Here is a 72,089-nt window from a genome sequence, read left to right as displayed (position 1 = left end):
GCTATTTCAATGAAAAGAGCAACCTTTACAATTTACTTTTGGGAAATGTTGAACATTCAATGGTAAAGCCTCAAGTGTTCAAACCTTCAGAATCTAATTGTGTCTATTGTCAAACTGGAATTAGTCTCTTTACAAACCAATGGCAGAGAAGTGGGAATTTGTCCTGTGGGATTTATAGACCACAACATTTTGTAAAAACAGATCTGAATAGCTAACAAAACAATTAACTGTATTAAATCAGCATAAAGTGACTGCATCTGCATACAGAGCCCTTGTGCAGGTGAAATATATTCAATTGTGGAGGCTGTTAGGGTCTCTCAAAAGGAGATTCCATTCCTTTAATTTGGGGATAATTGTAGCCATAGCCCAGACCATCACACAATCCAACCTCCCTACCATTAACTCTATTCACACCTCACGCTGCCCCGGCCAGGCCAGCGACATAATAAAGGACGTGTCGCACCCTGGTCACCCCCTCTTCTCCCCTCTCCCATCGGGCATGAGGTATAGAAGTGTGAAAACGCACACCTCCAGATTTAGGGACAGCTGCTATCAGGCAACTGAACCATCCTACCAACAACTAGAGAGCAGTCATGACCTACTCTCTACCTCATTGGAGACACTCAGACTATCTTTAATCTGACTTTATCTAGCATTAAACATTATCCCCTTTATCATGTATTTGTAAACGGTGGATGGCTCGATTGTAATCATGTATTGTCTTTCCGCTGGCTGGTTAGCATAAAATAAAATCCTTTCACAGTAGCTTGGCACACCTGGCAATAAACAAAACTAAAAAAATAAATTAGTGATGTTCTAGTGCATTGGGGAACTTGGACATAGGCACTGGTGTCCAACGGACAGCTGCGCACACCTGGATGTCTCTTTTGTTCAAACACGTGGCTGATAGAGAGATCAGCCATCTATGCGCAAGCAGGCATCGTAATAAATAATGCTTGCTGCCTTATTACTTAAAAGGTAACTGCCTCAGTGCATAGACCTGTATAGAGACAGCCATTTTGCCAGTGCTGCTTGAATGGATGACCTTTCTTGCAGAAGGTTGTGTACATTGCATTATTTTGCATCCAAAATCGGTTAACCATCCATTATTTTTTACCTCACCTGCTCAAACATGCTGCTAAATTCAAATGTTAGGAGCCTAAATGTTATTTATTGCCTCTTTAAGCATTTAAAGAGATGATGTATGATAGTCTAAAGAATGTTCGTTTTTAGCTCCTATGATGGACAATTCTGAAGAGCCCTGAACACATAGCATGGTGCACTGCAGAATGGCACTTGGATGTGGAAAGGATGTTTCCACTGGTGGGAGAGTCTATGACCAGATGGTCGTAGCCTCAACATTAAAGGGCGCTCTTTTAGAAAGCAAGTGAGGAGGAACTTCTTTAGTCAGAGGGTAGTTAATCTTTGGAACTCATTGCCACAAAGGGCTGTGGAGGCCAAGTCAGTGGATATTTTTAAGGATGAGATGGACAAATTCTTGATTAGAACAGGTATCAAGCGTGTGGAGAAGGCAGGAAAATGGGATTCAGAGGCAGAGAACAGCCATAGGAGGCAGAGTAGACTCAATGGGCCGAATGGCCTAATTCTACTCCCATAATTTGTGAACTTGCGAAGTGGAAGTGCAAGCTCAAAAGCTATTGCAGGAGGTTTGTAGGTAGCTATGGATACAGGTAGAATCAGAAGGGAGTTGTGAGGGTTGCGACATTAGCCATTCCTGCGTAGTATTGTGGCCTTGCGTGTCAGATGGGTACCCTGTTGTGGGTGCATGATGTTGCCTCATTTTGGTAAGAGGAAGGTAGATTTGGAAAACAATGAGAGTGGGCAGAGGATCTTTCTGAAATAAATCAGTAGGTTATTCCCAGTGACGGTTTGACGTGGAAACAGCTGATTGTTGGTTGGGGTAAGTGCAGGAAATCAGTCAGGGCTTCAGGGCAGATGGTCAGTAAGGCTGAGTGTGGGTATGTGGTCACTGAGCGATATTGGGTTGAAGGTTGAAATGGGAAGTCAGTAGGGGCTCAGGCAGAAAGGTTGATGGAATTGATTGTTGTAGGGCAGATGATGTGTCCTGGGATCAGGGTGAGAGATTCACATAATGGGGTTGGGTCAGAGGAGATTGGGTAGAATGGCTGATATGGGATGTCAGTAGGGGCTCAGGCAGGAGGGTTGCTGTGCTTAATTGTTGCAGAGCAGTGGATGTATCCTGGGATCAGTGTGGGTGACAGGGATAGTGGGGTTGGGTCAGAGGATCCTAAATTCTTTATCCCTGAGTCCCAATATCAAAGTGAAATAGAGGAGCTTCATTTAGCGGCAACCTCAGGAAAATGTAATGTTATTAACAAAGAGGCAATGTGCTGGAGTAACCCAGTGGATTAGGTGGTATCTCTGCAGAACACGGATAGGTAACGTTTTGTGTCGGGAGCTTGAAGAAGGGTTCTGACCCGAAACCTTTCCTGTCCATGTTCTGCAGAAACGGAGGCACAGTGGCGCAGTTGTAGAGTTGCTGCCTTACAGTGCCAGAGACACAGGTTTAATCAATGTTTGTACATTGTTCCCGTGATTGCGTGGACTTTTCCTGGGTGCTCTGGTTTCCTCCTCACACATACAGGTTAATTGGGTTCGGTTGTAAATTGTCTCTAGTGTGCAGGATAGTGCTACTGTATGGGGATCGGTGATCAACGTGAATTTGTTGTGCCAAAAGGCCTGTTTCCACCCTGCATCTCTAAACTAACTTAAACTAAACGCTGCCAGACCCATTGATTTACGACAGCACTTTGTGTTTTTGTTGGTAAACCAGCATCTGTAGTTCCTTGCATCTGATATTATTATTACATTATTCACAAGGTAGCCTTTAAAGTATGATATTTTTTATTTCAAATCGTACATATGTCCGTGTATGCTTGTTAATAATGCGCTTTCCTGCAGAGCATTTTCTTCCTCTTTGCATTTCAGGATTCTATTAGGTGAAAAACATTTGCATGTCAGCAGCTGTTAAATCAGACTTCATCCTGGAGCAAGTGAGTGCAGCCAGAAGAACCCTGCCAGCATTGAATGCTGGGATGCTCTATTTGTTACATGTCATGAATCCCCTTTGCTGCCTGTCACAAACCAACAGCCCTTGCAGATTGTGTGTTTTGGACCGAAACTCCCAGCAAAAGATCTCTCATTGGTAACAGAAAAAAAAAAAGCAAATTATAAATGTGGCAATTTGCCTCGCCGTAGCTGTGGGGGCTTCCAAAGCCTGTGGCTTTTATCTGAGCAATATGATAGCAAGCGCAATGAAGTGTGCTGATGTAATAAGAGGCTGGCAGGCACGTATCTTAGAACTGCAGGAGCCAAGCAAAGCAAAGCTCAGTGGTGACTCATTTCAATTCTATATCCTCCGTAGGTTGTCACATCTGTTTCTCCTGAGCCAGCCCAAAAACATGTGTTGCAAGCAACATAAATAACTTAAGGAGATTACTTCAGACAAGGCTATGTGTAATGACACACTACAAAGATCATTGCAAAGCTCGGAAAGCTCATAAAAGGTAACTGACCTGTCAGGAGCTTCAATTTGCTGCAGAATTGTTGTACTTTGCATTCTCTTTTAGTTCTGTTTGCCCTTGCATTGATATATTTGATTTTGTTTTCATTTATTACTTATGCAAGCCTTGAAACAATTTGCACTTCCACCGATGCTCAATTTTGTGACCATTCTTTACACATGAAGAAGATATCTAGAAGCCTTGGGAAACTGGGTGAAATCTGAGCCAAGTCCCATCATCTTCTCAACATTCACACATGCAGATTACTCAGCAGGACAGACTTTGATGATTCACTTCCCTCTCTGTGGTCAGGGCTGATGCCCAGGGTAAGGATGCATCTTGTGGAATCCAATGGAAAGAGGTGAGGGGACTGTTTAGTTTAGTTTAGAGATACAGTGTGGAAACAGGCCCTTCGGCCCACCGAGTCCCTGCCGACCAGCAATCCCCACACACCCACTCGATCCTACACACACTTGGGACAATTTACAATTTTACTGAAGCCAATTAACCTACAAACCTGTATGTCTTTGAGGTGCAGGAGAAAACCGGAGCAGCCAGGGAAAACCCACATGATCACGGAGTGATACAAACTCTGTACAGCCAGCCCCTGTAGTCAGGATTGAACCCGGGTCTCTGGCGCTGTAAAGTAGCAATTCTACTGCTGTGCCACCGTGCATCCACTGAGTGGATATTTATTCATTAGATCCAAAAGTTGCATACTGGGCACAACCTCTCTAACTCTCTGTAATGGATTGAATTTTGATTGATTGAAACGGTAAGGCATGGAAACAGGCCTAACTGCCCACTGAGTCCATGGCGGCTCCGATCATCCATTCACACTAGTTCCATGTTATTTCACTTTTGTATCCACTCCCTACACACAGAGGCCAATTAACTTACAAGCCTGCACATCTTTGGAATGTGAGAGGAAAGTGGAGTACATGGAGGAAACCCATGTGGTCATAGGGAGAATGTGCAAACTCTACACAAACATCACGCGAGGTCAGGATCAGAGGTCTCTGACTGTGAAGCAGTGGCACTACCATCTACTCCATTCTGCCATCTAATTATTGTTCACTCTGCAAATGTTAGAATTTTCATTCAATGAAAGCAAAAGTTTTAATGCCAATGCGCTCCTAAAATTGAAAATGAAGAAATGCTGACTCCTGAAGTAAAGTTGCCAAGCCACTGAAATACATTAATGCTATGACTCAATATGATGCGAGCGGCAAGGTGGTGCAGTGGTAGAGTTGCTGCCTTACAACGCCAGGGACCCGGGTTCGATCCTGACTACGGCTGCTGTCTGTACGGAGTTTGTAGGTTCTCCCTGTATCCTACATGGGTTTTCTTCGAGATCTTTGGTTTCCTCTCACACTCCAAAAACGTACAGGTTTGTAGGTGAATTGGCTTGGAATACAAGTAAATTGTCCATAGTGTGTATATGATCGTGTTAATGTGCAGGAATCGCTGGTCGGTGTGGACTCAGTGGGCTGAAGGGCCTGATTCTGTGCTGTATCTCTAAAACTAAAACAAAAAAACCCCAAAATCATATATTTCTTACATTCATGGTAAAATAACACGTAAGAACCAAATTCCCAGGAATCCTGTTACACTATTCCTGGAGGTCCTGTTTTCCCTTTGAAATAATTGTTATGTTCCCAATTGTTAGTATTAGAAGCATTAACAAGATCCAGACCTGCAGCCTCCATCTCTAACATTAGCAATGGCTACATGACGGACACAGCAGAAAATTGGAGTGGTGCTGCATTTTTCTCATGGCAGATGGAAGTTGTAGCAAGTAATGTCAGCCATTGTCTTCTTTTCCAAGGATGCAGGTCTGCATGAACAAAAATGCATTTCAAACACTTGGTAAATAATTCCCTCTATCTGCATAATTACTGCAATGGTTCAATTGTTCTTTATTGTTACGTATGCACTGCACAGTGAAATTATTTTTGTGTATCGACCCTCGTGGGTCGACCCTCGAGGCATCACCGCTGTCGCCGCCCCACTTCACCCCTCCGTGGTGCCGACCCAGGCCCCATCCGTGGGCTACATCGGCCGCTTCGCCCAACCCACACTTCTACCCGCGAGGCCCCAGCCGGGCCTCGACCTGGGCTTCTACACGGCGACCCGGGAGGCATCGATACCGCTGCGCCTTGATAAAGACCTCCGGCCGCGTTCCCAATCCACAGCCGTGGCCCATCGGGAAGCCTTCTGACTGTGAATAGCATGTGCAAGTGACAGCAGTGTGTGTCGTGCACTCTTCAACCACTGTGCAGGTGAAGGGAATAAATCTTTAGTGTACTGGATGGGGTAGAATTAAGAATTTATTATATGAAACATAGAACTGCGGATGCTGGTTAATACACAAACGGACACAAAGTAACTCAGCAGGTCTGGCAGTATCTCTGGAGAGCATGGAAATATGACATTTTGGGTTGAGACCCTTTTAATTTAGTTGAGTTTAGAGATACAGCGCGGAAATTAGCCCTTCGGCCAACCAGCAATCCCCGTACACTAGCACTATCCTACACACTAGGGACAAATTCCAATCTTTCCCAAGGCCTATCAACCTGCAAACATGTATGTCTTTGAAGTGTGGGAGGAAACTGGAGCACCCATGGAAAAACCACACAGTTACGGGGAGAATGTACAAATTCCGTACAGACATCTGTTCACTGAATAAATTTGATTTATCCTGCATGATATTGCACTTCATCAATGTTTTTGCAGCTGCACTCATCCAGGTTAAAGACAAATATTTCACTGTGCCCTTTAGTTGTGTGTTTTATAGAACGTGGAAAGCTTTGGGGTGTCTGGAGGCGAATCATTCACCATAGATGCCCTGCTCTTGCGGTCACTGTATTGAGGTGGCTGGTCAATGGGTGAACACCCAGGATATTTAAGGTGGTGGATCTGGCAACTGCAATACCATTGAATATCAAGGGCAAGTGGTTAACTTTTCACTTGTTGGAGGTGATCATTGTCAGATATCATTATACTGTAAGTGTTACTTGCCTCTGATCAGCCCATGCCTGAATGGTGTCTAGGACTTGCTTCATGCTGGGATGGTTCTTACTCTTTCATCTGTTGTGGAGTTGTGAATGGAATGGAACACTGAACAATTATAAACAGATACTCTCACTTATCTTGAAAGGAAAGCCATTGATAAAGCAATTGGAGATGTTTGGACTAAGGACAGTGCCCTGAGCAACTCTTGGGTTGATGTTAAATAATGTCAAATATTATTAAATCTTGGTAAAGCCGGGTATTCTACTTAGTAAAGATCTAAGATTTTCATTCTTATTTAATGTGAAACACACAACTAGGCCGAGTTCAGAACAGTTCACTGATCTGTGAAAACGTTGCTGGCAAAGACTACCCTGTGTACCCTGTAGTGGAGGCGATCTCATTGCTAACAAGTTTAGGATCTCCTTGTTTAACTACACATGACCATGACAGTTAAGGCTGGCAGTATCACAGAGTAATAACAACAGATGATCTTCAGTTAAAACAACCTTGTTCTTGACTGATGTCAAAACTTTCCACATAAAAATAATCTAGCTCAGCACAAGGGATATTGCGCCATATTTTAACGTGAATAAAAGTGTAATTGTAACCAGTGTTGATGAGCTTTCATCTGTACTTGCCAAAATTCAAGTTAATTTTTATCAATAAAATAGACAGTTCCATTTTTAATGAATTATGATATCTCAGCCATGGCTTGAATAATTAATTTGGTTCACATATAATTCTATTATCATCCCACATGCAAAGACTGTATTTTCTTAAGTTGTGAATTTTAATTGAGGCAGTATTGGTAACTACCAGACATATTTATCAAAATCTTTTATGATTTTTCTCTATCCAGTTGTAATTCTCTCCCAGTGGAAGGCAGAACAACCATTATATGAAAGCTTTTGTTTACTTTTTTATGAGAGCATGTTTTTCATTGATTTCTATTTTCAAGACTAAAATTGTTAATTAATGTTTCCGAGCTGGATAAATGTTGTAATGCTCCCCGCACTGACTCTAACAGTTTCCTTGACTACACCTCTCCTACCCTGCCTCTTGCAGGAACGGCGCCCCTTATTCCCAGTTTCTCTGTCTGCATTGCTTGATTAGTACGGGTGTCAGAGATTATGGGGAGAAGGCAGGAGAATGGGGTTAGGAGGGAACGATAGATCAGCCACGATTAAATGGCAGAGTAGACTTGATTGGCCGAATAACCTAATTCTGCTCCTATCACTTATGATCTTATGATTTTATAATTGCATCTGCTCCCAAGATGAGGAATTCCACTCTCAGGACATCCGAGGTGTTTTCTTATTCAGTAAACATGGTTTCCACCCTGCTGTTGGAGATGGAGCTTTTCGTTTCCCACAGTTCTGCTCTCATTTCCCCTCCCACCAGATGGAACAAAAAAGGAGTTCCTCTGGTCCTCACCTGTCACCCAACCAAACTCCGCATTCAACATATCATTTCCTGACATTTCCACCACCTTTAACATGATTTCACGATCAGTCCCATCTTCTGGACCCACCCCTTTCCCTTATCCGGAGAGACTACTCCATCCGCAACTCCTTGGTACTAGCAACCCTTCCCACACAAACTGCATCCTCCTCAGGAACTTATCCCAGCAACCGTAGATGTAACACTGGTCCCTGCACCTTCTCTCTCATTTCCATCCAGAGGCACAAGCAGCACTTCCAGGTGAGACAGAGGTTCATGTGCATCTCTTCAAACATTGTCTACTGCATTTGGTGCCCCCAAGTGGCTTACTCTACATCAGCGAGATCAAGCATGAATGTTTTTATCAACAATTGCGGTCTGTTGCCAAAGCCTGCTAGATCTCCTGGTTGCTAACCTTTTTAACTCCCCTTCTCATTCCCATACTGAAGTTTCTGCCTGTGGTCTCGTCCATTGCCAGAGTGAGGCCACTTGCAAACTGGAGCATCAGATTCTCATATTCTGTTTGGTTAGCTTACAACCCAATGGTATGAACAATGAGTGCCACGATTTCAAGGGCAGCATGGCGGCACAGCAGTAGAGTTGCTGCCTTACAGTGCTTGCAGAATCAGAGACCTGGGTTCGATCCCGACTGCGGGGTGCTGTCTGTAGGGAGTTTGTGCGTCCTGAGTCCGCATGGGTTTTCTGCAAGATCTTTGGTTTCCTCCCACACTCTAAAGACGTACAGGTATGTAGGTTCATTGGCTTGGTGTAAATGTAAAATTGTCCCTTGTGTGTATAGGGCAGTGTTAATGTGCATGGATCGCTGATCGGCGAGGACTCGGTGGGCCGAAGGGCCTGTTTCTGCGCTGTATCTCTAAACTATACTAAACTAAACTAAACTAAACTAAGACTCCTCTATCACCTCACTTTCTCATGCCCCCCATTACTACCCTGTACCCACTCCTCCCACCACCAACCCCCTCCCCCCCAGTCACCCTACTCTTTTCCCCTCCTTTGTATGTTAATATCCAATCCAATTCCACATTAACCTCTGCACATGCAGTAGTGGCAAAAATTTGTTCACCCGAAAATTTCTCAAAAACAAAATAGAGAGAAAGTCTGAAATCCAGCTATTATTTTGTTATATACAGAGATTTTTCATTTTGATACCCTAACAACCATTTATAGTCCTAGCCATATGAAATGATGTGGGGGTTTGCTGTCGGAATGAATTCTGAATCTCTGATCTTGTGTAAATTTGAAGATCATCTTCATGTCATATACCTGGAAGCTCTCACTTTACTTGTGCAACGTTGGCACGGATGGAGCGCAGGAGGTGTTATGTGTTACGGGATTCTTGCCATTAAATTAACATCAGTGACAGGATTTTCATTAATTTAGTGGGATGAGGTATTCAAATCATGTAACCCACCATGCATCAAAACTCAATAGTCAATAGTGCTGTTATAGTCACATACGTTAATTGTTAACACAGTGAAATTATTTTCCTTACAAACAGTCCAGTAGACTATCAACATACCCCTGATCCCCGATTAGCAAGTGTACAGGAATAATCTACTGTGCCGCCTGCAGGAGGCGCCATGTGTTGGCGTCATTGTTTAAAGTCCATGCTTTAGTTCTTATGAGCGGTGCCTGTACCAGGCAAAATCCAGCCTGTTGCAGGCCTCCAGCCATCTCCTTCCTTGGACGCTACATCCCTCTCCCCACTCGTCTTTTTTAGCCCCGGGGAACCTCCCGCAGCTGACCATGGTAGGACAGACCTCGGTTCCCTCTCTTCTCCTAGCAGGTAGTTTTCAGGGACGGTAACATTAAGGGTGATGCAGTGGCAGTCGAATTGACGCCATCCATTTAGTTGGCCTCTGAAATTGATATTTGCCCTTCTGTCGCCCTTGAATCAATACTTTAAGTTAAAACAAGATTTGATCAAAGCTTTTTTACAACACACCCACCTGTACCTCATCAGCTGCAGTTTTAAATAGCATCAGGTAGATGCACAAAATCTCTTGCCCAGAGTAGGTGAATTGAGGATCAGAGGGTATAGGCTTAAGGTGAAGGGGAAAATATTTGATTGGAATCTGAGGGGCAACTTTTTCACACAAATGATGGTGGGTATATGGAACAAGCTGTCAGAGGAGGTAGTTGAGGCTGGGACTATCCCAACATTTTAGAAAGAGTTGGACAGGCACATGGATAGGACAGGTTTGGAGGGATATGGAGCAAACCCGGGGACATGTTGGGTGGTGTGGGCAAGTTGGGCCGAAGGAGCCGTTTCCACTGTATCACTCTATGACTCTATGTGACAAGAATACTCGCTCTAAGTTTTAGGGTGGAGTGTGACCTGAATAGTAAAATTAAACAAAGGAACCTAAAACCTCTTTAAAGCTGTTGTGCTTGTTGTTTGCCAAAGCTAATTCTACTGGTCTATTCTGCAATGTGATATAATCAGAGCTCAAGTGGGGTTTTTTTTCCCTTCAGTGACCTATTTCGCCTGAAAGACATTGATGTACAAGCTGGGTTTCCCTGAGAATTCTGCAGTCTTCATTGCCTTTTGCTCCAGCAACTTAACTGGTTTGTTGAATTCAATTTCAGAGCCTCTCATGAAGGAATTTGAATTCACAACCTTTAACTTGCTAATGCAATGTCTGAATGCCTACATTACTCTGCCGAACCTAATGATAGTTGGCAGTCTTCAATGTTCTCCCTGCAGTTTAATTATCTCGGGGAGCGAGTGAGGAGAAGCTCTCCTTTTTTGACTGGGAAAGCAGAGCTCAAGTTTTTCAATGCTATCTATTCAGATTCAGCAGCAGACAAAGTTGCATGATATGAATTTCTTATCAGATGCAGGCAAACAAAACCCTGTGGCAGATGTTGTTTCCAGAGGCAACAGCCTTTGGGAGAATCATACATTTTGCAGTCTGGCATGCCTGTGGGATAATGAGATTTGAATTTGTTTCTGCTCCAGTCACCATCAGACTCAGCTACCCTAATGCTGTAATGATAGTTCAACTTGAAGCTATTTGTTTCTCATCCTGCTCGCTTCATTCTCCATAACTACAGCCAAGCTCCAAGAACATACGCAAAATTTATTAGTACTCTAATAGGACATGGAAATTTGGAGAATTATTTGTGCCCACATTGACTTACATCCCAATAAAAGAGCTAGTAAATTATCTGCTTATGAATGGGATTGAGTCAGATGATTTACTTAATGGGAGGAGGGAATTTTTGGCAAGACTGCATTTATTTGTCCATTTTTAATTGAAAATGTGATGCAATGCTTTTGATGAGGGTACATTCGCAATATGATTGTCGGGAATCCCAGGTTTTAGACTCAATAGAGATTCAGTGCAACCATATATTTTCAAGTCACTTTGGTATGCAACTTGGAGAATCCACGTGGTGACATCGCTATTGTAGGAGCAAATGGAAAGGCCATGAGGAGAAGGTGTTCAAAGTAACCGGCGGTTTATTTAAACCGTTGAGCACCAGGAGACCAGTCAAAGCCAATCTCCTGAGCGTGACTTTGGTACAGCTTTTACATTCTCAGCTGACAAGATTACACAACAATCTGATTAACAGTCAAACTAGGTCTCAATTACAGAATGGAGGTTACAGTAAGAGCTAATTAGGTAACAAACTAGGTCTTGATTACAGTTTAACCATTATTATCCACAAGACTAACTTAGTTGACAGTAGATCCAATTTTCTGTTACAATGATGGATGCAGGTTATAACATATTCAATAAAGTTCCTGAAACTTGGAGACATGGAGTGTACTGCTGCACTCTATGTCTCTACTTTAAGGTTTTGTCTGTGTTCCCTGTCACCACATTAGTACAATCCACATCCCTATTTGCTAGTTATCAGCACTCACTATTCACTCCCCTACAACACTATACATCTGGTTTCTTTCATGATGATGGAAACAGGCCTTTTGGGCCACTAAAGCCACTGATCATCGACTGTACATTCACATTAGTTCCATGTTATCCCAATTTTCCATCCACTCCTCACTCACTAGGAGGCATTTTTTTACAAAGGCCAATTAACCAACATATCTGCATGTCTTTGGGATGTGGGAGGAAACCCACACATACAGGTAGGATGTGCAAACTCCATACATGACAGCACCTGAGGTCAGGATTGAACCTAAGTCTCTAGCTCTGTGAGGCAACAGCTCTAGTAGCTCTGCCACTATTCGCACCTATTCGATGGTGTTGTCAATGTAGCCTAGGTGAGTAACTGCTGTACTTTTTGGAGAATGCTTGAGTGGGTGCAGGATTTTCTGGAGCTCCTTCCAAATGCAATATTTTGTATGTTCAGTTAAAAAGGAGGACTAGGCAGGAATATCAAAATGATCACCTGCAGCTGAGAAAAAAAAAAGATTTGTGCATGAAGAATTAAGAAGCCATGACCAAAGCAAAGATACTAGAATGGAGACGGAAGCTGGTTACTGAAATGGTATGGAAGATTACCCATGACCCTACTACGGCTTTTTTGTTGAGTGGACCATCTTGCTCCGCTATAGGATCTTTGGTTTCCAGTCACCATGAGATGGAGAGTGTGGAGGAAAGTGGCTCTGTAAGGGCAGTCCACGTCATTTCACCACCTCATTGGAACGTTTCCCAATTCCATAATGAATGTTTAAGAACTTGGCCCTCATCAGACCTGGTGTCTCTCCGCTGTAAACGGAGTTCACCTCCTTGGCGCTCAACTCGTAGACCACCCGCTCCTTCCTGAAGTGGATATCAAACAGCTGTAAACCGCTGGCGAGACTGGGAGGGAACGCGAACTCCCAGTCAAAGTAGCGAATGTGGTTTTTACAACGTGATATCTTGGTCCACGTGGCTCGAACATGAGGGGGCCGTAGGTTTCAAACTTCTGGCGAGATCTCAACGAGGCCTAGTTCAGATCCGAATCCGTCCTTTGGATCTCTCTCACTCTCTCACCCTCTTGCCTCGGCATTCCCGGAATCATTTGGCGTTTTGCGGGGATGGCTGCATCTGCGGGTTCCTTCCTGTTGCGGGGTGGGGGCGTGGGGGGAACCTGGTCCGTTTCCTCTGCGGGTGCCACCTGTCCCGCTGAGTTCCTCCAGCACCCTGTGTTTTTTGTTTGTTGAAGATGGACATGGCCCGGGCTGGGGTGGCTCAGCGGGACGGGCGGCGGCTCTGGGTAGTGGGTGGCGTTCCGGGTCGAGACCCTTCTGCAGACAATCACAAGTACTCTCACCAACGAGAGTTCAGTTCAGTATGAAGTAGCGCCTTCTCTCCAGAATCGCTGCCTGTCCCGCTGAGTTGCTCCAGCTGTATGGCTAACTTCAATTTCAAGAGTTAAATAAAATACACAGAGTGCTGGAGGAACTCAGCGGGCTAGGCAGCATCTGTGGAGGGAATGGATTAGGAGTTGTTTCGGGCCAGGGTTCTTCTTCAACAGGAAGGAACTGAAGATCAAAGATACTAGAGCGGATACTAGTATCTTTGCTGCAGATCAGGCATGATTTTCTTCCGATTTAAATCGTAATTCCGAATTTATTTTTTTCCTATTTTCAATTTTATGTGCCCGATTATTTGGGGGCCAATCAACCACTGTCTTTAAGGGAGTTGCGTCCAATCACTGACCAGCTTCCCGTAACATTCCCGTCCAATCAACAAATCGGTCTCCTCCCGTCCAATCAACCACTGTCTCCAAGGGCATTGTGTCCAATGACAGTCAGGGCGGGCAGTAGGACATCAAAAACCATAGCCGTGAGCACTGGCTCGCCCCAAGGCTGTGTCCTAAGCACCCTGTTGTTTAGTCTGCTTACACACGACTGTACTGCTAGACTCAATAACAACTTCATCAACAAGTTCGCTGATGACACAACAGTGGTGGGTCTCATCAGTGACAATGATGAGTCGGCGTACAGGATGGAGGTGGAGCTGCTCACAGGATGGTGCAAATCCCACAACCTCATTCTCAACGTGGGAAAAACTAAGGAGATGGTGGTTGACTTCAGGAGGGCGGGAAAACAACACCATACACCTCTGCACATCGATGGAGCTGATGTGGAAAGGGTCAGCAGCATGAAGTTCCTAGGACTCCACCTGTCAGATGACCTGATGTCCACAACCAACACCACAGCACTGGTCAAGAGAGCCCAGTAGCGACTACACCCTCTCCGAAGACTACGTAAAGCAGGTCTCCCCACTACACACCTATGAACTTTTTATAGGGGGACAATCGAGAGCACATTAACCAACGGCATCACTTCCTGGTTCGGGAGCTGCAAGGCGTATGAACGGCACCAACTTGACGGGATTGTGAAGACCGCCAGCAGGATTATTGGTGCTCCACTCCCTTTCTTGCTGGACATATACAGGATGAGATGTATCGACAGAGCCATCTCCATCATCAAAGACCCATACCACCCATCGCATCACATATTCTCCATCCTGCCATCTGGGAAGAGGTACAGGAGCATTAGCTGCAAAACCAGCAGGATGCTTCTCAGCTTCTTCCCGCAGGCTATAAGACTGATAAACGGACTTAGCCCCCTGCCAAAGTATCGCACACCAACCATCAACCTGGACACACTGCAGCAGCTGTCGATCGGAACGCCTGTTGATGTTTAGTAGAGAGTAGAGTGTTTAATTTAATTTGTTCATGATATATGTATTTTTATTTCTATTTATTTGTTGTTATTTGTACTGCACACTGAATGGACACTGGTTGAGCAATGTTTTTTTGTTTCCTCTGGGTATGTGAGTACTTAGGAAAATGACAATAAAGATATACTGATACTGATAATGCGCTGGTCACTCGGCGACCAATCAGACACAATCTAGGAGCCGTTTGATCAATCACCGACCGGCTTCCCTCACCAAAGCGGATGATGGCTGCAGCCAACACAGAGAGAGAGAGAGCGAGATGCAAGAAAGCAGCTATGACATATAATACACAATAAACTATATTATAAATACACAATAAACAAGTGATGCATTCTTGTACCCTTTCATGGGTATGACCGCACATAAGAAAATCCCCCCCTCCACCCCCTTCCTTCCCAGCCTCAGCCTCACGGACCTTAGAGTACCCCTAGTTCCTAAAACCCATTTCCATCACTGGGTAAAATGGTACTTGAGGTTGAGGGATTAAAGTAATCTTAATGAAACATCTTGCTCTAGAAACCCTTCAATTCTTTATGCCTCCCCTTGTTCCTGTGTATACTCACAACCATCCCATGGGTCAAACTACGAATAATTCAATGAGGCACAACTTCCAGTGGCTGTCCAAATCACTTCTACATGTCTGCAGCTCCTTTGTGGCTGAGAGGTCTTATTTTCAGATTAAACGTCACTGTCATGGCCAAGAGAAGCTGTAGCTGCTTTGATCTAACACCAGGTTTCGCAGGCTCCTACCCTCCAAGCCGAGCAATCATTACTTCAGTTCTCTTCCCCTCTCCTGTCTGGTATTCGTGTCAATGTGCTTGATATCGTTTTTAATGTTACAAAGTCATAATTTTAAATTACATTCCCAATGATTAAACACAGTTTCAGTATTTATAGTGAGATGCACTTCAATAAGATTTCGAGTGCGAAGATATTTCAAATGAATTAAATATTCACGATAGGATACATTTCAGCTGGGGAAATCAAAAGATCACATTCACTGCCACTTTTTCAAAGCACTAGCTCCTTGTTGTTAAACCAAGCTAACCCCAATGCCTTGTGTAAGCAGAGAATTTCTGCATGTCAGCATCTTTTAAAAATCCATTAAAGCTTCTTTGGATGCAATTCAGGTATCTCTCTCTATCTTTCTCCGTCTCTCTCAACATTCTCACAGTATGTACATTCCACAGAGCCTTGGACGTCACAAACATGGAGACACAAAAAACTGTAGACACTGGAATCTTGAACAAAACACTGCTGGAGGAACTGCTGGAGGAAATGGATAGACAATGGCTTGGGTCAGGAACATTCTCCAGACACACTTCATTCCGAATAAGGGTCCTGACCCAAAACATTTCCCTCCACAGATGCTACCTGACCCACTGAATTCCTCCAATGCGTTGCGGTTTTCTCTCAAACCGTTGTGGGATAATACATTTGTGGTCAACCTTTGGAATTGCACCACCAAACCCTGTGCAGCTAACTGTCAGACACTCGCTCCTGTTAATCTGGGTACAATTAACAACTGCACACTTTGAAAACCAAGTCCAAGCATCAATGGAAATTACTAAAAGTACAAATAATGGAAATGAAAGCAGAAAATACTGGAACCATTCAGCAAGTCAGGCAGCAGGCTGCCAGAAGCTAAAAAGTTAACCCTGTTCCCCCTTCTACAGATGTTACCTGACCTATTGGGTGTTTCTCAAATTTTCTGTTTTTATTTTAAGGAACTGAACTTTGGAAGCAGAGTTTTACTCTACTGACTAGGAATGAATTTTCACCAGTTATGTTGCAATAGATGGTGTTGGCAATTTGTTATTTAATTTTTACATTTTGGCTCGGCAATAACGAAGTCAATAAAGGGACAAAAACACAAAGTGCTGGATTTACTCTGACTTTACATTTTACTCCTCTTCTCTGCTTATCTGACATTTGTTAGTATCTCCTTTTCACCTCTAACCTTTGTCTAACTCCACCCATCTGCTTATCATCACCCCTCTCACATATATCCACCTATCACTTACGAGGTCCGTTTTTACCTTCTCCCCAAAATCCACAAACCCGGCTCTCCCGGCAGACCCATTGTCTCTGCTTGTTCATGTCCCACCGAACTCATCTCCACATACCTTGACTCCATACTATCCCCCTTGGTCAAATCCCTTCCCACCTATGTTCTAGACACCTCAGACACTCTCCACCGCCTCTGCGCATTCCATTCTCTAGGCCCTCATCCCCTCATCTTCGCCATGGACGTCCAGTCACTCTACACCTCCATCCCCCACCAGGATGGCCTCGAAGCCCTCCGGTTTTTCCTCGACCAGAGGAGCAACCTATACCCAGCCACTGACACTCTCCTCCGCATAGCGGAGTTGGTCCTCACCCTCAACTTTATGTTTGACTCCTCCCATTTCCTCCAAACACAAGGCGTAGCTATGGGCACACGCATGGGCCCCAGCTACGCCTGCCTCTTTGTCCGGGTACGTCGAACAATCCTTGTTCAATACATACCAGGGCCCCATCCCCGACCTCTACCTCCGTTACATTGACGACTGCTTTGGGGCCACCTCCTGCACCCACACACAACTGACTGACAAGGGAAATCAGGGATAGTATCAAAGCGAAGGATGATGCATACAAATTAGCCAGAAAAAGCAGCATACCAGAGGACTGGGAGAAATTCAGAGACCAGCAGAGGAGGACCAAGGGCTTAATTAGGAACGGAAAAATAGATTATGAAAGAAAACTGGCAGGGAACATAAAAACTGACTGCAAAAGTTTTTATAGATATGTGAAAAGAAAGAGATTAGTTAAAACAAATGTAGGTCCCTTGCAGTCAGAAACAGGTGAGTTGTTCGTGGGGAACAAGGATATGGCGGACCAATTGAATAACTACTTTGGTTCCGTCTTCACTAAGGAAGACAATAATCTGCCGGAAATGGCAGGGGACTGCGGGTCAATGGAGTTGGAGGAATTGAGTGAAATCCAGGTTAGTCAGGAAGTGGTGTTGGGTAAATTGAATGGATTATAGGCCGATAAATCCCCAGGGCCAGATAGGCTGCATCCCAGAGTACTTAAGGAAATAGCTCCAGAAATAGTGGATGCATTAGTAATAATCTTTCAAAACTCTTGAGATTTTGGAGTAGTTCCTGAGGATTGGCGGGTAGCAAATGTAGCCCCACTTTTTAAGAAGGGAGGGAGAGAGTAAACGGGGAATTACAGACCAGTTAGTCTAACATCGGTAGTGGGGAAACTGCTAGAGTCAGTTATTAAAGATCGGAGAGCAGCACATTTGGAAAGTGGTGAAATCATTGGACAAAGTCAGCATGGATTTACGAAAGCTAAATCATGTCTGACGAATCTTATAGAATTTTTCGAAGATGTAACTAGTAGCGTGAATAGGGGAGAACCAATGGATGTGGTATATCTAGACTTCCAGAAGGCTTTCGACAAGGTCCCACATAAGAGATTAGTATACAAACGTAAAACACACGGCATTGGGGGTTCAGTATTGATGTGGATAGAGAACTGGCTGGCAAACAGGAAACAAAGAGTAGGAGTAAACGGGTCCTTTTCACAATGGCATGCAGTGACTAGTGGGGTACCGCAAGGCTCAGTGCTGGGACCCCAGCTATTTACAATATATATTAATGATCTGGATTAGGGAATTGAAGGCAATATCTCCAAGTTTGCGGATGACACTAAGCTGGGGGGCAGTGTTAGCTGTGAGGAGGATGCTACGAGACTGCAAGGTGACTTGGATAGGCTGGGTGAGTGGGAAAATGTTTGGCAGATGCAGTATAATGTGGATAAATGTGAGGTTATCCATTTTGGTGGCAAAAACAGGAAAGCAGACTATTATCTAAATGGTGGCCGACTAGGAAAAGGGGAGATGCAGCGAGACCTGAGTGTCATGGTACACCAGTCATTGAGAGTAGGCATGCAGGTGCAGCAGGCAGTGAAGAAAGCTTTCATAGCAAAAGGATTTGAGTATAGGAGCAGGGAGGTTCTACTGCAGTTGTACAGGGTCTTGGTGAGACCACATCTGGAGTATTGCGTACAGTTTTGGTCTCCAAATCTGAGGAAGGATATTATTGCCATAGAGGGAGTGCAGAGAAGGTTCACCAGACTGATTCCTGGGATGTCAGGACTGTCTTATGAAGAAAGACTGGATAGACTTGGTTTATACTCTCTAGAATTTAGGAGTTTGAGAGGGGATCTTATAGAAACTTACAAAATTCTTAAGGGGTTGGACAGGCTAGATGCACGAAGATTGTTCCCGATGTTAGGGAAGTCCAGGACAAGGGGTCACAGCTTAAGGATAAGGGGGAAATCCTTTAAAACCGAGATGAGAAAAACTTTTTTCACGCAGAGAGTGGTGAATCTCTGGAACTCTCTGCCACAGAGGGTAGTTGAGGCCAGTTCATTGGCTATATTTAAGAGGAGGTTAGATGTGGCCCTTGTGGCTAAGGGGATCAGAGGGAATGGAGAGAATGCAGGTACGGGATACTGAGTTGGATGATCAGCCATGATCATATTGAATGGCGGTACAGGCTCGAAGGGCCGAATGGCCTACTCCTGCACCTATGTTCTATGTTTCTATGTTTCTATCCACCAACTTCCATCTGGTACTCCAATACACCTGGACCATTTCCGACACTTCCCTACCATTCCTTGACCTCACCATCTCCATCGCAGGGGACAGACTTCTGACCGACATACACTACAAACCCACTGACTCACATCGCTATCTGGACTTCACGTCTACCCACCCTGCCCCCTGTAAAGACTCCATCCCCTACTCCCAATTCCTCCGCCTACGCCGCATCTGTTCCCACGATGAAACGTTCCACACTAGGGCATCGGAAATGTCCACGCTCTTCAGGGAACGGGGATTCCCCTCCTCCACCATAGACGAGGCTTGCACCAGGGTCTCTTCCATACCCCGCAACACTGCTCTCTCTCCCCATCCCTGCACTCGCAACAAGGGCAGAGTCCCCCCAGTTCTCACCTTTCACCCCACCAGCCGGCAAATACATCAAATAATCCTCCGCCATTTCCGCCACCTCCAACGTGACCCCACCACTCGCCACATCTTCCCATCTCCCCCCATGTCTGCCTTCCGCAAAGACCGCTCCCTCCGCAACTCCCTTGTCAATTCTTCCCTTCCCACCCGTACCACCCCCTCCCCGGGCACTTTCCATTGCAACCGCAAGAAATGCAACACCTGTCCCTTTACCTCCCCCCTCGACTCCATTCAAGGACCCAAGCAGTCGTTCCAGGTGCGACAAAGGTTCACCTGTATCTCCTCCAACCTCATCTACTGCATCCGCTGCTCTAGATGTCAGCTGATTTACATTGGTGAGACTAAGCGGAGGTTGGGCGATCGTTTCGCCGAACACCTCCGCTCAGTCCGCAATAACCTACCTGAACTACCGGTGACTCAGCGCTTCAACTCCCCCTCCCATTCCCAATCCGACCTCTCTGTCCTGGGTCTCCTCCATTGCCAGAGTGAGCAACACCGGAAATTGGAGGAACAGCACCTCATATTCCGCCTGGGTAGCTTGCGTCCGGATGGCATGAACATTGAATTCTCCCAATTTTGCTAGCCCTTGCTGTCTCCTCCCCTTCCTTAACCCTCGAGCTGTCTCCTCCCATCCCCCCACCCTCGGGCTCCTCCCCCTCCCTTTTTCCTTCCTTCTCCCCCACACCCCCCATCAGTCTGCAGAAGGGTTTTGGCCTGAAATGTCACCTATTTCCTTCGCTCCATAGATGCTGCTGCACCCACTGAGTTCCTCCAGCATTGTTGTGGTACCTTCGATCTTCCAGCATCTGCAGTTCCTTCTTGAACACTTACCAGGCCTCATCCCATCCCCATCTATTTTTCAACTTTATCCCCTCTACTACAAAGTCTAAAAAAGGGTCCTGAACCAAATTCTTGCCTGTCTATTCCCTCCAAAGATGCTGCATAACCATGTTTTACTCAGGATTCCAGCATCTGCACTTCCTTGTGTTTCTAAATAATAGTTTTTTAAAAAAAAACTAGACTAACTTAGCATTGAATACAATCGTTTTTCATCAACATTCCTAATGAAAAAGCACAATTTAAAGGGAAATGTTGGAAGACAAATGAAAGGAACACAGATACAAATGTTCTCACAGTGAGTGTTGGACAAAGAAGATGAATACAGGTAAGCATAAGATAAATTACATCAATACAAAAGTATTTGAAGTGGATAGGAGAAAGAGTGAATGACATAACAACATTAGAATGAAGGAAACAATAGCAGCAGTAGGACAATCAGTTACTCAAGCCTCTTCTGCAGGTCAGTAAAATGATAGCGGCTCACCTGCTGAAGACCTTACTCACCCCCACAGGTCTCCTACGAGGCCTCAGCAGCAGACGCCTCCCAGGAGGCTGTGGAGAAGTCGGGTGGCGAAGCCTGCCTGGGCCAATGGAGCCTCGGCGGCGGCGGTGGAGCCTCGCGGATCGACCCATGGTTGGCGGTGCGGCGGCCGATAAGGGCACAGGAGACCCACCGTGAGAGGGAGGGAGGGGGAACATTGTTCAGTGCATTTGTTTAGAAAAAATACATCAAGGGAGGGGACTAAAATTACTTTGTAGATATGAAATTCAAATAACCATGAAAGAAAATTTGAAATGTTATTTGGGGGGCTATTACTTTAACAAAAACTGTAGGCTGAAAATCATTAGTTGGACAATCCTTAATGTACTGATGTTACAGTGGCTCTCTCTTGAATTTGTTTTCATCACATCTTAATGGAACTATAAGGGACTGGAACACTTTGGAAGCCTTTGATGGTTTTTTCCTTACCCAGTTTTTCTGCCTCTGTAAGCTATATTATGATCAAAATTAATTCCTGTAATGGTTATCACAGCTAATACCTGATTCAGACAGACATGAGCAAATATATAAATAACAAGCAACCAGCAACTACAGCGGTAGACAGCCAAGGCAGAAATTTACATGAGCATTCTTATCTTGTTAAGGATTTTGCTATAAAAATAACAATATTTTCATCAAAGAATTGTCCTCTTTTGTTTTGTGCAGTGACTGAAATGTTGTGGTAATCGGATATATAGAAAATGTACATAAAGTGGATACAATTATTTTGCAAAATGATTGTATAATACAAATACACATGAAGAAATATGTAAAATCGGTTGGAGTTTCTACCACCTACTCTAAATAACAGTGCACTTATAATGAGCAAAACCAACTATGCTGGGGCTAGTTTCCTGATTTCTCATCAGTCATAAAGAGCAATTATTATCCCAGATGAATAGCAAACAGAACACCTGTTATGTGAGTAGGAATAGCACAGAACATACATATAATGTATGTGAATCTTGAATTTGTTTGAGCTCTTGAGCAGAGCATGAACACATGAAAATAGGGAGCATGGAAGAACCATTCATGCCAATATGTCTACCCCTAGTTTATGATGTCTGGAGCTAATGGACCCCATCACATCCAAAGACTTCTCCCACTTCCTTCCAACTGCATGAAGGAATGCAACAACAAGAAATTGGGATGGTAATGGACAATTTCTCCAGCCTTTTGTATGGTTGAAAGTAGTACAGTTGAGCACAAATTTCACTAATAGGGCTTTATCTGATATTATTGGACTTCAATAAATCTGCATTGCAACAACGGCGGGTTTCTTGAATGATTATTGCCCATGCAGTTCCATTGTAGTGATCCGGCATGAAGCATCAGTCCTTACTTTCTGTATTAATTCCTTGTAGCGTTCAAACTGGTGCTGCCTGCACTCAGCTGTTAAAACAGAAATATGAATTCTAATGATGTTTCTGTGTGGGGAAATTCTTAAGATTTAGATTTTAGCCTTCAAAAAGTCAGGTTACATGGGTTTCTTGTGACATGCACATGTGGTGAAGTACAATGAAAATCTTGCATGCAGCAGCAACACAGGCACATAGACTCAGACAATCACAAAAGCAAATTACACATAAACATTTCTATAAGAAAGAAAAGCAGGCAGACGTGCCGAAACACTAGATCTTAGTGCAAAACACAAAATAATAAGTCCATGGTAATGTAAGAGGTGGACTGCAATGTTCCCTTGTTGAGGCAGGATTATGGTTTTGCAAGTTGGTTCAATAATTTATATTTATAATTGTTCTTGAGAATAAGAACATTGATTTTTTTAATGTCCTTAGCACATAAAGATGTCCACAGAGCAGAACATTCACATGAAAACCAACACCAAGATAATGGATAATGGCTAACTTCTGGAACAGAATGAAAATGTTAAGGAACATATTGAAAGGAGGGGCATGCAAAGATATAGAATGGAAAATGCAAAGTTTTGTGGTCCAGGTGACTAAACATATATATAGCAAAGACTAGTGGGATAAATGAATGGGAGAGGCACAATAGTTAGAGAATTGTCAAATTCTTGAAAGTGCACAGCCCTAGAGCGGTTTATAGCGATAGGAAAGGGTAAGGCTGTGGAAGAATTTGGAAGATTATAGTGAAGAAGTATATGTCTATAACTGTAAAGACATTGCATGACATAGTTGGTCTCGTGTGTGCGTTGTCAGTTTATTGGTATTGGTATATTTATGGTTTATTATTGGTTTATTATTGTCATGTGTACCGAGATACAGTACAAAACTATATTGGCATGCTATCCAGTCAAATTATACTATGCATGAGTACAATCAAATCATACACAAGTACAACAAATAGTGGATAGAGAAAAATAATAACAGGTCCCACTTGGTCTAGTATAGTGGTAAAGCATCATAATATAACAGCTACAGAGAAAGTGCAAATTAAAATAGTGCAAGGACCAGACTGCGCTAGATCGGTGGATCAAAACTACACCCTTAGCTCATGAGAGTACTGTCCGGTAGTCAGACAAGAATGAGGAAGAACCTGTGGCTGAATCTGGTGGTACGTGCTTTCAAGTTTTTCTTTTTTTCCCTTTTTAAAAAAAATTAGAAGCAGTGTACAAAAGTATAAGCCGTGGCATATGACATAATACATTTATTGTACAGCTTCAATTTTAATTTTTAGCTAAAGATGAGAAAGAAGAGAGAAAAAGCAAGAGAGGGAAAGTGAATGTGCAAGAATAGAACCCCTAGATTACCAAATTGGTGGAGCCGAAAGGGTGAGTAAGTAAAAGAAATTAGAAAAAAATAAAAAGACAAAAACAGAAAGAAAATCAATGAATGGTGTCCATGTCTTCGAAAAATGCTCTGGTTTTTCTGCTGACAAGTCTCATATTTTCAAGATGTAGTGTTTTAGACATGTTTGTAATCCACATTTTAAGAGTAGGGGCAGATGTATTTTTCCAGAATTTAAGTATTAGTTTTTACGCCGTTATCAGGCCATAATTAAGGAAACGTCTTTGAAATATTGATAGCTCAGGGCAGGCTTCTGATGTTCTGAGAATAATCAGTTCCGTGTGGGGGTCCAGTTTTGTTTTTAATGTTTTTGAGAAAATTTCAAAAATTCCTTTCCAAATGTTATGTAGTTTTATGCAAGAGGCGAAGGAATGTGTTATAGTTGCTTCTTGAAGGAGACATTTGTCACAAATAGGAGATACATTTGAAAATATCTTATTCAGTTTAGTCTTTGAATAGTAGAGTCTGTGCAGTGTTTTAAATTGGCTAAAGTATGTCTAACACTAATCGAACAGTTGTGTATATATAAAAGATTTTCTTCCCATCTGTCTTTTGGAATTTTTAGGCCTAGTTCCTCAACCCAGTCTCTTCTAATTGCTTCTGATGATGGAATTTCTATATTTAGAAGGGTGTTATACAAATATGATGTTAAATTGTTTGACTCTGAGTTTCTATTCTTACATGCGTCTAGTATATCTGGCAGCAGAGTCATGGGTATATTTTTTCAAATAGTCTCGAATTTGAAGATATCTGAAATATTGATTACCTTTCAGGTGGTATATCGATTGTAATTCCCGAAATGACAGAAGAGTTCCCATCTCGTAGAGATCTCCAAGTTTTTAAATTCCTAGTCTTTCCCGATAAGCAAACGTTTTATCTATAATAGATGGCTTAAACGAAGGGTTATTAGTTATTGGTGAGAGAAGAGATACATTTCTTAGTTTAAAAGTTGATTTCACTTGTCTCCAGATTCATAGAGTGCTGTGAATAATCAGATTTTTATCATATAGTGTGTTCTTCAGCTTTGTTGGGGAGAGATGAATTGCGCCTATATTAAAAGGCAAGCAATCCTCTCTCTCCATTATTAATCAGTTTACCTGTTGGCATGCGTTATCCAGCCAGTAAATTACATTTTTAATATTCGTTGCCCAATAAAAGAAATCATAAGAAATTGTGGAGAGCCAATCCGCCTGTTTCTTTGGGTTTATATAGATGTCATTTGTGAATTCTATGTGTTTTATAATCCCAGATAAAGTTTGTAATCCGAGAATCAAGATTTAAAAAAAATGTAGGTAGGTATATCGGTATTGATTGAAATAAATAAATTGAAACAAACTTTCTTGACAACTGTAAACTTCCAACACTTAATCCGCTGGAACAAGAGGAATTAGGAGCTTATTAAAGAAATAGAAGAGACAATCAATTCACTGAAGAATGATAAAACACCAGGAAGTTTGTAATTTTTCTGCTTTCTGTTGATGTTTTGGATATGTATAAGTTTTGATAAAATTGGGCAAATCTTTCATTAATGTCTTTTGGAAGCATTAGATTAGATTAGATTAGATTAGATTAGATTATTTTATTATCGGTCTGAACGAAATTATGTTGCCTGCAGTCATACACAGAATCAATAATAACAAAACATACAATAAACACAAATTAAACATCCAACACAGTGAGTTCACCAAGCACATCCTCACTGTGATGGAGGCAAAGTCTTAGTCTCCGTCTCTTCCCTCCTTGTTCTCCCTCTGCGCTGAGGCGATTGATCCAGGCCGAAGATGCCGCTCTCCAGTCCAGCGGACCTCGGTGGTGATGTCGCCGCAGCCGAAAGCCGGAACGCCGTCTCCGCTCCAAGACGGCCCGCCACAGCATCAGCTCCGGGCCGCGGCCCCAGCTCCGGGCCGCCGCCCCCACTCCAGGCCGCCGCCCCAGCTCCGGGTCCCGCAGTCGCCGCTCCAGGTCCTGCAGTCTCCACTTCGGGCCGCCGCCCCAGCTCCAGGTCCCGCAGTCTCAGCTCCGAGCCCCGCTGCATCAGCTCCAGGCCGCTGCCGAAAGCCAGAAAGCTGCACCAGCAAGTCGGGCCACCGCTGCCTTAGCCCAGAAGACGGCCAGCCTCTCGTTGGTAAGTCCTGGCTGGCTCTGCCTCCGGAGCCTCGGGGTCGGTCGCAGGTTGGAGGCCGCCAGCTCCATCATTAGGCCTCAGCGCAGACGGAGGCAGAGAAGGGGGATACGATATGAAAAAGTTGCATTCCCCTGAAGGAAGAGACAGAGAACATGTTTCACCCCCTCTAACACAACCGTGTTCCGTCCTATTCTTTTTATTTTGATATGCTTGATATGAAATGATAGAACTTCTAATAAAAGCCTTAAAAGATTCCCATAATAGGGAGGGCGAGATATCTGGGGTATCATTGGTCTCAAAAAAGAGTTCCATCTGTTGTTTTAAGTATTTACAACAATCCGGATTATTTAGTATTTGAGGATTTTACTTCGGAGTCACGTGAGTGACTACGTGAAGAACCCACCCAGCGCGCAGGCGCGGCATTACGTCAGCAGTGCAACAGCGGCAGCAGCTGGAGCCAGGCTCTCCAGCTGCAGCATAAAGACGAGACCTCAGGTAAGTGCCTTTTTTGTTACAGAGTCGCGCTAGAGAGAATAATGGCCTCTCGCAAGCGACCAGCCAGGAGGACTGCCTGCCCTACTCCACCCGAGGACGGGTCCATAGCGGGACGGCAGCCTCTCGCAGCGGAGGAGCTTTTTCAACGCTCCCGCTCACCCGACACCGAGCCGCCCCCAGTGTTGCAGATTTCTACGCCCCGCACAGGGAGGAAGGCGACACAGAAAACCGACCGGCCGGTGTCCTCCGATGAATCGGAGGAACGGGAACACTCTCCCCCACCAAAAAGGGGAGACGCTCGGATAAGCTGCATGAGGCAGCTCCTCGAGCGTATGATTAATGAGGAGATGCGGCATCTCCCAGGAGGACGGGCTTTGGCCTCCTCCTCTCCACACCCTTCTGTACCCTCTATGTTCGAGGGCAGTAAGGGAGGCCAGGACTGGGCTGGCCTATCCCAAGGGCAGGCGGAGGATATCGTCAGCATGCCGGGCGTGCCGGAAGAAGAGCTACTGGGTGTAGTGGGCCGATATGCGGCACCACCAACAACTGGGATGGTGTTGCCACCCAGAATGGCGGCAACTATAAACAGGCTGTCCAACAACCCGCTGCAGGACAAGGCTGTCCAGCAGGCCCTTGACAACTACATCGCGCCAGAAAATTGCGAGGCGCTGAGGGTCAAGACGGTCAATGGGCAGATCTGGAACCAGCTGGGGCAGCAAATAAGGGCTCAGGAGGTCAAAATGCAGCGAGTCCTGAAGCTCCACTCAGCAGCCGTCACCGCCTTTGCTCGGTCCGTTGGGGATGAAGACCTGACCATACCCCAGCAGGATGCCCTCGCACTGATGTGCAGCACCACGTATGAGCTAAACAACCTACGGCGGGACAACATCAGGCCTGCCCTCAACCCAACATATGCCGGCCTCTGTAAAGCTCCAGCGCCCGAACGACAGGCGCTGCTATTTGGTGCGGATCTGGCCAAAAGGCTCAAGGAGTTGGAAGAGGCGGCAAAACCAGTAGGCCTCATGAGGGCAGGGCCAGGACCGAGCAGGGTGAAGACACCCAGTTGGCCGCACGCCTCGGCAGCCACCAGCAGATACCGAGCTGGTGAAAGCCTGGTGACCGCCTCCCACTACCCCCAGTGCTCTTTTTTAGAGCGGGGCCCAGGGCGGAGCCGTGGGAAGATGCGCCGCCCCACCGCAGCACCAACACGGACAACCTTGGGCCAGACCCACCGGAAACGACCCCACAAGTGAACATGGAGGTAGGTGGGTCTGGTTCCTGTCAACATACACAGACAAAGGTTGTAGTATTAACAGGGGGACGTTTGAGGTTCTTCAAGCATGTTTGGTGCTCCCTTACTAACAATCAGTTTATACTCAACAGTATTAGTGGATACAAAATTGAGTTCAAACCAGGCGTAGAACCGCCAGTTCAGCACATGCCCCAAAGGGTGTTCCTTCCCTCGGCAGTTGAGAAGGTAGAAGGACAAGCTGAACTTGATCGGCTCGTGGCTAAAGGCATCATAGAAATGACCACACACGAGCCGCAAGAATTTGTATCAAATATTTTTCTCAAAACCAAAAAAGATGGTGGATGTCGCATTATTATTGATCTGACATCACTCAATCAGTCTGTTGAGTATCAACATTTCAAAATGGAGACATTTGTCACTGCCAGACAACTGATCTCCAAGGGATACTACATGGCAAGCATAGATATCAAAGATTCTTACTATTTGGTACCCATTCATAAAGATTACTTTAAATATCTGAAATTTATCTGGAGGGGCCAGCTATGGCAGTACCGAGCTTTGCCCAATGGTTTAACGACAGCTCCCAGACTATTTACGAAAATTCTTAAAGTGGCCATGAAGAAATTGAGAGAACTAAAACATTTAGTAGTGGCCTATCTGGACGATGTTCTCATATTAGGAAGAACACGGGAACAAGCTGTCGCAGGAGTGTTAGCCACTAAACAACTCCTTGAAACTTTGGGTTTTATCCTTCACCCAGATAAATCAATATTGGAGCCTACTACTAACATGGATTACTTAGGCTTCACTATTGACACGATTCACATGACTGTCACTCTGCCCAGAAACAAAACAGTTTCACTCATTGAAGCTTGTAACCATTTAATTGCTACACCGCAACCTAGAATACGGCATGTAGCCAGAGTTATTGGCTCTATAGTAGCAGCATTTCCGGCTGCCCAACATGGGCCCTTGCATTATCAAAATCTACAAAGAGCAAGGACTCATGCATTACGCCTTCATAGGGGGCATTATGATCGCAAAATGGATTTACCCGCTGAAGCCAAATCAGAACTTCAGTGGTGGGTTGACAATATTTGGCACAGTCACAGTCCTATCGCCGTAACCAATCCTAACATAACCATTGCAACAGATGCCAGTGCTTTAGGCTGGGGAGCTACTAACTCCATAGACAGCACAGGTGGCAGATGGACTAACTCAGAGGCATCGCTACTACAATCACTGGGCATTAACTTTTTGGAAATGCTCGCCGCCTTTTATGGGCTAAAAGCATATGCATCTGGTATGCGGCACGTGCATGTTAGAATTATGATCGACAACACTACGGCAGTATCTTATATCCAGCACATGGGTGGCATTAAATCAGTATCATGCGACAAATTAACTGCTATAATCTGGCAATGGTGTGTCGAGAGACATATTTGGCTATCAGCTGCCTATTTACCAGGCAAGCTAAATTTAGTGGCGGACACCAGGTCACGAAAATTCAACGACAACATCGAATGGATGTTGGACCCAAAATTATTTGCTAAAATTATCAAGCAATATGGTACGCCAGATATAGATTTGTTTGCGTCTAGGTTAAATCACCAACTACCCATGTATGTGGCTTGGGAACCAGACCCAGAGGCAGCAGCGGTAGATGCCTTCACGCTGGACTGGGGAAATTTCTTTTTCTATGCTTTCCCTCCCTTCTGCCTCATCAGTCGGGTACTCCAGAAAATTCAGGCAGACTCAGCCTCTGGCATTCTGGTCGTGCCCGACTGGCCTACCCAACCATGGTTCCCAATGTTCCACGACATGGTGGTAGAGACACCAATGGTCCTTCAACACCACCCCAATTATTGACTCACCCGGTAACTGGCATTAGCCATCCATGCCACCAAAAATTGAAACTCCTGGTTTCCAGATTTTGAACAGGCCTTACCGGGGATTGGGGTTATCAGACAGAACAATCACCACCATGTCGGCATCCCTGCGAGTTTCCACCAAGAAACAGTACCTGACCTTCATCAGGAAATGGGAACAGTACTGTCTGGACGCAGGGACATCCTACAAGACGGCTTCGATCTCGGATGTGCTGGAGTTCCTGGCCCACCTGCACCATGATCTCAAGATGAGCTACAGTGCCATCAATACGGCTCGGAGCGCACTGTCCGCATACCTCATGCCGATAGAACAGCATAGTGTGGGATCCCACCCTCTAGTCATCAGACTCCTTAAGGGGATCTTTAATACCAAACCCCCTACACCTAGATACACTCACATGTGGGATGTGAGTGTAGTTCTGACACACCTTCGAGGTTGGCCTCCGGTGGGATCCCTGAGCCTGGAACAGGCCACTTATAAAAACCTCATGCTCATGGCGCTTGTCTCAGCTCAAAGGGTTCAGTCGCTCCATCAGCTAAATCTGAACTACATGGTGACCACCCCAGATACCATTACTTTCACCATGCCGGGGTTGGTAAAACAAAGTAGACCAGGTACATCAAACTCCCCGTTGATCTTCCGGGCTTACCCTCCAGAACCTAGGCTGTGTGTGGTGACCCACCTTCATCATTATCTAGACACAACCCAAACGCTAAGAGGGAGAGAGAAAGCCTTATGGGTTAGCCACAGAAAGCCTTTTGGACGGGTAACCAGCCAAACATTATCCAGATGGTTGAAACAGGTCCTCAGCATGGCAGGGATTAACACAAATGTTTTTAAATCCCATTCAACCAGGGCAGCGTCCACCTCAGCGGCGGATAGGATGCAGGTTCCCCTCGACCACATCCTCAGAGCAGCGGGATGGTCAAGGGAATCGACATTCCAACGATTTTACAAGAAACCGCTGATGGAACAGGACGTCTTTGCGGATACCGTTTTAAAAACCGCAAAGTTATGATTTAAAGCCCATGGGAGCTATTTTGTTTTTTGTTATAGTTAATAAATATTTCTTTTATAACTAAACAAACTTGTTGGTCTCTAGCTACCACTTCCTCCCTCGATGATCTTTCGGCAGTGAGTGATATAACTGTTACACGGTTTGAAATCACAGACCTTTGAAGTCTTCACGTAGTCACTCACGTGACTCCGAAGTAAAATAGTAAGATTAAACGAGTACTTACCAGTACGAAGTTTGATCTGTATTTTATGAGGAGTTACGATGAGGGATTACGTGCCCTCCGCTCCCACCCTCATTATATAGATCAAATTCGGACTAATGTCTCGTTGGTCTTCACTATCTTTACTTCAACTAGTGTCTATCTGTGATTCCACACCGCTGCTTGGAAGTATGCCGCGCCTGCGCGCTGGGTGGGTTCTTCACGTAATCCCTCATCGTAACTCCTCATAAAATACAGATCAAACTTCGTACTGGTAAGTACTCGTTTAATCTTACTATTAAACCTCCAGAACGATTTTTTATTAAACATTCCTTCTAGTTTTAAGGAGAAGGTTAGCGGAGAATGATGGAAATAGTACTATTATGGTATTTAGGGTTAGTTGTGAATGGTATTAATTTAGTGTCCACTAGAAAGTAGTCAATACGTGTATAGGTTTTATGTACTGATGAGTAGAAGGAGCATTCTCTTCTGAAAGGGTTTGCAATTCTCCATACGTCTGTTATGTTTGTATTTTTTATATAAATATTTAAGAGTTCACTGGATTGTGATTTTGTGATATGTCTCGTTTGTTAAGCAGATTTATCGAGGTATTGATCCAAAACGCAATTGAAATCTCCTCCAATTATCACGTTTTGCTGGGGTGGACTCAGACATTATATTCAAGATTTTATTTTAAAATTGTGGGTTGCCAAAATTAGGAGCATAAATATTAACGATGGTAAGTGGGGTAGAATGTATCTCCCCAGAGACTGTGACATACCTCCCCTCTTTGTCTGCAATGGTGTTTTTATGTTTAAATGGTATGACCTTACGGATTATAATTGCAGTGCCTCTGGATTTGGAGAGATAGGAGGAGTGATATGTTTGACCGATCCAATTGGCCTTCAGCCTGGTCTGAGCTTGAACTTTAAGATGCGTTTCCTGTAAAAATATTATGTCGGCATTGAGTGATTTTAATTGGGCAAGAATCCTACCCCTTTTAATTGGCTCGTTAGCGCATTAATATTCCAGTTTTCTTCAGAGGGTCATCTTGCATTATAACTTACATGGTTCCTTTATTTCAGATGGTGCAACACAATAACTCAACCTTCTGGGTGTTGGGTGGGTGCTCCCAGTTTCTGAACTCTGAAGGTATATCCCTAAGAAAGGTGCCCTATAGAGAAAAAGAAAAAAAGGTGTAAATAACGTAAACAATATAAGAGAACAGTATTTAGAAATACTGTGTGAAACCACCAAATGGTGGAAGAATTTAAGTAATGTTCCGTAGATGTAAATCTCATTTAGCTCCGCCCCTTACAAACTAGTATTATAGAAGAGAAAGAACAGGCCAGTACCGGATAATATATTCACAGAAAAAACAGCCAAGCATGTACTATAAGTAGTTCATCTAATAGGTTGAACTGAATAAGTATTTACTATTTAAATGCTGTATTTAAACTAAAAGAAAAAGTTTTTTGTTTATTAATAGTCCTGTTTTAAACAAAGACTGTGACATTATGGATACATTCCTCTAAGAGGATTACATTTCTTAACTCAGTCTGAGTGGGTATTTACTATTTAAATACCTGATTTTAATGAACAACCTCATACTCAAATGAAAATCATCTGGCTGGAAGGGGTTAACTGAAAACTGAATCAGCATCTTGGCTGCCTGCCAGGCTCATCTCAGTCTCTCTTTTACTGGCTCCTTACAAGTTTGGGTGATTCTCTCTCGCTTTCGCCTAACAGTTTCTGGAAGCTTGCCCCCACAAATCGATTAACCATATTTTTAATATGTACCGATGCAATGAACCTTAACTAGAGGTCATAAATCTAGAAGCTATTCAGTGTTAGCTTTAAAGAGGAATGGATCATTATTTGGTTATAACATTAGGTTTTAGGTTGAAATAAATGGATTAGTACAATTATTTATGTGTTCATGATATAATTAATGATATAATTTGTTAGTAGATTATTACGTTCCACTACATTTAATTTGTTTTCTATGCTGCATGATTCCAGCTTCTTGAACCTTTCCTTAGTACACGGCGGCCTTGAACATTCTATCCACTTACGTTCCAATCTATTCGTGATAAGGGTGTCTATACATTAGCACGTGCAAGTTTGGCGGCATCTTATCTGCAGCTTTTATATATCTTTTTATGTAAAGAAACCTATTCTCTCAATCTACCCCTATGAATATATATAAAAGGTATACATTAAACATGTGGTTTAGCCCACAAAATCAGTAAGCATTCAGTAGTCCTGCTAATTAAACAGAGCCGTAGCATTCTACTTATCCTTTAGAGTGCTTTTTTTTAATGTCTTGGTTGTATTTGAATGTGGCTTTTGGGTCAATAAAGAAACGCTCCATGTCATCATATGTAACCCTCAGTTTGGCGGGATACATTATTCCGTATCTCAGGTTTGTAATGCCTTTAAGAATCAGACGGGTCTTCGTAAAAAGGGCACGTTTCTTCGCCACCTCTGCTGGGTAATCTCTGAAGAATCTTACACTTTCTCCTTCGAACATCAGGTTTTTTCCGGTTGTCACTTTCTTTATGATGTCTTCAAGAACTGCTAAGTCGTTAAGTTTCAGGATAATCTGTCTTGGTGGAGCTCTGATTCCTGAGTATGCCCTCTGAACTCGATATGCTACATCAACTTTGGGTCTCTCAGACAGACTGAATACTTGTTGAAGTAAGTTGGCAGTGAAAACCCGAGGGTCTTTTCCAGTTTCCTTCCCTTCTTTCACTCCAACAATTCTAAGTTTTGTCGTCTGGACCGGGCTTAAGATCTAGGCATTTGTCGGTCATTCTACCGCTGCACCATCGAGAGCATCCTTACCAACTGCATCACAGTATGGTATGGCAACTGCTCTGTCTCCGACCGGAAGGCATTGCAGAGGGTGGTGAAAATTGCCCAACGCATCACCGGTTCCTCGCTCCCCTCCATTGAGTCTGTCCAAAGCAAGCGCTGTCTGCGGAGGGCGCTCAGCATCGCCAAGGACTGCTCTCACCCCAACCATGGACTGTTTACCCTCCTACCATCCTGGAGGCGCTACAGGTCTCTCCATTGCCGAACCAGCAGGTCGAGGAACAGCTTCTTTCCGGCGGCTGTCACTCTACTCAACAACGTACCTCGGTGACTGCCAATCACCACCCCCCCCCCCCCCCCCCGGACACTTATTATTATTTATTCAAATCGTTTGCTATGTCGCTCTTCAAGGGAGATGCTAAATACATTTTGTTGTCTCTGTACTGTACACTGACAATGACAATTAAAATTGAATCTGAATCTGAATTCTGGCCCGTTGCCCAGAAACTCGGTCTAGGTCTTCCTTCATTCTTTGCATCGTATCAAACATGACCGTAGTTGTAACTTCCAGATCTTTAATAGCTTTGTTTTGTTCTGTTGAAGTAAGGAGAACGGGCTCCAGCTTTTTACTGAGATCTTCTTCAACCCGTTTGATTTATTTTTGTAAATCGGTATTTACTTCTTCAATACGATCTTGTAGAGTAGTGATTTTTTCACAAATATCATTGTTCCCGGCATCCATTCGTGTTTCTAACTTTCCCAGCTGAGTAGACAGCTGGGAAAGCTGCTTATTCAAAATCTCACCAAAGTCCTTTGCTATAGCTTGATTTAAAGATTGTTCTTGTTCTTTTACTTTTCCTTCCATAGCAGCAATAAATCTTTGTCCTTCAGATTCCTCCTCAGATTCTTCAGGGGTCGTTTTCTCTGACTCTTGAGCGACCCGCAGTCCGGTTTTTGATCTTGTCTGAGGTACCGTTGGTAAATTCCATTTTTGCATTTAAAAGTACCAGTTTCCCGTCAATTTGCGACGATTTCTGATGACATCACTTACGCAACGTCAGGTATTTCCCGGTGAGTGTTTTTAAATCGGTCCCGTTTATCGTTTCAGGCTTTTTAGCGCTTTTTAGCGCATTTCAGGAGCGGACCTAAAGCGGACGCCTGCTTCCTACTCCATGGCGCCACCGACAAGTAAGAAGGGCTGAGGCAATAACCGGGACGTAAATCGTCCTTGATTATGTTGGTTGCTTTCCTGAAGGGGGGGGGGGGGTAGAGTTAATGGGTGGAGGCTGGTATGTGTGATGGATAGGGCTACTTCTTGGGGTCTTGAGCAGAGCTATTGCCAAAATAATTTCTGATGCACATATTTTGCATGAGACGAACTTTGAGAAATCCAGAAACACTATACAGTGGTATAAACCAGCATCTGCAGTTCCTTCCTATACACTGCAGAGCTTTCCGTGTTTTTACTTATCACCCTAAACAAAATGCATGTCTTTGAACTTTACAATAGGAATCCACAGACATTACACTGACCAAAACAGTGAACCTAAAAAATGAAGCTCAATGTAACAAAATCCATTAAATATACCAAGTTATTGTATACATAGCGATATGGTGCATCTCTGTAATGTTAATGAGAAGATTTTAGTGATGTGCTCGAAATTTGACTTGAACACTGGAGAACTACTGCATAATGCATGTGGTTCATCAGGCACTGCTCTGACATTGTTAAAATAGCACTGGTGCAGGTTGGCAGTTCATACTCTATCGGGCTATAGTGTGAGGCTTGGGATATATGATCAAATGCCTGAGACAAAGTTTTTTAAATTGAAAATGGATGGAAATATTCTTCAGAGCATACAATATTTAAAATTAGGGCTGAGGTGAAAGTGTCTTTATGCAAAACAAAATTGTGTGAGGACATATCATTAATAAGATTGTTTTCCAACTTACTCATAAATTTATTTTGAGCAGACACACTTTTTCCCCCAGGGTAAAAAAATTAATTGCCATTTGCCCTGATGGCATGCTAGCCTTCAATGACAGAGGATTAATCAATTCAGCAGGAATGGCTTGCTGAAATTATTGGGGGCATTGGGATAACCAACCCTTGAGTATTGCAGTGGAGTTTTGGTCTCCTTATCTGAAGATGGATGTTTGTATTATGGAGTTGTGCAGCAATGTTTGATCAGATAGATTTCTGGGCTGGCAGGACAGAGTTATGAAGTGATATTGGGTAAATTGTGTCATATATTTGCTAGAGTTTCGAAGTACGACAATGAATCTGAAAGAAAATTTAGCAAAATTCTAACAGGATCCAATTAGTTTAGTTTAGTTTACTTTACTTCAGTTAAGTCAAGTTTAGTCAAGTTTAGTTTAGTTTAGATTAGATTAGAGATACAGCATTGATACAGGCCAAACTAGTCCAGGCCAACCATTGATCACCCATACATGTTAATTCTATGTTATCCCACTTTCTCGTCCACTCCTTATACACAAGGGGAAATTTACAGAGGCCAATTAACCTACAAACCCACATGTCTTTAGGATGTGAGAGGAAACCAGATCACCTGGAGGAAACCTGTTGTCACATAAAGCACCTGAAGTCAGGATCGAACCTGGGTCTCTGGCTCTTTGAGGCAGCAGCTCTACCAGCTGCGCCACAACACTGCCCTAAAAAAAAGTTGGATGTAGGAAGGAAGTAGAGTAGTGGAGCCCAGGACCAGTTCAAGGATAAATGGCAAACCATTTAAGAACAAGAGGGGAAGAAAGAGAGTGGTGAAATCTGCTACAAAAAGCACCTGAAGCCAAGAAATTAAATATATTTGACAAGAAATTAGATATTGTTCTTAATGCTGAAGCAATTAAGCAATTTGGGGAGAAATCTGGAACATGGTACTGAATTTGGATGATCAACCATGGTGATATTTAGTGGCGGAGCAGGCTTGAATGGCTGAATGGCTTACTTCTGCTGCTGTTTACTATGCTTTGATAAAATTAAAATGGGCTATGTATGCATGTCACTTTAACAAACAAAAAAACATGTTTTTGCTCATTGAGGTAAAAGAGAGATTGCAGAGATTTGCCCTAATTGGAAATGGGTAAAAAATCAGCCAGAAATCAAAAACCAGAAGCCAAAGGCAGGTGGGATCACTGGCGATTATATAATAGTGTTAAAGAATCTGTTATAACCCTGTCATTTAGACATATTTCTGCGATTAGTACAAGTTCACATGAAGTTTAACACACAAGCAAATTCAACCTTTAATGTGCTGTAAGGTCAGGTGAGAAATTCAGAACAAATCACACAGACCACCTAATCTCAGCACAAGACACCCAAGAAAACAGCAAGGAAAGCTGAGAGACTGAACATACTTCAGGAAACGAGTCCTGCAGTTGTTAAGAATAGTAAGATTAAACGAGTACTTACCAGTATGAAGTTTGATCTGTATTTTATGAGGAGTTACGGTGAGGTATTACGTGAAGATCCCAGCCCAGTGCGCAGGTGCGGCATACTTCGAAGCAGCGGTGTGAAATCACAGGATAGACACAATATTTGAAGTAAGATAGTAAAGATCATGAGACATCAGTTTATTAGTTTGATCTATATATTGAGGGTGGGAGCGGAGGGCACGTAATACCTCACCGTAACTCCTCATAAAATACAGATCAAACTTCATACTGGTAAGTACTCATTTAATCTTACTATTTTACTTCGGAGTCACGTGAGTGATTCCGTGAAGACTTCAAAGGTCTGTGATTTCAAACCGTGTAACAGTTTTTATTTCACTCACTGCCGAAGTTTTTGAGGGAGGAAGTGTTATCGTAATCAACCAGTGGATCTGCTTTCACAAGAAACAGAAAGGTATTTGTTAACAATAACAACATAAAGAGCTCCCCTGAGCTTAAATTAATATTGCAGTTTGTAATATTCTTTCTGCAATTAAATCAGGTTTATCAACGGTTTACAATAAAAAATGTTCTGAACGTCGGTCCCTTGACCATTCTGCCGTATTGAGAATGTGGTCAACCGGGATGTCCATTCGTTCAGCCGCTGATATCAATGCTGCCCTAGTGGAATGGGATTAAAATGTATTATTATCTATTCCGGCAGCTTTCAGTACCTGTTTGAGCCACCTTGGTGTGGTTTGGCTCGTACCCCGTCTTGGGGTTTCTGTGGTTGACCCATAGGCTTTCCTCTCCCTCTAAGATTGTGGGTTGTGTCTATATATTGTAGTAGATGGGTCACCACACTCAACCTGGACTCTGGTGGGTAGGCCCAGAATCCCACCAGTGAATTGGGCGTTCCTGGTCCATATAACCATATAACGATTACAGCACGGAAAACACAGGCCATCTCGACCCTACTAGTCCGTGCCGAACTCATAATCTCGCCTAGTCCCATATACCTGCGAGTTAGGTTTTTACCAGACCTAGAATATGAACGTGATGCGTCTGGGGTAATCACCATGTTATCCAGTCTAGTTTTATGGAGTGACTGGACTCTGTGAGCGTATACGAGAGCCATAAGCATGAGCGTTTTTAACATAGATTGAGCAAGCTGAGGGATCTGGCTGGTGCCATTGTCTGAGATATGTCAATATCACACCGATATCCCATACATGGGTATACCTCCATGCTCTGCTGTCCTGCTGTTTTATATAAGCGGACAAGGTGCTCCATGCTGTATTTACGGCACTGTAACTCACCTTTTAGTCATGGTGTGGATGTTCCAGGAACTCCAATACATCAGTGGTTGAATAGTTTGGTATGTTGTCCCTGCGTCGTGGCAGTATTTTACCCATGTTAGCTCTTGGTGACTGTTCGCAGGGATGCCGACATGGTGGTAATGGTTCCTTTGGATAATCCCAGTCCCTGGTAAGGTCTATTCAAACCCTGCACCCAGGAGTTTGATGTTTCCCTGGCATGGGTGGCTTATGCCTGATACTGGGTTGAGTCAGCAACCATGGTCCACTAGGGAAATGCATAGGTGACTCGCCCACCATGTCGTGATGAACTGGGAACCATGGCTGTGTAGGCCGGTCGGGCACGTTCAATATCTCGGAGACAGATTCCTTCTGTATTGCGAAGTGCCCGACTGATGAGGCAGAAGGGAGGAAGGCAAAGCAGAAATTCCCCCTTCCAGCGTGTAGGCATCTATCGCTGCTGCCTCTGATCTGGTTCCTAAGTCACATACATAGGTTACTGGTGATTCCGTCTTGTGCAACCAAATTGATATCTGGCTTCCAAACTGCTTAATACCTTCAGCAGATATTTTGGGTTTGACATCTATTCAATGTTATCATAAATTTTTACCCGTGACGTGGTGTCTCCCACTGTGTTCTAGCTTCCTAGGACATAGGCAGCTGATAGTTAAAATGTCTTTTGACACACCATTGCCATATCTGTTTGACCAATTTGTTGCACAATAATGATTTGTATGCTCTCCATATGGTTAATATAAGCCACCACCATAGTATTATCAATCCGTAACCACATATGTACGTGCTGCATCTGAAATGCATATGCTTTTTAGCCCAATAGGCGATCACCAATCCCAAGTAGTTGATGCCCGGTGTGTGTAGTAACGATGTTTGTGAATTGGTCCATCTGTTACCTGTGCTGGATATGGAGTTTAGTTGCTCCCCAGCCTAAAGTACTGGCATCGGTTTTAATAACCAAGTTGGGATTGGTGATGATAATAGGGCTGAAAACTATGCCAAATATATGTCTGCCCACCACTGTAATTGTGATATAGCTTCAGTGGGTACATTCATGATTTGATTATAGTGACCCAAGTACCTTGGCAAAGTAACAGTCATATGGATGGAATTGTTATTGAAGCCCAGATAATCCATGGTAGTTAACGGCTTCAATTCTGGTTTATCTGGGCGTGGGATGAACCTCAGAGCTTTAGGGAGCTGTTTCGTAGCTAGAACTGCTGCCACAGCTAATTCCTTTGTTTCCCCTAATATGAGGATATCATCCAATATATGCCATGATTATGCTTGTTTTCTTATTATTTTCATGGCCATTTTTAATATTTATAATAGTTTAGGGCTGAGATTAGACCATTGGGAATGCTCTATACTCCCATAGTTGCCCTGACCGGGATATCCATTATCCAGGTAAAATTTTTTAGGTATCTATAATGATCCTAGTGTATGGGTATAAGATAGTTAGCATCTTCCATATCAATGCTCGCCATAGGTATCCTTTGGAGATCAGATGTCTGGCAGTGACAAAAACCCGTCTCCATCTTAAAGTGTATATACTCAACAGATTTATTTAGTGATATTAGATCAATGATGATGCTACATTCACCATCTTTTGTAGTTTTGGTGAATATATTCGATACAAATTCCAATGGTTCATGTTTACTCCCTTGATCTGTTTAGTAATGAGCCTTCTAGTTCAGCTTAACCTTCTCACTCCTCTTTCTTAGAGGGAGAAAATGCCCTTTGGGCGCATTGCTGAACTGGCGGTAATATCCCCAATTTGAATTCGTTTTTATTCACTAATACTGTTGAGTATATTTTAGTTATTTGTGACAGCATCCCATGCTTTATCAACAAGTGTAAATGCCCCCCCCCGCAGTTAGTAGAACACCCTTATTTAGTGTAAACTGGGAGGAACCAGACTACCTACCTCCATGTTTATTGTTTTTTTTTCATGAAGGCCTAGTTTTGCTGGTATGCTGGTGCTGTCGGTGGGGCGGCGCATTTTCCCACGGCTCCGCTCTGGGCCCCTGTCTAAAAAGAACTATGGGGGTAATGTAAAGCGGTCGCCAGGCTTTCACCAGACCTTGTTCGATATTGCTGGTGGATGCCGAGGGGTGCTGCCAGCTGGGTGTTGGATGCGATGTCCTGCTCGTTTCATGGCCTGCCCTCATGAGGCGCACAGGTTTAGCTGCCTCTCTTCCCGCAGCAGCGGTTTGTATAGCCCCGTATATTTGGGGTTGCGGGCAGGTCTTATATGCACAAATGTCAGTCGAGTATCCCAAATTTGGGAACATCTTAGGCGTCAGCACACTCGTAGTGCAACGGGATAGTCTCATCCTGGGAGAACCACCTTGGATCATGGCGTCTCGCCTGCCAGGTGAGTATGATCCGTGGAAAAACGAGCAAAGGCGGTGACATCTTGACCCTTCTGTTAGGAGCTTCAAAATTCGCTGCTTTTAGCTCTTGTCTGCGAGTCTGCTGACCCAGCTGCCTGCGGATTTGCCTCTAGAAAGGCCTACTCCTGCAGGGCTTTGTTTGGGAAGATGGTCGCGTGGAGGAGCCATGTAGTGGCCCACGACACCCAGTAGCTCTTCCTGATCCTGCTCCCCTGGCATACTGCTGTTCTCGTCCGCCTGCCCAGCGTTTAAGCCAGCCCAGCCCTGGCCTCCTTAGCTAGCCTCAAAAGAGGGAGCAAAAGGGTGTGCTATAAATTGGAGGAGGCATAGCTCAAACTCCGCTGTTGCATCAATCCCTCGACAAGGGAGATGGCTAGTGCAATAGCACTGGGGTAGGAGTGTCAGCTCCCTTGGCATTCAGCCAGTGCCCCTTTTCTCCTGGAGGTTTTGAACTCCATGACCTCCTCTGGCTTGGGGAGACAGACATACTTATTTTTGCTGTCTCCAGCCTGTTCCAGTGTTGGAGGAAGTTGATTCCTATAGAACCTGTAAATTGGTAAGGTTTTTGTCTTACCTGTATTTAGAGGCTGCCTGCCGTTTTTCAGGCGGCATTGTAGCGGTTCCCGGGCGGCGATTCTCCTTGTCAGGAGTCTGCAGGGCTGCCGGTCGGGTTTTCAAATTTCCCTCCGGTCCGCTGCTGTTAACCAAACAGCTGTTCAGCGGACCGGCATCAGCGCAGCTCCCTGCAGCGGTCCGCAGCCTGTGCGGTCCCGTTTGCGCCTATCCCCCTCCACTGTCGGCTCCTTCGCTGGAGTCGAACGGGGGCCGCTTCCTCTGCTACTTTGCTCCCCCTGGAGCAAAAAACCACAAGGCCCGATTAAGGTAAGTACTTACCTCACGTCCTTGGTTGCGGGAGCGCCCGACTCCCGCTGGCCGCAGTTTGCACAGCTGTGCGATAATGCCGCACCTGCGCACTGGGCTGGGATCTTCACGGAATCACTCACGTGACTCCGAAGTAAAAGAGAGGACATAGAACATGATTGAAGGGACTCAAGGGACACCTTCAATTACTCTAGAAATGGAGGCTACATCGCAGCATCCATTGAGTTTCTGTAATCTACATAAACAACACCAGTACACTTATGTAGATGGAAGCGAATTCAAAACCCAGTGAATTGGTTAAACTTATAAATGTGTAAATATTCATAGATTCATAGAAAATAGGTGCAGGAGTAGGCCATTCAATATGATCATGGCTGATCATCCAACTCAGTATCCTGTACCTGCCTTCTCTCCATACCCCCTGATCCCTTTAGCCACAAGGTCCACATTTAACTCCCTCTTAAATATAGCCAATGAACTGGCCTCAACTACCTTCTGTGGCAGAGAGTTCCAGAGATTCACCACTCTCAGTGTGAAAAATGCTTTTCTCATCTCGGTCCCAAAGGATTTCCCCTTTACCCTTAAACTGTGACCTCTTGTCCTGGACTTCCCCAACATCAGGAACAATCTTCCTGCATCTAGCCTGTCCAACCTCTTAAGAATGTTGTAAGTTTCTATAAGATCCCCCCTCAATCTCCTAAATTCTAGCGAGTACAAGCCAATGTTGCTAATCAGTTTCACAATATTAATGGAAAATATTTAAGCAAGCATGATTACTGGTGGGAACTCTATATAAAACCAAAGCGCTTTTTAGACCAATATGGAGTCTACTCCTTCTCCTCTGGTTCCTCGCTTTCAAATCTGTTGTAATCACTCCACTCCTCAAAATGAACTGCAATTTGACTGTCTACCCTTGAAAACAACCACTCCTCCTCTTCTTTCCTTTTCAAATTCCTTGAAGGTATAAATCACCTCTTTGCTTCAGGATTGAACACTCAGACAAACACACTCTGTATGTTCTGCACCTTGCCCTGCACACAGTGTATGTTGTCTCCTTCATGCTGCAAGCTTCCAGGGCCACATGGCGATGAGAAACTGGAAGAAATCACAGAATTCCTTTCGTCTGAAGAAGGTGTGCAAAATACTTATGATACAGAGTCATTATATGTCATAACAAGTGCTTTAATTTGTATACATACGGAGACCATCGAGATGAATAGTGTAGGCTCCGAATCGTAAGTTAAAAACTAAAAAGCATCATGGCTGCCCGAGTGCCTCCAGGTGGTGGTGTGGAAAACCTGACCTGAAGGGTGGATCAGGTCATCAGCAGCAAAACCAGACACGGATCAAATCTGCAATACTGTTTGATCTACAGAAGGGTCTCGACCCGAAACGTCACTCATTCCTTTACTCCAGCATTTTGTGCCTAGAAACAGGAAGGATATGGATCAGAGCAAGGATAGATATTGATATGGATCCAGAGATAACGGTGGGAGAGCAGGAAGAGAAGAAAGGGGTTCCTGGTTGTGAATGGGTGTTAACAGGCAGCCCATCTAAAGAGAGATATTGGAGGTGGATGATGTAGGCATGTTAAAGGCATGTTAAAGGTGCATGTTAAAGGCATAATCTCTTATGTGAAGGGCACAGTCTCAGAGGATGCCATTTGTGATAGTGATTAAAACCATTCTGTTGCTTTTCAACCGTTTCATTGCAAACATTTGGTTGCAAATGTTTCAGGGCACAAGTAGAAATTTAATTGGAGAAGTTAAGAAAAGACAATATCTTCAAGGATTTTTAATAGGAAAATGAATTTAAGGATGGAGTGGTTGTTTGCAAGGACAGATTAGTCAAAACCTTTTTTGAAGAGTGGGTGATAATAGATTTGAGAGGATGCATTATCAGAGGTGTCATGGATGTCTGAGAAGGGAGTAGGAGTTGTGTGTTCTTGCCAGTATTTATTTTCCCTTGCTAAGGTGCCTGGTGAAGGGTGATGAAGTGCTGCCAACCTGAAAGATTGCTTACAATTGAATAACTTGTGAGGTTGTTTAAGAGACATCACCATTGGTATCATTCTGGAGCCGCATGCATACAGGCAAGGCTTTTGTCATGAAACATGACCCCAAACACCCAACACGTCAGATCTTCAGATAGATACAAAAAGCTGGAGTAACTCAGCGGGTTAGACAGCATCTCTGGAGAAAAGGAATAGGTGACGTTTCGGGTCGAGACCATTCTTCAGACTGAGAATCAGGGGAAAGGGAAATGAGAGACATTGTTAGGAAATATTGTTAAGTATAAGTAACACAGAAGTAGTGTATTCCTTAACCCATTATCACCCAAAGGAAATCAATGGATACTACTGGTTTACCACCAATCTCAACCAGTTAAACAAAATGTTGCTGGCATAACAATGTCCCTGTTTAATGCCGGTGGAAGAATCACACGCAATAAAACTGACTGATTTGTTCCACAAGGCTGAAAGTAGATTTCCAAGGACTTCTCCCTCATAAAAATTATATCCCCTTGGTCAAATTCAGAGTCCCTAAAGCTATTTAGATTCACTCTGAAATCTTCTTAAAAGGTCATTGTTGTATAGTGAGTAAAATAACATCCCAAACCATCTGTATCTTAGGTGCTTTAGGAGTAGATTCGGATTGCAGATCAAGGTGTGAAGGCTGGTGATGACCTTTTAAAATCTACTGTTTTAACAATTATCTCTTTGTAACCTTTCTGTTTGTGTGTTGTGCAGAAATTGTAGTCATTGTTTTCAATGTAATGGTGCTAGGAACGGAACTCATTATCCAAATGTCAACCCACTGGATCTATTGGATTGTATGCGCATCTTAGCTTTGTCCGCTCAGTCTGCCTAAGCCTACCTAATCTCCCCTGTTGCTAAAAACTTTATCTCCTCCACCCATTCCCACACTGACCATTCTGTCCTGGGCCTCCTCCATTGTCAGAGTGAAGCCCAGCACAAATTGGAGGAATTAAGAGATAGCGCTCTTAAAAATTGCGGAGTCGAGGGATATGGGGAGAAGGCAGGAACGGGGTACTGAATGTGGATGATTGTGGATCACACTGAATGGCGGTGCCGGCTCGAAGAGCTGAATGGTCCACTCCTGCACCTATTGTCTATTGTCTATTGTTTATAACACCTCATATTTTGCTTGGGCAGCTTACAACCCAGCGGTATGAATATTGACTTCTCTAACTTCAAGTAACCCTTTCCTTCCCTCTTTCTCCTTCCCTCCCCCATTCCCAGTTCTCCAATTAGACTGATTGTCTATGTTTACATTTTATCTCTGTTTGCTTTGTTGTTATATTCTCCTAGCTAACAATTATCTATTCTACATTTTACTTCGGAGTCACGTGAGTGATTCCGTGAAGAACCCGTTCAGCACGCATGCGCGGCATTATGTCCAGCAGAGCAACAGCGGCACAGCGGGAGTCGGGCTCTCCCGCTATGGAGGTGAAAGAATGGACCGTCAGGTAAGCTGACGTCGGTTTCCTTCACAGGGAGCCTTCTGCTGTCCGGCAGAGAAGAAAGGCTCTGCAACAAACCTGTCCCCCGTTCGACTCCACGGAGGAGCATCCATCTGGGGGGGGGGCAGCAACAGAACAGACCTGTTCCCCGCTCGACTACACAGAGAAGTGTTTCCATCGTGGGGGCAGCAACGGAACAGACCTGTTCCCCGCTCGACTCCACGGAGGAGCGTTTCCATCGCGGGGGGCAGCAACAAAGCGGTAGGATCGCTTACCCGGCGCTCCGCTATCCCGACACTGCGCTGAGCCCAGCCCCGCTAGCGCCTCAGCAGCGGGCTGGAAGTAACGCCACGGAGGCATCCGGCCGGTGGCTCCGACTTATCAGACGGGACGTCTTTCCACCCGCACGGGAGGAAAGACAGCCGCCTGCACAGACCTGCCCCCCCGCTCGACTCCACGGAGGAGCGTTTCATCTCGCGGGGGCAGCAACAAGGCGGTAGGACCGCTTACTGGGCGGTCCGCTACCCCGACACCGTGACCGAGCCCAGCCCCGCTTGCGCCTGAGCAGTGGGCTGGATGTAAAAGGCAAGGAAGAGGCTTTCCGGCCGGTGGCTCCGACTTATCGGACGGGGACGTCTCTCCACCCAGGCGGGGGAGAGACAGCTGCCTGAGCCACATGGAGCGGCTCTTGGAGCAGGAGCTCCAGCGGGGTGCACCCCAGGAGGGGCGCTCTCACAGAGGGGGTCAGGCACTCCCTCCAAAGTGCCTTGTGCACTGTCCATTGCTTCCTCCTTTCCAGAGGATAGCTTTGGTGACCAGGACTGGGCTGGTCAAGAACAGGGGCAATGGCTGGAGATCTCGGGAGTATGCAAGGGGTGCAGGAACAGGAAGAGCTGCTAGGTGTGGTGTGTGGTGGGCAGCTACGTGGAAACCCCACGTGCAGGAGGCGTTAAAAGCCTGACGACAGCCATCACATCATTTTTTCCTCGTTCCATGGAGAAATACGGAGATGACCACAACCTTCGTAAAAGTCATAAGACCCCAGCCACTGAGCCAGACCCACTGCTCTGTGGCAAAAACCTCACAAAGCATATGAAGGACATGCAAGAGGTTTTACAAAACTTTCGGCTCATGAGGGCAGGGCCGGGACGAGTAACTAAAAACAGTAATTCCTACGCAGCAGCACCCCATCGCATCCATCAGTCAACGTCTACCATATCGGACTGATGAAAGCTCGGGGTCCGCATCTATCACCGAAAGTCTTATTTAGACCAGGGCCCAGAGTGGACCCCATGGAAAATGTGCCACCCCCCAACGTCACCGCCACGTCAGACGACGTGCAACACTCGTTGGACTGGCAGAAAATAGAAGAATACCCATAACCATGGAGGTAGGTGGATCTGGTTCCTACCAGTATATAGAGCATACCAACACATGGGAGTCTATCATGAGTGATCAGTATATACTCAATGGCATTAGTGAATTCAATTCATACTAGAAAAATTGCCACCAGGTCAACATTCACCCCAGAAGGTATTTTTCCTCTCTCTGTTAAAGAAACAAGAGGGACAAGCTGAACTGGTGAGACTAATTACAAAGGGTGTCATGGGGAAACCTGAACCCTTGCAATTCGTATCAAATATATTCACTAAACCCTAAAAAGATGGCGGATGTCCCATCATCATTGACTTAACTTCACTAAATATGTTTGTTAAGTATATACATTTCAAAATGGAACCGGTTGTTACTGCTAAACAACTAAATTCCAAAGGATACTTCATGGCAAGCATTCATCTTAAAGATGTTTACCATTTAGTACCATTCACAAAGATCATCGCAGATACCTGAAATTTACCTGGATGGGGCAGCTATAGCAGTTTAAAGCATTACCCAATGGGCTCACATCAGCTCAAGAGTGTCACCCAGACACTAAAACCAGCTCTGGCAATATTCAGAAGACAAAAACATATTGTCATGGCATATCTTGATGATATCCTAAATGGTAGGCAAGACCATGAATTTGACTATGTTAGCTGTTCAGCTACCAAACAGTTATTCAAAACCCTGGGGTTGTCTTACATCCAGATAAATCTAAGTTGAAGCCATTCTCTATCATGGACTACTTGGGCTTCACGATTAATTCAGTCTACGTGACTGTAACATTGCCAAGAGACAACATAGTTGAATTGGCACAATCGTACAACAATTTAACGGTCAACAAACTACCAACTACTCGACAAGTAACAGAGTAATTGGGATAATGGTAGCAGCATTTCCAGCTACATAATTCGGACCTTTGTACCAAAAACGACATACAGGTCTTTATGATCATTTCATGAAGTTACCCACTGAAGTAATATCAGAACTACAGTGGTGGGCAAAAAAGGTTTGACATAGTTTCAGCCTATTATCATCACTAACCCTACGTCAGTTATCCAAACAGATGCCAGTGCTCAAGACTGGGGAGCACCTATCTCTATATCCAGCACAAGTAGTAGATGGACTAACCCAGAATCATCGTTACCACTTACACTGGGCATTAATTATCTAGAGATGTTTGGGTGACTTTTTATGGTTTAAAAGCATATGCATAAATATGCATCACTTGCATGTACGGTTATAAATAGATAATACTACGGTGGTGGCCTACATTAACCATATGGGCGGCATAAAATCGGTATCATGCGACAAGTTGGTAAATACAATTTGGCAAGGGTGTGTCCAAAGACATATTTGGCTATCAGTAACTTACCTACCAGGTAAGCTAAATACAGTGGCAGACACCAGATCACGTAAATTTAATGACAACATCGAATGGATGTTAAAACCCCAAAAATATATATTTTTCACAAAAGTTATCAAGCAATATGGCACGCTAGATATCGATTTAATTGCATCTAGGCTAAATCACCAGGTACTTATGTATGTCGCTTGGAAACCAGACCCTGAGGCAGCAGCGGTAGATGCGTTCGTGCTGGATTGGGGACATTTTTCTTCTATTCATTTCCTCCCTTCTGCCTCATCAGTTGGGGGCTACGCACAGTACAAATGGACTCTGCTTCAGGTATTTTGATAGTACCCGACTGAACCTACACAGCCATGGTTCCCAATACTCCATGACATGGTTGTTGGAACTCCGATGGTATTCCCCAGTGACCCAGAGTTATTAACACCCAGTGTTGGGCACAAGCCACCCGTGCCATGAGAAAATCAAACTCCTGGGTTGCAGATGCTGCACAAACCACTTCTGGGACTGGGATTATCATAACAAACCGTCGACACCATGTCAGCATCCCTCTGAACATCCACTAAAAAACAGCACTTGTCCAGCATCAAAAAATGGGAGAAGTACTGCTTGGATACAGGGACCCCCTACTCAACCGCTACAGTTACCAACGTACTGGAATTCCTGGCGAACCTTCACCACGATGAAGGGCATCAGCTACAGAGCCATCAACACAGCTAGAATTGCCCTGCCTGTCTATTTAAAACCAGCTCCAGGACAACAGGCCATGGGGTCCCACCAGCTGGTGGTCAAACTAATGAAGGGTATTTACAACTCTAACCGCTAGATCAAGGTACACCCATATATGGGATGTCAGTGTGGTCCTGACATACCTCAGGGGATGCCCACCAGCCAGATCCCTCAACCTGAAACCATCTATGCTCAAAACACTCATGTTGATGGCACTTGTAGCTGCACAGAGGGTCCAGTCACTACACCTATTGCGACTGGACACCATGCTCACAGCTCCAGACCAGGTCTCTGTCATTATCCAGGGAATGATCAAACAGAGCAGACCAGGAACACCTAATCCAGTCGTGGAATTCTGGGCTTACCCGCCAGAAACACGGTTATGTGCCATGACCCTATCATCCTACATAGACACAACCAAAATATTCGAGGGAGATGAAAAGCCTTGTGGGTCAGTCATAAAAAACCTTATGGTCGGGTGACGAGCCATTTCGAGATGGCTCAAGCAGGTGCTAAAAGCTGCTGGGATAAAAACTAACATGTACAAAGTTCATTCCACCAGGGCAGCATCCATGTCGATGGCTAAAAGAATGAACGTGCCTATAAACCACATCCTGGCTACAGCAGGATGGTGGGGGGGAAAGACCATTCAGAAATTTTATAATAAGCCATTGGCAAAACCTGTTTTATTTGCAGGAAAGATTTTACAGACTGCAAATATTTAATTTAATCCCAGGGGAACAATTTAATTTCTTTGTTGTTATTGTTAAAAAATACCATTGTGTTCTTCTACAAACAGATTAATTGATTGATTACGATAACACACTTCCTCCCTCAAAGACTTCGGCAGTGATTTAGTAATAACTGTTACACGGTTTGAAATCACAGAACTTTGAAATCTTCACGGAATCACTCACGTGACTCCGAAGTAAAATAGTAAGATTAAACGAGAACTTACCAGTTTGAAGTTTGATCTGTATTTTATGAGGAGTTACGATGAGAGATTACGTGCCCTCCGCTCTCACCCTTAATAATATGGGTCAAATTCATAAATTGATGTCTCCTTATCTTTACTATGTTTACTTCAATAACTGTGTCTATCTGTGATTCCACACCGCTGCTTTGAAGTATGCCGCGCATGCGTGCTGAACGGGTTCTTCACGTAATCCCTCATCATAACTCCTCATAAAATACAGATCAAACTTCAAACTGGTAAGTTCTCGTTTAATCTTACTATTTTCCTTGATCTGCATCCCCTTTGTCTCGTTTCACACCATGCACTTCCTTATCTCTGTACCTCCATCTCCCCTGACAGGCTGAACAGGGTCTTGATCTGAAACATCACCCATTCTTTCTATCCAGAGATGCTGCCTGTCCTGTTGAGTTACTCCAGCGTTTTATTTCTATCTGTGCTTAACTTTGATTTAAGTTGCTCTATTTCTTTTCCCTCATAAAATTAGTAGTCCTGGTTCATCCGTCTTAGTCTGCTCATTATTTCATTTTGTAATTCTTGCTTTATTATTATTATTAACAGACCCTCGTTTAACTTTCCCCTGACTCTAGTCTGAAGAAGGGTCTCGACCCAAAACTTCACCCATTCCTTCTCTCCAGAGATGCTGCCTGTTCCGCTGAATTACTCCAGCATTTTGTGTCTATCTTTCATTTTGCTTCATGTCTATTGTCTTCTTGTAAGCATGTATAATGTAACTAGACTAAGTGGGACCCGTTGGGTCCCAACATCACACGGGAGGGCTGGTCACCAATGCAATATTCCACCTCGCCACCAATTCCAATATTGCTCGCTAGTGTGGGGGGGGGGGGGGGGGGGCGCTGTCTGTTGCGCTAGTATGGGTGTTGCGGGCCAAAGGTACTGGTTTCCAGAGGGCTAGTATAGACATTGTGGGCCCAATGGATTCTTGGGCAGCAACCACCCGACAACCAAAATTCATTTTGTGAACCCAAACTTTTTTTAAAAAGGTGAGCAAACACTTGGGCAGCAGCCACCCAACAACCAAAATTCATTTTGTGAACACAAACTTTTTTTAAAAGGCAAGGCAAACAATTGGGCAGCACCCACATGACAACCAAAATTCATGTTGTGAACACAAACTTTTTAAAAAAAAGGTGAGGCAAACAATTGGGCAGCAGCCACCTGACAACCAAAATTCATTTTGTGAACACAAACTTTAAATAAAAAGGCAAACAATTTGGCAGCAGTCACATCGAATGGACTCACCGTGGAGTAGATGTGCGTTCAGTGTTATTTCACAGCTCAGAGAACCATACCCTCTCACTTCCTGGGTCTGGCAGAGACTGAGTGAGGCACGACACTTCCGGGTTTTATAGTCCCTCCCCCCTGCCGCCAGCGGGGGCAGCAGAGAGAATGGGGAATTAAAAAAAAACATTAATATCTCTCTGATTCTTCATCGATGGGAAAGACCCCCTGGATCCGGAAGGCGGAGGGGGGCTCTGAACGAGATGGCCATAAATGACGGCCGTAGGTGGCGGTGTTCTATTGGAAATTGCAGCACAGTGGGCCAACAGCGGTCAAGATCAGGCTTTTAGTAATATAGATAATCCAGTTCTTCTCAAATCATTTTTTTCCCTTTCACACAGATTTATCTTTTATCTGGGAAAGAAGTCACAATTGAAAAATTCAGTTGCATCTCCAGTTTTTTCCTGTTTGCACTCCAAGAAAATCTGCTGTAAAATTCTTTCACCAAAACATTTTTGACCTTTTACATATTTTATTTTCTAAATTCGAAAAAGCTTATTTTCCTGTGACTGCAGAATCTATAAGAACATAAAGGTGTTTTAATATAGACAAAAATACTGGAGAAACTCACCGGGTGAGGCAGCATCTATGGAGTGAAGGAATAAGTGACGTTTCGAGTCGAGACCCTTCTTCAGACTGAACGTCATCTCTTCCTTCGTTCCATAGACGCTGCCTCACCCGGTAAGTTTCTCCAGCATTTTCATCTACCTTCGATTTTTCTAGCATCTGCAGTTTTTTTCTTAAACAGGTGTTTTAATATGCCATGTTTTATTAAATATTTCATTGTGAGCACTACATAACAGGTAGAAATCTCACAAGTTCACAGCTCTTAAATGATTTAATTTCATGTGATGTAATTGCTTTTCTAATACTAGCGTAGTATTTTCACTTTTGGTGCAAAGCATTTCAATATACATTAAACAGTGATGATATTTGTTGTCTATATGATCCATCAGTTATTTTCTGAGTCTTTGGAGAAAGTCATTGAGCACTGATGCCAACAGAGGGCAGTTGAAGGCCACTAAATAACGTTGAAATGGGTTCCTGCAGAGACAAAGCCATCACAGGAAAACATTGCCGCACTGGACAATTACACTGCAGAGATTATATTCTGAAAGCCATTTGCAATCACTTGATCATCATAATTATTCATTCTTGTCATTAGAGATGACCGTTTATGCTTTGACCTTATTCTGAAAAATGTTTCCTAGCCTTTTGATCCTGATATGACAATTTACCTCTTGTAGTTACTGTAGTCGGCTTAATCATTGATAATTAATAAAAAAAAAGACCTGTCAAATATACACTTTACAGCTATTGCGAAAACGGTTTCTTAATTGGGTAGTTATGAAAATCATGGAAAAGAGTCCAAAACAGCTATAAATAATTTAATTACCATTTTTATGTGGTCTTTTTTTAGGCTCAAGGCCATGACTGGAAGTCTATTGGGGAGGAGACTATTATCTGAAATGCAGCTAATTGCAATATTAGTGGTACAGCATGTGCTTGCACTTCTATGCTGGGAATTTTAAAAAATGACTTGACATCTGGTAAATGATCCTTCTCTCACTTTCATTCGTTTTCTCTATTGCAACTTTCCCTGTATCTCTATTGTTATCGATATTGCTCTAACCACAACTCATCTAAAATTTCTGAGCTCTTTCTTGTTCTTCCGATATCCTTCCATCCCTCTGCATCCCTTTCATCGTGTTAGAAATCATAGTAATTGCTCTGCTTCTTACTCTAATACATTCTTTCCCAAGATACCGAAACTGCCGTGTCCTTCCTCCTACAACAGTTCGTGCTTTGAAAATATAATGTTGGTCCTATTAACCCACTCTTTCATGTACACTTTCTTTTCTACTACTTGCAGCCTGGGGATTTCCTTCACCACGTGTTTTAGTCTTTCATTTTGATTTCCTAGAGTAAAAGAGGAATAAGTTCATGAATAAACATCTTTAGATTCTCAGCATTATGAATTCCTTGACATTATTTCAAATAATTATGTTTGATTGCAAATACCTTGCACAATCTTGTTTAAGGAAATAATGACATACTGATAATTTAAAAGTCATAAGGCCCGGAAAATTATTCATAAATCTCCAGTTTTCTGCCTTAAAAGTAAATGCCTTTATTTTCAACTGCCTTTAAATGCCTTCTGAATAGATTATTAAGTTACATTCACACCTCACATCGTAAGTAATTGTTTTACTAGATAACATTCTTGAAAAATGATAGTCTGTAAATGTCTATGTTGAATTACAGCAATCCTTGCATTTGGTAAACACATTATTCATGGTGGAGACTCTAAAATAGAGATAAAAATAAATAATTTGAAGTAAAGGAACACAATGTATCTTTACAGGAGGTTGTATCTTATGTATCATTGTCTCAATGTCTCAATATATCTTAACAATACAGGAGGGCCACCAGCCTCTGGAAGAGAAGGCATCTTGTTTACCATCTGAGCAACAGGAAAGGGGATGTAAGGACCCTCATACCTTCAAATATAATACATCGGCCCACCAAGTCCACGCCGGCCATCGATAACCCCTACACATTATTACTCCTACAAACTAGGGACAATTTACAGAAGCCAATTAACCTACAAACCTGAAGATAGGCAGACACAGAATGCTAGAGTCAGCGGGACATGCAGCATCTCTGGATAGAAGGAACGGGTGACATTTCAGGTCAAGACCCTTCTTCAGACACAACCTATGAACCTGCACTTCTTTGGAATGTGGGAGGAAACCTGAGTACTCATAGAAAATTCACGCGGTCATGCGGAACAAAATCTCCACACAGACTGCACATGTAGTCATGATCGAACCTGGGTCTCTGGTTCAATGAGGCAGTAGCTCTACCACTGTACTGCCCAATGTGATGAGAATGGGTTTTTTTCAGAATGCTACCAGACTTGATAGAGGGGAGAGATTTGTGCATTGAGAATAGGGAAATTCTTCAGCAAAATCTCCTCAAGGTAAGCTGACTTTGAAGACGTTCTCCTCCTCTCTACGATGTGAGTTCTGCAATCCCCTTCCCTGACTCTCAGTCTGATGAAGTGTCTCGACTCGAAACATCACATTCTTTATCTCCAGAGATGTTACTTGACCCATTGAGTTACTCCAGCATGTTGTGTCTATCTTCACTGTAAACCAGCATCTGCAGTTCCTTCTTACAGCAACCAACTACATGTGGTGGTAACCCCTTTCAGCTCAATTACAAATGACTTCAGATCTGCCACTAAAGTGGATGTCTTATTATAGGTGGCTTCGGGTTGCTCTCTTGAGACCAGCATTTTCACTGTTTTTTAATGAAACAGAGCTCACTTGAATGGTGGTAGGTTAAGTTACAGTTCTACAAGTCATTGTTGAGGCCACATTTAGAGTATTGGGTTCAGTTTTTGTCACCCTGTTATAGGAAGGATGTTGTTAAGCTGGAAATGGTGTAGCGAACAATTAGAGGAAGTTGTCAGAACTCAATGGCCTGAGCAAAAGGGAGACTAGGGAGAGCAGGCTAGGACTTTATTCCTTGGAGTGCAGGGGGATGAGCAGTGATCTTGCAGATGTGTATAAAATCACAAGGGGAACAGAAACAAAGTAGTTTACCCACAATTTTGGAACCAAGAAGCAAAGAACATAGTTTTAAGGTGAGGGGGAAAATATTTTATAGGAACCTGAATGACAACCATTTTTACACGAAGAGTGGTGGGTAAATAGAATGATCTGCCAGATGAGGTAGTTGAGGCAGGTACTATCACAATTTTTTAAAACAGGTATATGAATAGGATAGGTTTAGAGGGCGATGAGCTAAACACAGGCAGATGGGACTAGTGTAGTAGATAGGGTATGTTAGTGGGTGTGGCCACGTTGGGCTGAAGGGCCTGTTTCCCACACTGTATGACTATGACTCTTCTCGAGTTTCTGACAGTGACTTTCAACAAGGGGTAGATAGAATGGTACACGATGAACATTATTTTAAAGTTTCAAAACATGTAGATATGAAATGAGTGGTGACACGTTTACAGTTTACAGTTTAGTTTACAGTTTAGTGTACTGAGGTACAGGGAAAAGCTTTTGCTGCATGCTATCCAGTCCTCGATGTAGGCTGATAGAAAGGCATTTGGGATCCTAAGTCACCATGACATGTGCATTATTTTGGCTGGAGCAGGGTGGGCAGGGAGTAACAGTCTGCTCCTCTTTTCAAGCAGCCAAAGAGCACCAAAACAGGCCCTTTGGCCCACCATGTTCATGCTGACCATCAAAACCTATCTCTACTAATCCCATTTTCTAGCACTTGGTCCGTAGCCTACTAGATCTTGGCAATTCAAGTCCTCGTCCAAATGCTTTTAAAGTGTTGTGGGATTACCTACCTTCATTATCTGTGCTGCCATCTCATTTTTCGACTGTGGCCTTGTGGTGCAGAACTTTCTTACTTGTTAGATACTCAAACTTATCTGTATGTTATCCAACATCTTGACAGGGAGTCTGTTTAAAAAAATAGCCTTGTAGTTATTCTGAATTTATCTGAAACTGTCTTCCCATGAGAAAATGTGCTTCAGGGTTTCCAAACCATAAGCTCTGAAATTCCATGTTGGACAATATGAATCCTTGTCTCTGAGCAATCAGCATCTGATTGGATGGTCTGGCTGGAATCGAGGGGACAGTGAAGATACTCCTGTTTGAAAGCATTATGGTTAATGTCATAGGCTTGTGTGGTTCTGTTGAGCACAGACAAACTATTCATTTGGCTAATGGGACATAGAGTCTCATACAGCGTGGAAACAGGCCCTTTGTTCCAACTTGTTTATGCTGACCAACCTGCGCCATCTACACTAGTCCATCTCTGCCTTGCTTTTTGATACCCATATACTTCTCTGTAATCCAACATCTTCCTATCCATGAATTTATCTACCTGTTCCCAAATAGGGTTTCTCTGAAATTTGGTATTGGAGGATCCTCGTTGATGTCATAGGCTTGTTGCTGAAAAGTCGAGGGTGTTGGAAAAGCGAGGATCGCCTACCTGCGCCATCTACACTATTCAACTTCTAAACCCATCCTATCCATGTACCTGTTCAAATATCTTGGTATTGGAGGATCCTCGTTCTTGCAAAAAGTCGAGGGTGTTAAGCGAGGATCGCCTATTATTCAATGTATAAGTAGATTCAACAATTCCAGAACATTTCAACGTATTTTCTTGCTACTTGTGAGCCTCCTTGTGGAAGATATTAAATTATTGCTTCTGTGCAATGTAGTCTGATTTAAGGTGCACACAGCAAACTGACTGGAAGCGGCCTGGAGCCATCGAGCTGCAGAAATATTGAGAGTGGGAGAGAATATACTCTGGTTTGACCTCCAGGTCTTGCTGCAGCACATGACAGAATGCACAAACTTCTGTCTCACTCAAGCAGAACTGCCTTACTCACTGCTTCTCTGTCTGGCTCAAATTCAAGAATGTGTTTCCAAGGCTCAAGTGCTATAATACCATATGGGCGCTCCCTTTCTTTGCCTTTCCTCAGCAGCCACTCCAGCTATGCACTAACCTTCTTGCTGCTAATCTCCCATTTAATTTGGAATCATTTACTGAGTGAACAAATGAAGCTGGAAAGGATTCTTTTTAAATGTTAAACCAGTAACCAAATAGTCATTCTTTGAGGCAGCTTCAAACAAAGTGTCATGATTCAGGTGTTGAACTTTTATTAACATATTCTGAGGAGAACAGCATTTAATTTGGTAGATCGCCTAGTATTTCTGCGTACTACCTAGTCCATGGTGATGTACCTGCAGCAATGTTGGCGGTTTGAATGTTACATTGTAAAATTCCTCATCTCTATACTTATTTTAAAGCTAATGTATTAGCAATAGACATTCTCTTTTTTTGCTCATCAATGTATCCACGGAAGATTGTTGAAATCCTCACTCCCCATTGATCCAGTTTAAACCATCTGGTTGTTTTTTGAACTGCATTGCCGCAAGCTGAATATCATATTAAAGAAAAACAATTTGGATCCTTTTTATACTCAAGCATATTAAAATCCAATTATTGCTGCACAAGGGCAGAAACAATTGATGCTCGCATATTGTATTCAGGACATTCTCATTATGTGTTATTTTGGTCGCAAAGAGAAACATGTTCATCAAAGAGACTGTGCTTGTCTTTGAAAAATTCTTGACAACCAACAAAGTTTAACATTACTGTGTGTCGAGAAAACAATAATAATCTATCAAGTCTCAATCTCCTGCAATGGATCTCAGAAGTTTTTGGATAGAAAGCACTCTATCTAGAATTGCTTTCTAGTTTGAAGCTGTCAGGAGCTTCACTCTTTTCTTTCCATTTTTCTGCTACTGAATGAACTGAAAATGAATTTTCGTGGTGGATCTATTGTGAATTTTACTGCTGGAAATTAATACCTTCATTCACAGCGTGGTTTTCAGAAATTGGTATGAGTACAACTACAGTCTTCGAAATATTCAAGTTAAGGATTATACAAATAGAAAGTCAGATTGCTTGTAGAAAGTCAAATTCATCTTGTGCCGACATTGTAGTTCTTTATGGTTTCTATTATAATATGTGGTAGCTTTCATGTTTAATTCTGGGCAAGTCTGAAAACTGGTCTACAATGGTTACAGGAATGTATATAAAACACCTCAGTTTAAGTGAAATGCTGCAGTTAAAAAAAAGATGGTTGTATTTTTCAAACTGGCCTTTACACAGAGTTCAATTAGTGACAGCATTGAGACAAATATTCAAATGACCTGTTGTGGTGAGATTTATTAAAGTCTGAACTGGAGCATTCACGGGATGAGGGACCAACAGGGTCTTATGCATTAAGGATACATCAACCTATACATGTACTGTATGTGTATGATGTGTGTATTTAAAATATCACTGTGAAATATAGGCCTAAGCATGAAAGTTTTTTGTATCAAAAATAATTCTGCTTCTAGAAATACAAAGAACCGCTTCTTCTTCTTTCGTGTGGCGTGCACAGCCTAAAGTTGTTGGACAACTTGTTCTATTTGATCTTCCGTTTGTGCACGTCGAGTTGATTGCATTAGTCGAAACAGGGCGGACCACGTGAAGGTTGCAATCTTCCACCCCCAAAGAACTGCAAATGCTGGAAACTCAATCAAAAACACAAAGTGCTGGAGGAACTCAGCGGTTCAGGCAGCATCTTTGGAAGGAGAGGACAAGCAACATTTCAGATCGGGATCCTTTTTCTGACTGATCATAGTGGGCGGAGGGGATTGGGTGGTTAGTAGCCTGAAAAGAGAGGTGGGGGTGGGACAAAGCCTGGCAAGTAGTGATAGGTGGATACAGGTGAGGGGTCTTGGATTGGCAGGTAGGAGACAGCAGTTTGTCAGATAACGAGAGGACTGAAATGTAATGCCAGAGGGAGGGATATAAATGGAAGAGAGGGACTTGGTGATGGGAAATGAGTATACGAAGGAGGGGAAATGTGACTGGTTGATGGTGGGAAAAATGGATGTGCACTCCCAATGGATGTAGAGGTATCACAGGAAAGATAGAGAGAGTAGTGAAGTATTACTTGAAATTAGAATCTGTTCTCCTTCAAGTTTAACAAATCAATTGTTTTTATCTGTCTTAATAGTCAATGTAATGTGAAGGAAGATATAAATAAAGTGCTGGAGTAACCCAATAGGTCAGGCAGCATCTCTGGAGAAAAGGGATAGGTGACATTTTGGGGTGGACCCTTCTTCAGACTGAAGAAGAGTTCTAATTGGGTCTGAAGACGGGTCCCAACTCAAAATGTCATTGATCCTTTTTCTCCAAAGATGATGCCTGATCTGCTGAGTTACTCTAGCACTTTTTGGCTATCTTTGGTATAAACCAACATCTGCAGTTCTTTGTTTCTACTAATGTGAAGGAATGATGTTCTGCTATGATAAAGCATACAAAGGAATAGCTTGAATATGCATTAGCTCATGGTGTCATCGCTGAGTAAGTGGACTCTGATAACCTGCACTCGTTTTCCAGACACACTTTATTTACTTATGCACAAGGAGAGCATCACATTCTCAATTACCAAACTATTCGAAATTCCAATTGGGATCATCAGCTTTTATACAGATTTTGACTTGAAATTGTGCACGCACCCTAATTACTTATCATTGATCACAATACATTCTCCAAAACACTAATACAAATAGAATAGCACTAATACAAATAAAACTATGTGCTATTCAATCCTTTATTGATATTAAATTTTAGTAAAGACTAGACTAAGTGGGATCCGTTGGGTCCCTGTCGCACAAGAGGCTTGGTCCCCCAACACAATATTCCACCACTCACCCATAGCCCTCAACTGCACAGGCGCAGCTCATTTCCCCTCATCCATACCACTCTCCCCCTCCTCTTCAACCTCCCTCTTCTTTCCCCTTTCCTCTACCCCTCCCCAATGCCACCCTCACCTCTCTCCCTCTCCTTTCCCCTCCCCTCAGTCACTCCCTCCCTCCAAAATTCCTCTCCCCTTCCTACCCCTCCCCTATCCCTGTATCCCCCAACCACCCCACTCCTCACCTCCCCCTATCCACCCCACTATCCCTCCTCTCCTCCCCCACTGCCCTCCTCTCCCTCCATTCCTCACTCCTTACCTCCCCCACTCCCCCGGAAGCACCAGGAGCTACGGTGGCATGTGGATAGGGGGGGAGGGAGCTCGGAGAAAAGATGGGGAAGAGCCATGGGGGAGAGGGGGGTATCATAGGGGAGGGGACAGGAGCCAGCGAGGGGGACCAGAAGGGAAGGGGCTGGAGCTGCGGGGTGTTGTGAAGACTGTGCATTTGGGACTCACAGTGGGTGCTGGATGCTCTACTCCACCGGGATCAGATTCTCTGCTTTCCATTTGGTGACATCTCCCAGGCCAGGCTGCTTCCTGTCCCTCGGAAAATTGTGTCCATTTGGAGACCTCCGCCGGCCAACCTCAGCTCCAAGACGCGATGGCGCAGGAAGGGGCAGACCGTCCCGCAGAGTGACAGGAGAAGAGACCAATCCGTGCAGTACTGACTGGCAGGAGAGGATATTGATCTGCGTACGTGCGAAATTTCTAAACCTCACTAACCTTTATTGTAGACCAGAGAAGGAGGGGGAGGGGGGAGGGGTGTTTGGATCACTTGAGTGCCCCTCCCTCCTGGAGTGGCCCATCCTGCCTAGCGAGTGCATTGTGATGTCACTCGGAATTTTTTTTCCGAAATGAATCTGTGATGTCACTCGGAATTTTTTTTCCGAAATGGGTGAGTTTGAAGAAATCAGGCTGTTTAAATCTTTTTAACGATTAATAACTTCGGAAATATAGGTGGAAATGCTACCGGAAGATGTTTATCATCACCAAGGTGAAAATGTGAGTAGGTTGTGTGAAAATGGGAAGGCTGTGGCCTAGCGTTTGGAAGAAGATAGGAATTAACCAGACACATTGTGGGCACAAACAAAGACTAAGATTTTTAGATATATAGATATGACTATCAAGAACCTTGTGCTCCAGGTTATAGCTAGACAAAGGTCAAAGGGTGACTATCATGAACCTTGTGTTGCCTTGAGAAGCTGCCATTGAACTGCACTGTCCCCTTTGTGTTGATGTGGAAGGATTCTATCATGCTCTGCAGTTTTGGTGGGCAGCTGATCTTTGGCAGAGCCTTAAATAGGCTATCTCTGTTGGCGAGGTCGAATGCCTTGGTGAGGTCAATGACAGCAACATATAGGGGCATCCACTGTACTTTATTGATACAGTGTTTCCAACCTTTGTGTAATTTAAGGAGCAGTATGACGTGGATACATCAACTAAATGCAAGGCCTTATCAGAGGATCAGACAAAATAATTTGGCCAATTCATAGCACTTTTCTATATCCAAATATGTCAATGTGTTCCAGCAAAGATTTACAGTCAGAAAGAAAAGAAGAACAAAATTTGAGGCCTGAAAATCCAATAAGGTGAGTTGCATCAGGTGACATGGTGCAGAGCTTTGTCGGTTTTGTGATTCACAAGATTTGATATTGGAGGATATCCAGGACAAATCCTGCAGAAAACTCGAGTGGACTCTAATCAAACTTTCCACAGTTCAACTTTCAACAAATTCAGGATCTGAACCGATGCATTTCATTCCAACAAATAGCTATGTCTGATGTTTTTCATTCTAACTTTTAAAAATTGGACAGGTTCAATAATAATAAGAGTGGTAGCGGTGTGGAATGAGCTTCCAGTGGAAGTGGTGTCGGCAGGTTCATTGGTATCATTTAAAAATAAATTGGATAGGCATATGGATGAGAAGGGAATGGAGGGTTATGGTATGAGTGCAGGCAGGTGGGACTAAGGGAAAAAAAGTTGTTCGGGCACGGACTTGTAGGGCCGAGATGGCCTGTTTCCGTGCTGTAATTGTTATATGGTTATATGGTTAATAATGTTTCCTACTCTATCCCCTGCGGCATTGCCAGCATTAAATAAGGACATTCAGGCTTGCAGGATTGTTGGCCTTCATTTAAATGTATTTAAATCATGGAGCTGAGAGACTCAAATAGCAGAACATGGGGAGGGTCAAGCAAAGTTTAACACTTTCAGTATAAACCATTCAGAAAAGTATTCCACAGCTTGTTGTGTGTTGGAAAATAAAAGACAAAAATCCAATGGCAAGGAGTTTTGGGGGTAATAATAATATTACAAATATGAAAAAAACCTTTGGCTTAAACAGATTCACTCATCTATTCACTGTTAGTCTTGGCTCTGCCATATTTGAAAGTTCCCAACATTTAACCTGAGTTTGAAATGTATAACAATTCCAGATTCAGATTCAGATTCAAGCTTTATTGTCATTGTCATTGTGCAGTGTACAGTACAGAGACAACGAAATGCAGGTCAGTTTCATAAGTTATTGAAAAAAATGTTTGGTTACCTCATTATTTCTTTCAAGGAAATATGTCTTAACTTTCCTAATAATTTATTGACCTAAACTCTTGACACTAAAATGATTTATATTCCTCACCATGGCTCCTCCTGAGGTAATCATTAGGTGACTACTACTCCAAGGAGAGATGGATTAGCATTAGTATAACATAATGCATCATCTTTTGCCTTTTTGACGTTGCATTCAAAGAGCTCTTATCCTCAGGTGGGATCGCAGGAATCGTCTCTAATCGGGTAAAAAGCCCGAATGCCTTCACTGGTTATCTTATAATTCTGCTGCAGATGTTTATATAGTTAACTGAAGAAGGGTGAGTGGAAGCTTCGACACAGCAATATATCTCCAGCTGAGGACAGTGAGCTATTAACCCTGTTACACAATTCCCCCACTGATTTCCTCCAAGGGGGCTTCTGTAAATGGAAGGGTTTGAAGGAAAATTTGGCAGAAATGCAAACACTGACATATTTCACTGGTTTTTTCAAATGGAGGTGTTAATTGCGGAGATGTTGACATCAAGGTTATGCTTGCAATGCAAATAAAAGCCTATCTGTCACATCTTCCTACTTTTGCAGCAATCCAGTTTGTCAAGGTTATGAAGGTGATCAACTAATATAGATGAGTGTGGCACATAGCCAATTTAAATTATTATGCAAGACAAAATTGTATTGATCAAATTAGGCGAGTCTGCACAGTACGTTAGTTATGTGTGCTCATTTTGTTCTCTAATAAATTGAACAGAATATAGAACAAGGCAGCACAGAAATAGGCCCTTTGTGCTGAACATGATGCCAAGTTAAACCATTCACTCCATTCCCTGCATATCCAGGTGCCTACATAAAAGCCTCTTAAATCTATATAACTAAAGTCTAATCTTGACCACTTCCTGTCTGTGCTGTATATTAATTTCAGAAAAAATGCTACCATATATCAATATGATTTTTGGCCCTTCCTGAGGCAGCCCTGAGGATTTTTCCGATCGTTGAAAAATAAAAAAGTTATGAATGTTTCAAAAATATGAGATCAGCTGATTGGTCCTCTCGCCTGTCAATCACCATGATGAAGGTAATGCCCCTTCCGGGGGGTGGCAGGACTATAAAACCACTGATGCCTGGAAGTGAGTCAGTCACTCTGGAAGATCACGAGGGAAAGTTCACAACTCTCATTCTAAGCTGTGAATAAACTGAACTGTGAGTCTGCAATGTACTTGCAAAACATGATTTGTTAGCCCTTAATGGCAATGCAATGAGTTGTTTGGCAATTTGGTGGCCTGCACTCTGCTTGAAATGCTATGACATTGAATTTGGTGGCCTGCACTCTGTTTGAAATGCTATGAGATTGAATGTGGTGGCCTGTACTCTGCTTGAAATACTATGAAATTGAATGTGGTGGCCTGCACTATGCTTGAAATGCTATGAAATTGAATGTGGTGGCCTGCACTCTGCTTGAAATGCCATGAAATTGAATGTGGTGGCCTGCACTCTGCTTGAAATGCCATGAAATTGAATGTGGTGGCCTGCACTCTGCTTGAAATGCCATGAAATTGAATGTGGTGGCCTGCACTCTGCTTGAAATGCTATGAAATTGAATGTGGTGGCCTGCACTCTGCTTGAAATGCTATGAAATTGAATGTGGTGGCCTGCACTCTGCTTGAAATGCTATGAAATTGAATGTGGCTGCCTGCACTCTGCTTGAAATGGAATTTCAAGGAATAGCCATGAGTGAACTGTCAGCCCACCAGCCCTGAGTGACTGATCTGCCAGCCCACCAGCACTGTGACAGAGTTGCCAGCCCACGAGCCCTGAGTGACTGAGCTGCCAGCCCACCAGCCCTGAGTGACTGAGCTGCCAGTCCAAGACTCCATTCAGCCCACAACACACATACTAGTGCTCCAGAAAGCCCGCCCCCCCATAAATATTCAGTTATTATAGATTGAAGCATTCTGAAACAAATATGAAAAAATCTTACTTAGATGACTTGAAATTAAAGCATATAATTAGTTAGTTACCTAATTGTAGCTAATTACAAAATTCAATTACTAGATCTAAACATCTATCCATTTCTTAAGAATAGATTAACATGTTTAGATAGCCTAAGTATCCAAATAACATTCACACAAGAATTCAGAATATAACATAATTTTTAAATCTCTTTGTCATGGGTTTATAGGCCAAATGGAAGGAATTTCATGTTTAATACCTGTAAATTAATGGCCATTTAAATCAGCTTGCGAGTGGGATTTTCTGGAACGGGACCATTTAGAACGTTGAGGAGGCGGTGAATTTATACCCCCATATCTGCAGCAAAAAACACTGCCGGTTCTTCGAGGGGGAAAAATCACCGTTTCGCAACTTAAAATGTGAATTAAATACATCTTAAACACTTTTATACATAAAAATAAACTTTCTTTTACCTGGTCCTCCATAAAATCCGTCCCAGTTGTCGGCATTGACGGCTTCAGAAGCTGCTTTTAAAATCATTCCAGCGATTAACTTGTCGGGTGAATTTTTTTTTAAAACACCCAGAATGGCCGAAGGAATGATTCTTTAGCAAAATCTTGCACTCCAACAAATATAATTCAGGACCAGGTTGGGAAAAACTTTTAAAGAGGGAAAACACACACCTCCCGATTCAGAGACAGTTTGTTCCCAGCTGCTATCAGGCAACTGAATCATCCTACCACAACCAGGGAGGAGCAGTGCTGAACTATTATCTACCTCATTGGTGATACTCGAACTATCCTTGATCGGACTTCGCTAGCTTTACCTTGCACTAAACTTTATTCCCTTATCATGTATCTATACACTGTAAATGGCTCAATTGTAGCCATGTTTTTTTCTTTCTGCTGACTAGTTACCACGCAACAAAAAGCTTTTCACTGTACCTCGGTACACTTGACAATAAACAAAACTGAAACATTAAGAAACTGGAGCTGCAGCTGAACAACCTCAGGATTATCTGTGGGTGTGAGGGTGTCATGGATAGGAGTTATAGTGAGGTGGTCACGACAAAGGTACCGGCAGAATGTGGGTGGGTGACCACCAGGTGAGGCAGAGAGTGCAGTAATCCCCTGGGACTGTTCCCTTGCCAACAGGTCTTTAGACAGGTACGCTCCTTTTCAGACTGTTGGGGGATGACCAGTCAAGGGGGAGAGCAGCAGTGGTCAGGAGTGCGGCTACTGGCTTGGCCCTGATGCTAGGATCCATGATGTATCTGAGCGGCTGCAGAACACTCTCAAAAATAAGAAATAATTAATATGAAGGACTTCTATGACTTGTAGGACATATAATGACAAACACTCTAATGATCAGATTGCCAGGCATACATTTGATCATTTGGTCGATGGGTTAATGGGGGTCGGAAGGAAGGTTAAACATGGACCTATCTTTGTAAAAGTTATGAAATGAGGGCTAATAAAGAGTGACAATGCAGATAAAGGAAATTAAGAACCCAAAAAGCAGGGCAGCTGGACATGCCCGGCAGAACAGTCTGTGCCAACCGAGATAGAAAAACTGAAGGAAGGTGATCTACCTACTGTAGCTACATTCCAGATCTACAGTTACCCAGACCTCAGCAGTCGACGTGCACTACGGACAATGCTTGCACTCGCTTAGGGGCTGAGTTCAAAGCGACCACTGATTTGTTCACTGAGGTATGTGAGAGGATGGAAATCTGCAAATGGTGATAACTGCTGCATGCAGGGAATCACAAGTGTTGTCCTACGTAATAGGTAGTGAACAGAAACTCGCATGATTAAATCCAGAGTTAGTCAGCTGTCTTTTCTCTCGGTCTTGTTTGTGGGTTATCGAGCCTTTTACCAAATTCATCAGGAAGGATGTGAGCTTCAGAGGTGTGGCAAAGCCAGGCTGTGGAGCCATGTGGGATAAAGCTACTGATGATAATGGTGACACAAAGTAAATTGCCATCTCCTGCTTGGATCCACTGTTAATTTGTACTTCATTAAACCATTTTGAACAAGCCCTGGGAGCAAGAATGAATTGGAGCAAAGCAGTCTTGGCAACTGGTCCCACTGAATCCCACTGTGGGAGGTGCTCTCAGCACGTTGATGTGTGGCATGAACAATAGTTTATGTGCTACGGCATTCACTCAAACCATGCCCCATTTAATCTGGGGATTACAAATGGTTAAAATCCAGAGGAAAGAGTAAGTGGAAGGAAAGAAGCATGCAGCCAATATGACATGGACCCTGTGTGGGAAAGAACTGCAGATGCTGGTTTAATCGAAGATAGACACAAAATGCTGGAGTACCTCAGCGGGACAGGCAGCATTTGTGGAGAAAAGGAATGGGTGATGTTTCAGGTCAAGACCCTTCTGATGCCGGAGTCTCAAAGCGGTTGCAGTGGGGATGAAAACTGTACACTTGTCAAGAAGATACTGGAAAGATGTGGTGCACCTTGTTGAAATCCATTCCACATGGTTTCCTGTGACATGATTCTGTGCTCCACAGACAATTCCCAGGATCCCGCAATGAGACAAACAAAGTCTGACCAAAACGTCACCATTCCTTCTCTCCAGAGATGCTGTCTGTCCTGCTGTTACTCCAGCATTTTGTGTCTACCTGTCACTGGAACATGCTCAACTTAATGCAAGATGCACTTTCGATGCAGTAACTTGACGTCAGCAACTGAATATCATAGGCAAGCACATTCCAAGGCCCAGAATTACATGGTGAGGGATGCATTGAAGCTTCGTGCAGCCATAACAAAGACTCTCTGGGAAAGGCAATGAGTTAAAACCCTCATTCAGTTCCACACAGAGCTGGATGCTGATCAGACTTGCTGATCATGGAGTGTCTGTGAAACAATTGATGTCATACTGATATAACTTGTACATTGTAAGTAAATGGAATGATTTTATTTACAATAAAAAAGGGTGACCGACGAATGTACTGCAATATGTTTAGACAAATTATATCTTGATATCAGTCGTAGCAAAAAATAGGGATTGGGCTATTTCAGCCTTACTTTCTATGTTCCACAGTTTGACCAAGAAAGTGAGAAGTCAGTTCTCCTTTGCAACACTTTCTTGCAAGAGGATTGACAATGGTTGTAAGAATATTAAGGAAGCGTGCTCCTAGGTCTGACCCTTGTATTTGCAATGTGCAGCAATGATTCATGAGGGGCTCCTTTAAATGGCAGCACACATTTTTAAGAGCTTCAGCTGCATACTGATTCCTGCCCTCATCTGTCAGCAGGCTTCCACTCATCAGGAGCTCCTAATGAATATTTAATGTGGTCAATTGAAAATATGTGCATTTGGCCATTCTCCATTTCAACAAGTGCGATACTCGATGTTTCTTGAGTCCAGACACTTTCAGGAAAAGCCACTGCACTCTGATGTAAGTTAGTGGGAGTCGTTGGGCAACATGGTGGCACAGCAATAGTTGCTGCCTTACATTGCCAGAGACCCGGGTTAGATCCTGACTATGGGTGTTGTCTGCATGGAGTTTGTATGTTCTCCCCATGACTATGTGGGTTTTCTCTGAATGCTCCGGTTTCCTCCCACATTCCAGAGAAATACAGGTTTGTAAGTTGATTTGGAATTGGTAAACAATGTAAATTATCCCTAGTGAGGGATCATTGGTCGGCCCGGGTTCTGTGGGCCAAAGGGCCTGTTTCTGTGCTGTCTGTCTCTAAACTGTATCGTTTAGCTAAGGCAATGTGCAAGCATTTTTATGAATCCAGACTATGATATTGCAATGAGAGGGCCAATGAAAACTAGATGTAATGCAATAATATTACTGTGATAATAAAGTGTTGAAAATTTCAGGGAAGTGGTATCCAAACCAGGAGCAATGCACATTAAAATGCCATAGTAAGCAGCTGCTGCCACATTTGATTCAAAGTAACAAATAATCTGCTGGAGGAATTGAATGGGTTGAGCAACAATCCACTGAGTTCTGCCAATAGATTGTTTGTTGCTTCCGATTCCAGCATCTGCAGGGTCATCTTAAAGGATTGGACAGGCTAGATGCAGGAAAAATATTCCCGATGTTGGGGGAGTCCAGAACGAGGGGTCACAGTTTAAGAATAAGGGGTAAGCCATTTAGGACTGAGATAAGGAACAATGTTTTCACCCAGAGAGTTGTGAATCTGTGGAATTCTCTGCCACAGAAGGCAGTGGAGGCCAATTAAGTGGATGTTTTCAAGAGAGTTAGATTTAGCTCTTTGGGCTAACGGAATCCAGGGATATGGGGAAAAAGCAGGAATGGGTTACTGATTTTGGATGATCAGCCATGATCATATTGAATGGTGATGCTGGCTCGAAGGGCCGAATGGCCTAACCCTGTACAGATTTTCTATGTTACTATGTCTTATATCTCCATTTAACTTAAAGCACTGGGATTTAAGATGAACAAAACTTTGATTAAAAGATCTTTACACAAAAACAAAGGAGGCATCAATATCTCATTTGTCTTTATAATAGTCAACAGTAAAATAGAGGCAATTTATAAAAGCAGTTTGTGTATGTATCGTTTTAAATTATGGTACATTTGTGGTGTGAAAACAATTGCTCATTGACAGGTTGTTGGATATTGACTTTATTATGTAATAATGAAAGCAACATTTAAACAACAACAAAAAACTATAGTTGAAAACAGAAATGTGCGAAGTAGAAAATTAGGCAATACTTTAACAAAAATACTTAGAAAACACACAAATCCACGTTGTCAAACCAAATTAGACAAGAACTATGATTCTCTCATTTCCTTCCCTGCTGACCAACAAGAAAGCAAGACTTTACTAAAGCAACCTCAGAGGCTGTAGATTGCAAATGTTAAGCAATGACATTTTCCATTGTGCAACAGAATCCATTTATCTTAATCTATCTATAAAGAGGTCTATTCGTAGTATTTCACAATCTAAGTACTTCCTGACAAATCTATTAATTATGCATTGAAACAAATTATTTGCTGCCTGCGGATAATTTTCCCCAAGTTGAACCATAAAGCTTTATGTCCCGCCTGAAACCATGGCTTATTTCTAATGAAGCTTTTTCTGGTAGATTGACAAAATAGTTGAAAAGAATCAATAAAAATGATGGTGCAATTAAACACATGTTAATGATTTATTTATGCAAAATCCCTTGGGTGTGTTGGGATAAAAAGCCACTGCGCTGCCACAGCTACTAAAATTCAAGGTCACCTCAATAAAACTGTTGACAGAATTCACAACATTCTTTAATTTCACACAGAGTGCTGCACAGATTTTCAGGTTACATTAATACAATGTACAATAAGCTCTTCATGTTTTCTACAAATATTGGGAGAGGATTGATGTGTTAGTTGGTTCTAAGGCTGGAATTTTTGCATATAGTTGAACAAAAGTCCTCCATATGCTATTCCAATGCATCTGTTGACCTACTGTGAGAACTGTTGTTTCCATGGTGAAGCAGGGCAGGACACTCTCAATTGATTGAAACTTGCCTTCTGGTATCAACATCACTTTCATATCCCTGAACAATTATGTGATAACAAAGGGCTTAAAATTATTATCTTTAAAATTATTGTTGTGTGATGTTTGAATGAACCATGCGGTCACTCGAAACGAGTATGACTGTCCTCTCATGGAGGATGCCTGTGCGTGACTTGGTTTAATGTGGGGAGACTGGTGCACAGGCACCCACCACATGGTCCTTGACAGATCTGGCTCAGAATCCAGTGGCATGGAATCCAAGATGACCAGGGACCCTTTTCTGCTACAGCCTTCATCGGTCTTCCCAGCCGTTGTGACGTTCCACTAAAGTCCGACATCATCCTCCACCTGTTCCACCGTTGAGGTCTTGGTTAGATTGCTCTTTGGCAGAGACCACCCCCTCCACCTTAGCGCCATGGATGACCCTGCCAGGAGCATAGCTCCAGATGGCATCGCTCTCAGGATTGCAGGACCACACAAGCTTCTCCACCACAACAAGGTGACAATCCACGGAGAATGACTACCATATCATTTCTAGTCTATAGGCTAGTCATAATCCAACTGTTGTTTTTTTCTCTTTGTGGTCTCTGCTCAAGCATGGTTCATGGGTTAATGCAGGCAATGCTCAGAAGTCATACGAGAGCTGGGCACGTAGGCCGAGGAATGGCGAATGGTTAATGCAGATAAATGTTAGATGTTACATTTTGGGAAGTGAAACCAGAGCAGAACATTTGCAGTGAATGTTGGAGCCCTGGGGAATGTTGCACAGCTGAAATCTAGGAGTACAGGTACATAGTTCCTGAAAGTAGTATCACAGGTAGATAGAGTGGCAAATAATGCTTTTGGTACATTGGCCTCCACCAGTCAGGGTATTATGCATAGAAGTCGGGACATTACGTTACAGTTGTACGACGTTAGGGAAGCCACATTAAGAATATTATGTTCCGTTTTTGTCTCCTTGTCATAGGAAAAATGTCATTCAGCTGGAAAGAGTGCAGGGAAGATATTGCCCAGACTCGAGGGCCTGAGCTATGGGTAAAGATCAGATGGGCTATGACTTTATTCTTTTGGAGCACAGGAGGCTGAGGTGTGAACTTCCAAATGTTTATAAATCATGAGGGGAATAGATAAGGTGAACACCAGGTGTATTACTGAGAGAAGGAAATCAAGAATCAGAGGACTATTTTACGATGAGAGTGGCAAGATTTAATAGGAACCTGGGGCAGCTTTTTCCACTCAGAAGGTGGGGTTTATATGGAACAAATTGCCAGTGGAGGTTATTGTAATAAAAGACAGGGATCTATGACAGCATTTAAAGGGCACTTGTACAGGTACATAGATAGAAAAGGTTAAGAAGTATGTGGGCCAAACATGGGCAAATGGGACCAGTTTTTGGGGGCACCTTGGCTGGCGTGGACAAGTTGGACCAAAAGGCCACTGATTTTAAGTGATGATGAGTTTTACATGCTGCAGATAATTAACAAACAGCAGGAACCCGTCAAAGACACGGCTCTGGAGGGATTCCCAGATGTGCTGATGACTTTTTTTGGTTAAGGTTGAAAAAAGATCATGAAGCAGTATTTACATTACCTTAATCATGATCAGGCTGGTCATGGAAGAGCAGAATCACTGTCCAGCTCAAGCAAGAGGCAACTTAGAAATGCAAATCGATTCTATGCCTTAAGTAAGGCCCTGATGCTACTTTGGCATTCAGCCCAGTGAAAATAAGTATTCAGCAGCTGTAATAATGGTCATTAAACAGATGGTGACAGACTGCTAGTAAAACACAAACAAAGCCTGCTTCTTCTGCTTCTGTATTCTTTAAAATCATTATTTATTGTAAAGTCTTCTGGTTTGGCTGCATCTGTGGCTGGATATCCTGTGTGGAACAGATATGAGGTAGTTTTTCAGAATGTTTCCAAATATTAGCATTTGCATGGAGTGTGGTGAGGATATGTGCCATCAAATAGCTCTACCATTTCCAGTTTCAAAAACTAACAATTCTACCTCAATCAATCACAATCCCAATTACAATAATACTTTATTAGCCAAGTATGTTTTACAATATACGAGGAATTTCATTTGCCAAGTCAGTCATGCAAATAAAAAGCAACGGAACTCACAAAGTGCATTTGAACATAAACATCCACCACAGTGACTCCTCCACGCTCCTCACTGTGGTGGAAGGCAAAAAAATAAGTTCAAATCTCTTCCCTTCTTTCCTCTCCTGCGGTCATGGGCCTCGAGCCATCCGTTGAAGGGACGATCTTGGCTCCCATAGCCGGCGGCGTTTTGGCCCTCCGCGTCAGGGCGATCAGCTCCCGAATTGGAGGGATGTCAGCTCACCCGCTCCGGGCGATCGAACCCTGCGTTGGGGCTGGTCGAGCCTCTGTGTTGTTGGAGCTCCAGACTAGTCTCTCCCGAGACTGCGAGCTCCCGATGTAAATTCCGCAGGCTGCGGTTGGAGCAACCCCAGGCAAGGGATCGACTCCAATGTTAAATCCATGCCCCGCAGTGGGGCCCAAAGTCAGGCTGAGGAGGCCTCAAGCTCCATCGATGGTAGGCCACAGAGCGACTGGAGATGTGACCTGGAAAAGAAATTGCACCTCCGGCAATGTAGTAAACTGAATAAAAGTCTCCCCCGACCCTCTCCCCCTCCCCCCACATAAAACATACTGGAGAACATTTACACAGACTTTTAAAACACACTAAAAATAAAATAAAAGACAAAAAAACAGACAGACTGTTGGCGGGGCTGCCAATTGTGCGGCGCCCCTGGTACCTCAGCACTGAACTACTGTGGACATAGTATAATGTGCTGTGTAGTTTACATTCATTTAGTTTAGAGATACAGTGTGGAAACGGGTCCTTCGGC

Source organism: Leucoraja erinacea, chromosome 3, assembly GCF_028641065.1.
Source record: "Leucoraja erinacea ecotype New England chromosome 3, Leri_hhj_1, whole genome shotgun sequence".
Lineage (NCBI taxonomy): Eukaryota > Metazoa > Chordata > Chondrichthyes > Rajiformes > Rajidae > Leucoraja > Leucoraja erinaceus.
This window is presented reverse-complemented; position numbering follows the sequence as displayed.